We start from the raw sequence: 72,089 nt of genomic DNA, 5'->3' as shown, positions 1-72,089 counted from the left end.
ATTTTCTTATGTCAACCTGTCACGACTCATCTTGTTATCAGTCTTCTCTTCTATTCTTCTCTCAGGAGGGGTATAAAATTCAATAGGCTCAGGATTTGTTGAATTAGACTTGACGCAAAATCGTTTTGGCATGATAAAAAATGGCTTATTTCTCTCAGCATATGGTATCGACACCATATAGTTTGATTGTAGAATCTCCAATTGTTCCGACGATAATAATGTCAAAGGGGGTAGTCCAGGTTGTCTTAAATGTTATGGAACAAAATAGAATTTCTTTTTCTTGTCTGCCTTCCTGAATAATTCTATTTTTGCAACTTTATACTCTATTGCCCTTGCTTGATTGTCTTCTATTGCCACGTTTTCATCATTTCCTTTCTTGTCTCCTGTGGCGAATCAATCATAATAGCACGCATCTGTGAAAAAAAGATTCTGCCTTCGTATACAGTTTCATATCGGCTATCACCTTATGCTGAATTCCATTCTTGCAATATTTGAAGCATTGATGCAGAGTAGACTGTATAACGCCATACTAATGCATCCACAGCCTTCCTAGGAGGAGATTATATGTCGTCGCTACATCAATAACATGACATACAATATTTGTAGTTAATTCTCCTATTTCCAATGTCAACGTGATTTTCTCCAATGCTCACTATCCGTCCTAGTTAAAACCCTGAATCATCATCCCGCTAGGACGCAAATAAGAACGGCGGTATCCAAGCTCGTTCAACATCTTCAACGGCAGTAGATTCACTGTGGAGCCATTATCTAACTTTATTCGCTTGACTTGCTTATTGTGAATATGTCCGATAATCATTAATGGCATGTTATGTTATTTTTTGCAGATTAGGTCATCATTAGAGAAGGTAACAATGGACATGCAATCATTTTCCTACGTAGTTTTTGGGGCATTTAGGCTTGCTAATTTTGTACTTTACATTTCAACGAGTAATGCCTCCCTGATATTATTATCAGATAAATCTTGGATTAGAGTCTGTCTAAAGTCTTTTGATAGTCGTAAAGCGTCATATACGCTTGAGCGAGCATGGATACCTTTCAAATGACTCACAACGTCTTTATTGTTTCCGTCCTTGTTATTGGATAGTTTCAGAAGCTTCTCCTTATATTATTTCGTGCCCTTGCTTCCGAAGTGGACTTGTTATCCTTTTTCTCGAACGCAACGTGATTATCGCTACTTTGTACGCATCTGTCAGTGGTGTTTTGGTTGATTCGTTAGAGGATTGAATGGTGATTGTATTGTAACTCTCTCTCTTCTCTCTCATAACATTCATATGGCAAGCGCTATTCACAATTGCTTTCTTTGTATTCTGTTTCTCCATATGCAGTGTCTTGGACAGATATCGCATTCACAATTGCTTTCATGTTTCTTTCTTTTTCTTTTCCTATTATGATTTCTCCTATGTTTATTATTCTTTATAGTATATTTTTCAACATGAAGCAATTTTCTGTCTAATGTCCCAGCAAATGGTGATAATGACAATAATTCTTTTCTTTCGTCTTCTCAACTTCTTTGGGGGTGCTTTGATAGAGGTAACTCGATCGTTCCGACAGTTAGTAGTTGGTTTATTATGGGGATAATGTCTTCTCTTTCAAATGCGTATCCTTCATGAGAATCGTATGGTCGAGACCTTTTATCGTTCACTTGACCTTTATAATGATCTGTATCTTCTCTCCTTTCTATACTTCATCTATCGTGAGGAGCATCCATTTTCTTCTCTCGGTCGACGATATTTGCCATCGATATGCTCAGTGCTCTTCATCCTGTTTCATTTTGAAATGCGGGTATTTTCTTATTCATCATCTCAAGTGCATGGGCTTTCATGGCGAGGTCGTGAAAGGTTCGTATATTAACACTCGTTAAGCCGAATGCGATTCCTATTTCCATTGAATTTAAACACATTTTTACTTATTCCTTCTCTTCGGGTAATTGCCTGCATGATGCCCCCAAGGTCTTCCATTCATCGATGAACTTCTCTACTGGTTCATTTTCTCTTTGCCGTATAGAAGCTAACTCGGTGATGCTAACGTCTCGATCAGATGAGAAGAAATTTTCCATGAAAGCGTCCTGTATCTGTTCCCAAGTACGTATAGATTTCGGGACTAAAATGGAGTAACATCAGAATGCTTTTCCTATTAAAGAATATCCAAACGATCACAGGTAATGTCACGCCCCAAACTCGGAAACCGAGCTCACAGAATTCCCGATTGCCGAATCCGGTGTTGACAGCCTCCATAGTACCCCATTCTCAGCTTCCAGTGCCCATACGCTAGATTTTGATCCTGGGATCCTGTAAGGAGGATTTTCAGTGTGAATTTTTTTATTTTAATAAAGGAGAATAACCACAAGTGTACCCAAATCACAAAGGCAACATCATCATCACATATCCACTAATATAAACATTTGAGTACAATGCTGAAAGGAAAATACATAAATAATAAAATCTCCAAAGTGATCTGCCACAAGCTCATGCCTCAATGCTGCTGCGATCTAACGATGCCAACCCATGACGATCATGCATAAGCTTATAGAAAGCTTAAAGGGTGATGTGTGTGCACAAGATAAGTACCAAGCACACAAATATTAGAGTAAGCAAAAATACTAGCAAATCCATAAATCATACAATATTAGAGTATGCAATGCAGATCAGCTATGCAAATACGGAGTCATAGAGAGCCAAATATCAGATGCCAAGGATGCAATGCAATATACAATTTCTGACGAACCACGATTACCATCAGCCTCATCTAAGCCATATAAATGCAAAAACATAGCAACCCAAATGTCATATGCCACGGATGTAATGCAATATGCGGATCCTGGCGAGTCCATAATACCATCAACCTTATTCAGATATATAATACAGAAGCATAGTAAACCAAATGCTATGTGCTGAGGATGCAATGCAATATGCGATGCGAATGAAATGACCAAGTTGGAGTGTGAAGTCGGGATGATAATACGTAGTATCACAAGCTATGGGGTTCATCACAATGGACTTCTATCCAAACTGGCCCATACCTGATTTGGATAGTTGGACACAATGTGATAAATTCCTGATCTCAGGTTAGTCACGTACCCAACCGAAATCATGGTCATCGCGAGGGTACACATAAAGATCTAGTTGCACACCACCAAACTGAGTGGATAGTGAATGAATGAATGAATGAGATGTTGAGTACGCAACTCCTACTCAGTAAGTCTACATATCAGTACCTTATATCTCTGTGATCATCACCGGGGTCTAGTACACTCCACATTGGTTGCTGCCTCCCTAGCCGCGCAACTAAGTGAGTGAAAGAGACCTCACTACCTGCCTACCAATATCAGCCCGGCTCATTGGTAGCGGACCTATTCATGAGCTGGTCAAACTAAGCCTAGCTTACAACCCCCTCACTCAGGCGAATAAGGCCACACCACCTTCCAACCGACCACGACACAGTGGGAGACGTGACCTACTGGTATACAGCTCTAATGCGCTCATGTATCCACTTGGTCTAGACGTTGGAGCATCTCCTAGCCACGGAGGTTTAGGGACTTTAACCCAAGGACAATTAACGTGGTAAGATGCTCGAACTAAATATTTTCGGTGTCCCATCTGACCATCCACGACATGCCTGTGAAAGCCACAACCCTGATGTTGCTAGGGTGAATAGTGATCATGTCACACAAATACAAGATGCATGAGTCATACTATCCAGTCATGCATCAAACCTACGTGCACCGCGCATTCATGTGGGGCCACTCCGTCTCACAAGGAGTCCCATAATAAACCAGCCCAACGACACATGCTATGATCAGTCACTCCTCATAACATGCATACATATGATGCGTATAGGCATGTACCATGATGTAATAAAGTACATATGCATGATTATCTGATAAGGCAGACAACAATAATCAATAATCGACCTTCACCGGCATATCACATACTAAGAGTATAAGCTAAATAACATGCTCCTTCTACAACTATAAGAGTCCATGCAGCATGTCCCACGTTATACTAACATTAGCCTTCCAAGGTACTAATATATCATATATTCTAAGACGGGGTACACTGGAAGGACGACGGATCTTGCCCATACATCAAGATAGGCGCTATATGGTGGATATACCAAACCTGATACTACATATTCTGCCATCTACAGCAAGGGGGGTGATGATGTACTAATGTTTAGAATAGGCCTCACACTTGTCCCAAAGAAGTAAATGGACGGTGTGGATGTTATATACGCAATACCGAGGTCCTAGCAACTGGATACAAGGATAAGATATGTCTCATGGGGCGAGTCAAGTGGGTGAACTACAAGGTGAGTTAAGAGGGTGAATCTATATACAACAAGTGGGCTTCAAGGTTTGGATAATCCTACAAGGTATGGTGGAAAGCACCATCATCAAATGGGGCCTAACGGATTGGGATAACCTAATCAAGGGAAAGATGGGTATCACTAGCATCAATGGGGGGCCAAAGATTTGGGTTTGCCCGGTAGGGTGAAATGGGTATCATCAATGGGGGCTCAATGGTTTGGAGTAAGCCCAATAAGAGGAGATGAGAATGGGCCTAACAATGGGCCTTAGGGAGATTACAATGTGGACATTTACCCATTATTGCTCCAAAGGTAATGGGTTTAACAACGGGCCCTAGGGAGGATTTCAACGGTGGACATTTAACCACTATTGTCTCCTAGTGTGTGGTCCACTTGGGATTTGAATCTAACTCTCTATGAGGCCCACGACCCTTATACAAATTCGGGAAATGGATGGACATCGTGCATGTAACACATATATCATGATGGGTCTCATAAGGCAGCCCCATGGTGGGCATATAGCCCATAAATCAGGGTGGGCCTCTCAAGGCAATGGGGCCCATGGCCTTGAAGAAATGGATGAACAGTGTGCATATAACGCATACATCATGGTGGGCTTTACACATCACAATTGGGCCTCACATATACAATAGTCCTCATACATATAATGGGCCTTATACCATCATGATGGGCCTCACATAAGGGCCCAATATACTTCTCAATGGGCCTTATATACATCACATTACGCCTCATCATATGGGCCTCATATACAACATAATGGGCCTCATATACATCATAATGGACCTCACCAGATGGACCGAGTATACATCACATCGGACCTCAAACACGGGCCTCACACACAATGGTGGGCCTCACACATACATAATGAGCCTCATATACAATAGTGGGCCTCACAACGGTCTGGATTTAACACATATTTCAGGTGGGCTGGCTAGTGGGCGGCCAGCCCACCAACACCCTGGCCCAGATGGGTGTCCAACCCATGGACGCCAGGACAAAACACATAAATCACGGTGGGTCCTACGTCCAGAGGATGGTGAGGATACAAAACTTATATCATATGGCCCCACCGTCCATTGCTGGATGGTGGTGGATACAATACATATATCATGTGGGTCCACGTGGGTGTGGCCCACCCACTATATACTTATTAAATATATATATTAATTAATTATTGTTTTTTTATTATTAAATGTCCAGCCCGTGGACGTCCATTTGACGGACGGACGGGATATGAACTCCACGTGGGACCCACCGTCCTTGCTGCTGGATGGTGGAGTCACACGTGGAGATCAAGGTGGGTCCACACGATCTGGACTGCTTAGATTAACACATACCTCATGATCAGACCCACAGAACTTGCTGATGTCAATACATCAGATGCATATTTAGTGGGACCCACAGATAGATGGTTTGGATAACCCATCATCAAGGTGGGCCCGTGATCTGGCAAGATAGACGGACGTTGTGATTGCAACACCTACACTATGTAGGGTCCACACAGATGGATGGTGCTGTAATATAACACATATATCATAGTAGGCCCTACCGTCTAAGACATCTGGACGGCAGGGATAAAACACATATATCAAAGTAGGCTCCACCGTTCATGGCTAGACGGTGGATGGTGTGGATAAAACGCATACATTTGGTGGGTCCACACATGTGGCCCACCAGCTTGTATCAAGCTGATATTTGTTTTTCACTTGTCTAGGGGCACTGGACGTCCAGCAGACGGAAGGCCCTAGATGGGGTACGCCATCAGGGTGGCCCCACATCCAGCAATGGACGGACGGTGTGGGTGAGATGCACACGTGCAGATGGGTCACACACATGTGGTAGGTGGGTCCCACGACCAAGCTGACATTAGTGATTTCCCTTTCGTCTAGGCCGTTCTAAAGTGGACAGCAAGGTGGGTCCCGGTTGGACAGCGGGGGCATCCCAATTGGGTGGACCGCATGGGTGAAATACATACATTCTTAATAGGCCACAAGATGGGGAAGAGAGAAATAGAGAGAGAGAGAGAGAGAGAGAGAGAGAGAGAGAGAGAGAGAGAGAGAGACGTGTGGAGGGGAGGGGCTCCGCCACTATGAGCCCTCCCTATACATGATACAAAACATAAATCAAATGGGTCCCACCGAATGTGGGCCCTCAAATCATAAAAATCAATGTGGAAATCCCTTTCCCACCAATCAAATGCAAGGTCTAGATGGTCTTCAAGCAATAGGAAAATAAACATCATGATGGGGTCCATGGAGAATGGCCCCATCATGGGATGAACATGTGGATTATGGTGGGCCATCGGCCAGACCTAGGGTCCAAAGTGAGATCCATATCATCAATCAGTAGGCCCCACTTGGCCCATCATCAAAATACAATCTAATCCTACAAAAACACCCACCAATTGTCTTCTTCTTTAGCTCTTTGGAATCCTTGGCTCCTAAGCTCTCTCTTTGATGGAGGATGATGAAGAGTAAAGAGTTGGATGGTGAGATATGGGGGTAGGAAAGTGGGCCTAACACTTAGCTTCTGCTCTCTCCTTAGAATTTTTCTCTCATGGTTGCTTGGGAAATGGAGGGAGATAAGATGGAATGGGTGAAAGATGGGAGAGAGGAATGGGTGTTGTAAGGAGAAATGACATGAAGGGTGTAGGCTTTGTTGACTTTTGGGTGAGAGAAGGATGGGCTAGGTATTGGTTGTGATGGGATGTACTTGACTTATGATTGGTTGATTGATGTGATGTTTGGGTAAAGATTCTCTCGGGATTCGTAATGTGTGGCGTTTTCCTTAAAATAAGCGTGGGCCCACAACTCCTGGCATAGGTATCGTATTGGTGCGCAAGACGCGGCGTTGGAACTGCGGCAACGATGCTGTCGCAATGGTACAAGTCTCGGGTTGAGTCAACTTAGATCCACGGGATACGACTTAAGTTTGCACGCAAACGCCGATTATAGGTCGCGGGTTGCCGGAATTTGATAAAGAGGATCGCGGGGGTTTAAGGAACGGTACGGACTAGGATGCGGGCCTTAAAGGCAATATTGTGGAACTGTGGAAAAATTACCCGTGGTTGTGATAAAGTGTATGAGGTGTTCTTCTGGAGATCCATCTCCATTGAACTTCTGAAAGTACGGATACTTGAAATTTGCAGGAAATGGTACGTCTTCCACCTCTTTAAGGTACTGTATTCTGAATTAGAATCTTCCTGAATGTTCCCGCTCCCTCTTGGTTTTGACGACTCCTGTTATTACCTGTCGTATCTCATATTGTGTTATTACCCTTGCTACGGGAGCCAATCCATGCGACCCTATTCTTGGTGGCTGCGAACCTTCTGGCCATTGTTCGTGGCCATTTACAATGGCCATCACAGGAGGATCCATGACCCGGGCTACATTATGAGCAAGAGTAGCCAATGCTTCTCAGAGGCTTCTGCATTCCTCCATTAAAGTTGTTTGTGCATGAGCCATTTCGGCTATGCGTTCATCTGTGGTTGGTAATGGATTTTGACCTGTCTCTACCATGCACACAATGACTTTTACGCTTCCTCATTGTGTTGTTGCTGGAGTAGAGCAGGGATATGTCGTCATAAGAGTTTATGGGGAAGAATTCATGTTAGATTCTTTGACACTCTCATAGGATCTTGATGATTCCAGTACATCTTGTGGAGACGTCGTTTACGACGGTGTGATGAATTTTGGAGAAAATGATTCATTTTCTACAGGCAACTTGCCTTTCTCTTTTCTAGTCTATCAAGTTGTTACAACAGGGAGAGCTGGAAAGTCTTGTGGAGTAAAGGAGCAAGAAGATTTCCTTGAATATAATAGAGGCAGAGCAAGTGCGGGATTCTGCTTCACAGCATTACACGTAATCGGTCCTTTGATCATCTGCAGCAGAGATGGTTTGGTGGTTACACGGGATCGGGTCCTTGATTTCTTTGGGGGTACCACAGTCCATTCTTCATCATTATCTTGAACTATCGCTGATACAAAAATAACTCCTGTTATAGCTTGCGGTGCGTTACTTGCGGTTGAAACTGATCAGTTCTTTTGATTCAGGGATTTATCACGAGCATACTCAATGACAAACCCAGTCGATGAGAAGTAGAAAGCAATTTTATCAAGAGAAGCTGCCATCGCTATTGAACGAAACTATAATTCCTTACGAAAGACAATAATATATTAATAATGGGGATTTGAATGAACTTATGCTTTATTTTAGAGATGAAGGGGAGGAAGTTCTTGTTGAGAGTCGCCATTTTAGCGTTTGTACAATGCCAAACAGTGATAAAAGTCCTCCAAATAATTTCTAAGTTAGTATTGAATAAAGTTTCCATGTGGAGTCGCCATTTTGTTTTGACAAGAAACGAAGTTATTTTATTTAGGGAAAATCTTATTCAATAGTAACAAAGAAATAATAAGAGAAAAATCATCATGAAATATTTTATTGATTCTGGAAATTATTTACATTCTCATATTTCCCTTAATTCCAAAATAAGGAAAACAACTATAAAACACAATAATTGAATCTATTTGAATATTGATTTTTGAAGCGGTTCGATTCGTGATATGATCTTCCGACTGTAGAAGCTGTTGTGCAGAAATGATATCTTTTTGTTTGATCCTTCAGAAACTCCCTTCTTTTCAGATCGATCAAATTCTTGCAGGAAAATGGAATCATAAGGGTGAAACTTATGAATAAAGAGTCATTGCGCGCACAACAGGCCCATTGTGCGCCGCATGATGGATATTAGGTCCACCATTGCGCGGCCACCCTGTTGCGCACCGCGCAATAGGTATCCCTTAATACCTTACTGAGTTCTGGAAAGATCTTTAGACTCCTGCTTGTTTTCGGAGTTTTCGAATGTTGTAAATGAAGAGAGAAGTGGGGTATTTATAGGCAACCACACGTGCGAACCTTAATTTCCACACAACAACTCTTTATTACATGAGGAATGGATCCCATTTCACCCTGCACGATGGACTGTCATCTCATCATGTTGTGCATTCATGCTTTTTTCATTGCGTTCTACGCAATGGATTATTATCATTATCCTATTGCATGCCATGCAATCAAAGTATATTGATTCTCGATTCTTCTTCTTTAATTTTATGCTCTAACACCACTGCTCAAGGAGTTATAGTGGTTTGGTGTTTAACCCCACACCTACTCCACTCCTAAAATTACTAGCCTTGTAATTTTGGCTTTCACTATTTCAAGGTTTTCACAAGGTCACCTTAATAACCTGATACAGTTCTTGTGATTTTCATGGGTTATCACAATAAAACCCACTTTGTGATTTTCACGAGATCACCACAAAACAACCCACTGAGATTTTCAAGCTATCTCAGAAAAATCTAAAAGATAATAAAAGAAAATACAATACTTATCTTCAGATGCCGAGTCGAAGACTTAATTGTAACTTAATTACATCGATCTTCTTTCTTGGGATATTGATGAAGATGTATGTGTTCAACCCAAGAAGAATATAGGGATTTAATATATTTTCAAAGTAATAACAAAAACCCTAATGTTGTAAATTCAATTCTCTAATTCTTAAGTAGAGTATGGATTACTCTATTAAAAATGATTAAAACTAACTTAAGAAAGAGAATAGAATAAGCTAAATTAAATATTAGATTTACCATACAAATATCTTAAGAAGGCCCTTACTTTCTCTCCTTGCTTGAGTATGTTTTTCACTATTTTTCATGTTAAAATGAATGAGAGAAGGGCCTTTATTTTTAGCCAAGGGATTTGGAAATTTGGTTGGCTAGATTTTCACTTCGACTGGCCAAATTCCAACGATCGCGTTCCAACGACACTCAAATTTTGCGAGATAAGATCTTTCAAAAATTTGGCTGGCCTAAGCCAAAATTCGGTTGGCCGAACCTCCCTGAGATTTGAAAATCTAATGTTGCTGGAAACTTGACCGAACACATTCGTGCTGGCTGATTGGGCAAGTTCAGCTAGCCGAACCCAAAATTGGGATGGCCGAACTAGACATGGAAAAATCATATCTTGCTGTATACTTGCCCGAAATGTGTTCGGTTAGCCAAAGGTAGTTAGGCTGGCTGATCCAAAAGTCGGGCTGGCCTAACTTCAATGTATTTTACGTAAAATTATATATAGAGTGCTTCCAACTTCGAACCAAGCAAAACCTAACCTAGGGTCATTTTAAGGTTATACCACCTGATGGTTGACACATACAGAGTGCTTTAAACTTCGAACTAAGCAAAACCTTTAAAGCTTGAGATGTTGAGTTTTCCTTGAGATGTTGATCCATTCTTTACGTATTCTTCATGAGTCGTCGAAGAACATCTTCATGAGTGCTTGTGATCCATTCTAGATTATGAAATTTGACAATCCTAATTATGCTTTAAGTATAAGCACTTATAGTAACCCTTCGCTACCAGCCTTACTTCGTATCTATCGTGTTTCCTTTTGAATAACCACTTGCATCTGATCGTTTTTCGGCCCATTGTAAGCTCTACCATCTCCCGTGTGTTGTTCTTATGGAAGGAGTGCATCTTATCATTCATTGCCGCCTTCAAATTTTTTGCATTTGGCTTATCAAGAGCCTCCTGAATAGTAGATAGGTCCCCCTCATCTGTAATGAGGGCATATGCGATATTTGAGTGATCCATGTATCTTGTCGGTAACCTACGATCTCGCGATGAGTTTCTCCAAAGTGGTTGATCCACTTGTTCATGTACCTTTATTTGCGCATCTGTCCCTACCTGAGTATCATCTGTATCAATCTGAACGTTTACGACCAACCTTTCAGGTTCCTTATGCTTCTCCTGATCATTCTTACGGAATAGGGAGCCTTCATCGAATCTGATGTCACGGCTAGTGATGACCTTGTGTGTGACCTTGTCGTATAACCTGCAGCCTTTCACACCAACACTATAACCAACAAAGATGTACTTTTCGGCTCTTTGGTCAAGCTTATCTCTCTCAACTGACAGTAAATGAAAATAAGCCTCACAACCAAATATGCGCAAATCTGAGTAGTCAACCTTATGACCACTCCATACTTCCCATGGCATCTTACAATGAATTGCTGTAAAAGAGGACCAGTTCACCAAATAGTAAGCCTTGTTAACGGCCTCAATCCATACGTTGTTACCTAACCTAGCATTACTTAACATACTTCGGGCCTTCTCCAAGAGTGTCCGATTCATCCGCTTAACTACACCGTTTTGTTCGGGCATGTGGCGCACTGTGTTGTGCCTAATGATCCCTTCATTTTTACAATATTCATTAAACTCAGTGAAAGTAAATTCACCATCATTATCTGTCCTTAAAACTTTTATTTTTCATCTTGACTGTTTTTCCACTATGGCCTTCTATTGTTTGAATTTGGTGAAAACTTCAAACTTATATTTCATGAAATAAATCCAAACTTTTTGGGAGTAGTTGTCAATGAATTTGACGAACCATGACGACCCTCCAACAGAAACCACAGGCGATGGCCCCCATGTGTCACAGTACACATAATCAAGCACTGCCTAACATGCATGTTTACCAATTTTAAAGGATAGCCTAGATTGTTTACCATATATACAATACTCTTATATATTTAAATCAGAATTTTTAAAAACTGGAATTAAACAACGATCATAAAGTACTTTCATACCCCGCTCACTCATGTAGCCCAGACGAGCATGCCACATACGTGGAGATGTCAAATTTGCAATAGCCACTGCCGCTCTACCTATTGAAGTGCTCCCGATCAACTTGTAAAGGTTATCGTGCCTTTCGGCTCTCATAAGCACGAGTGCCCATTTTGATACTTTAAGGACATCATTAACATCGATAAACTTACACCCTATTGTCACAAGTGCACCGAGAGAAAGTAAGCTCTTCTTCATGTCACGAACATGCCTGACCTTAGTCAAGGTACAGTCCATCCTATCAAACATCTTGATGTGCACTGTACCAATAACCACAACATTACATGCATGATTATTTTCCATAAACACCTGTACACCATTGCACTTCATGTAACTGTTGAACCAACTCCGATGAGGAGTCATGTGATACGAGGCCCCTGTGTCAAGGATCCACTCATCTCTATGATCATCGTATAAGTATTCAATCATATACAATAAAAACACATCACCTCTGCTTGTCTCTTCATCAGACGTGGCAGTGTTGGCCTCCCCGGAAGAAACCTCTGAATTCTCTTTCTTCGCTTTAGGATTTGTATAATCTTTTTTCATGTGCCCAGCCATACCACAGTTCCACCACATTAACTTGCCATTGCTATTGCCCTTGGATTTGGATCTCGATCGGCTCAGTATTCCAACCCCTTGTAAGCAGTGCATTAGTAAAGGTTCCCATGCTACCGTTTTCTTATCTCATGGCCTTTCTCTTAAAGGCTGAGATAACAGTATCTACACTTAAGGACATATTACTAGTGCACAAACTACTAGAAAAAGGGATAAAGGCTATGAATAAAAACCATAGCTAAAGACCTATGGCTACGGTTATGGTCCGTAGCACAATTGTAGCTATTGTATTGCGGCTATAGGTCTAAAAGATATGGCTATGGATTTAGTCCGTAGCCATAGGTTCCATTAGCGACAAATATAGTTTGTAGCCATATTTTCTGTAGGAAATGTACATACAGCTACGGGTAATATTTGTAATGAAAAGTTGAATGAAATCCATGGCAATATGCTAAAGTTGGCGATTGCTGCGGTTTTCAGAGATGGGCTATGGCCAATATCCGTAGCTAGTTTCTATTTTTTTTTTTTTTCAAAAAAAAAATTATAAAAAAGGTCTCTTACCATTGCTAGTACATGCCCTGATTGATCAACTCATTTAGGCTAATACGGAAAAAGATTTCATGGCTTACAAACTCGTATGCCCATCTAAACTAATACAAATAAAGAATAATAGAATATGAACATACGAAATGATTCACACCCATCTTCCACATCACTTCACCTTGTAAAACTGTTAAAATAAAATTAATGTGTCCACCACCATCCAAACATCGCCCTCCAACGGTACATAGTCAACACAAAAAAGCTCATCAATTGAAGTGGGGATTGTTCGTTGGCCCCTAGCAAGCAACCTTACTTTCCAAGCCAAGAGTGTTTACATGAGATTTGGACATCTATTAAGGAGTTAAAATGGAAAATTAAAAAAAAAAAAGGATAAAAGAAAATCAATGGTTCCAATTTAACAAACAAATACCCATTAATAAGAAATCATGATGTCAAACTAATCTGATTGTGATGTACCATATCTGAAGTCGGGTCCACAGATTGGGCGGTTCAGATTAAGCCTTTCATCTGCAAACAAATAAAAAAAAAAGAAATAACTATAAGCTCAAAATTGTTAGACTAAGAACATACAAGTACAACTCCAAAATTTACCTTTCTCCATGGGCCTGATAAATTTATTCCAATAAATCTTTCTTCATCTCTATAATTTTTTTTTTTTTTTAATGATCCAATGGTACAACTAGTTGTATAAGATTAATGAAATTACAAATTACACAAACATTAGTTATTACTCGGCTACTACAAATGGTAGAACCCATCCAAAGTACACATAGCATGCATGCATTTCAACCAAGACCATTCAAACCTGTTGGCCCATTCTTGGATGGAGAACAACCAAGACTCGGTCAAAGAGTTTTTGAGAAACTTGCATGAGTCTTTGAATCAACTTGGTTTTGAGTCAGGTCGAGTTTTCATTTTTTTCAAACAATCTCCACACCCGGCAAGTCCTATTCTGTGATTGGGATCATTTCATCATGTTGGACCCTCATGGATGAACCACCCTTTTAATTTAGACAGTTGGACTAGAAAACCAGTGGTTAGGATGGTCCAGTAAGCATAATTATTGTATTGTGGCCTATCCAATTAAGGTACGTGGGGGGACTGTTCAAATCACGAAGGGTGGAACTAGGGAGCGGAGATTGAATGGCAGATCATCTGAACAACAAATCCCACCTGATACACAGGCTAGGATTCAGAAGCAATATTCCAGCTGTGTGTGTGTGTGTTCCAGGGAACCAATATATGATCCTCCTAACCAATTTGCCTAAACAAGTTTGATAAGAGAAACTATGAAATATGAACGACGTGTTAAAGACTTTAGAATAGCTGCCCGTCTAGTGAAATCATAAAAAGCTCATCTTCATCTGCAATAAGCTCAAAGGTTAACCAACCATCAACAGAATAGATGCAGCTAAAAGAGAGAAAGGTAGAGAGTTCATGGAGACAAATGATTTTGAAGTTCAAATACATGAAATTTCAATTTCATCTTTACTTGAATCAATAAGAACCTTCATACTCAAGGCACCGCCAACTCAGAAATCTGATTGGTCAAGCAACGACAGTGGATCTGTTGGTGAAAGAAACTTTATAAAATCACTAACTGCAGAAAACAATGTGACTAAGGTAAACACTGAATGTATATGTTTGTGAACCTTTGATTCCTCCAATTTTTAACATGAAAACAGCATGTGGCCTATCAAATGGATCGGGCAAGAGAACCTCATCCAATTGTAAGAAAACAACAATCAGCCATATTTATAGAGAACGGTCAAAATCATTATGCAAAAATCAGCATGAATTATAAACCTTTCTTGAAGACTCGGCTGGAAGAGAAGCAGGTGGGGCAAAACCAAAACCATTGGTATTGTAGCCATTGTTTCTCAAACCTCTAGCCTAATAATAGAACAATTGTAGCTCCTTAATAGAGTTAACTATTGCTGGAATATTTGCACTTCTTTCGATACATGGCAGAATCATTTCCTAGAAATTAAAATCTTAAACACAATCAACAAAGACTAACAGTTGGAGTCACATGGAGCAAAAAACAACAAGAAAAAACCAAGTTTCTGTTAGTTATCATATCAAACATTTTGTTATCATAACTTTTTACAGGAAAAAAAATGCATGTGGCCCATGAAGCAGCCACATGCAAAGTTCTGTACTACTGTGTAGCTGCTGCTATCAAAGTTCCGTACTACTGTGCATGTTAATACAAAACTTTAAAAGCATATTACACGGTAGGAAAGGCCCACGTGTGTTAGCAAAAAACTATTCGGATTGTAACACTATGTTACTAGACCATGATAAACATGTTGGTACACATATTTTCCCCTAGGATGGGACTTGCATGATTAATAGACAAGGAGACAAAAGGCTGGCTTCTCTAAGCAATAGGTGGTTCTCTATGGCACCTTTCTACTAACTAGGCCAACCAGCCTTTAGAAAAAACTCATCATTGATAGACATAGCATTTCACCTAATACATGCAATGCAGATAGGCACGACTTCTTCTTTTTTTAAAGCAACCAAATTAAAGAAAAGCATAGGGAACAGAAGTCCAAAGGGCTGATTGGCTGATGCCTGTGGACGCTGGGGCCACCACCAAATCATTAGAACCTTTTCTTACATAATAAAACAAAAATGTTCAATAAAGATATAAGTTCCTGATTTTCTTGAAAATGTAGCACAACGACCATGGTTTGGTGCCATGGTCTACCTAATGAAAGATGTTTGCCATGTGGCTTCAACGACTGTCGTCGAAGCAAGAATGTCAAGGCCCTCTCTCAAAGGACTCGCATCACCTGCGAGGAAGGTCTCTCTCTTATAGAGAGAACATTTCTTAGGTAAAAAAACACATTGCAGGAAGTCTCACAGCTAAAACACTAAGGTTCCTTAATTTCATAATAAGGGCAGAAAAGAAAAGAAAGAAAAGAAAAGAAAAAAAAGTGGAAACAAAGATTTAACTGATAAAGAAATGAAAAGAAACAGACTCAACCATATTGAAATCAGGCCAAAAAAGTAAAAACTAGTAAGGAAAAGACAAAATGAAAAGAAACATACTCAACCATATTGAAATAAAGACAAAAAAGTAAGAACTAGTAAGGAAAAGCCATCGACTTCTTTTAATCAATGTCTGGTATGTCACTCTTTTCAGCCCTTTCCACAATCACCTAAATTGCACAAAGACTTAGATAAGAATCTCATAGAAAAGGGGAATGGTAATTCAAAGAAGTAAACTGCATAATAAAAAACCAAGAAAGTTCTTACTGGAATCCTATCGGGATATTTCTCTAATCCAAGCTGCTTCAGCCTGCCTCTTTTCTGGTATGCAAAAAAACACAAATTTCATAAAGATGACGAGTTTTTATAATGGCAATAAATGATAAATAGTGAACAGAACTCTCAAACTATCTCATACAAACCAACCATGAGAAGAAGCAAGAGCATGTCCACAAGCTATAAATCACCATTGCCTTGTATGCGAACACACGATTTTTTTTTTTTTTTCAATGGTGTAAGTAAACACATGATTAGAACATCTAAAGCTATAAAGTTTGAGCAAGCGTAAATTAGAAGCGCAAATCCCTGGATCTATCCCATGCACAATTCCAAACTTAGTGAATGCTTCTTTTTTTCCCTTCAATTGAGACTATGAGAGAGCAGTTATAATAAATAAATAAATAAATAAAACCCAATTATTTTCCTTTATAAGAAGAGCATAAAACCCAATTTCCAGAGAGAGAGAGAGAGAGAGAGAGAGAGAGAGAGAGAGAGAGAGAGAGAGAGAGAGAGAGAGAGAGAGAGAGTACCACAGCAGCTTTCATTGCCTGCGAATGAATTTGTCCAAAGTGCTCCTAATTCAAGGTCAGGTCTTGATACAAAGCATGATAGTAGAAACCTTATAACAAGCATTGAATCATTTCAACAAGGGGACGATAGACTTGTATGCTACTTGCTATGTAGAAATGCTTGATTCACACTTGTTGTTTCCATGTTTCACCGAGAGAATGAGTCGGAACAATCTACGAAAAATAAATGGATGAAAGGAAGATTTTGATAAAAACATGCTTACCTGAATGGTCAAGCCAATGTCCAAGACGCAGAGCTTCAATCTGTCTTGAAATGCTTCGAACCCTTTTCTTGAGATGTAGCTGAATCTATGCATATCCAAATCAATCTGGAAGTAGTTCTCTCCCTGGATAGAAATGTAGTGAACCATGAGAAGCATACATCATAAGAGGGAATTATCTACGAATGAAATTTTCATGAGCCTTGCTAATAGGGTCTCATACATATGGATTCATCCCACACATACAATGTGGGACACGTCTAAGATTCGGGACGTTTATCTGGCAGGCCCCACCATATATGTGCCATGATCCAAAATCAGGCCATCCCACTCGACAAACACTATCAAGATAACAGACCTATTCTCCATACCATCAATAGGATCAATTACAACAAGTCAAACTCATATTCCAGAAATATCGTAACAACGGAATTCCACAGTCAAAACTATCAAAATGGCCTAGAAATTTGAGTCAAGTGAAAAAGGTTGTAAAATAAAATTAGCCAGCACTCCACAGTCCACATGCAGCATACAAGTGTTGCCAACTTGATGAGTGGACCAGACTTTTGGGTAAACACACATGGGCCTGAATGCATGAGTCCAGTTCACATGTCTAACATTCGTGCCAAGTCTCCTAGGCTGATGCCCTTTTGACTTGATTGAACTGAGAATGCATACAATGCATAAAGCATTAAAAAGAGTGGCACAGTACAGTCTTCAAAACTATGGTTGGTTGAAAATGAACTTACCAAGTGAAATTCATGCTGAGGGAGAGAAAGAACGAGCTTTTCATTGTAAGCATGCATATAGATTCCATATGTATGAAGGTGGCTACAAATGTATTTATCTATTTAATAGAATAAAAGCAGATTACGTATGCATCTACGTAAGTATGTACCTGGATATGCAACTGGAAAAACATACCGTAACATGACATTTTTAACCAAATAAGAATCCAAGAACCAACCTTAAATCCAGAAAAAAACATACCATAACATAACATCTTTTACTAAACTAAGCACATGGTATGAACAACAAATATGTGTCAAATTTCAGCATGCCGTCATACACCATTCACATATCTGTACTCAATGTCCTTACCTCCAAAATCTCAACAATGTCAGTAGTAGTGAAACCCACATGTTAAGTATCACAGGGGAGATAATTGGCTCTATAGATGTATTGAGAGAATGAGAGCAGGGGAGATAATTGGCTCTATAGATGTATTGAGAGAGAGAGAGAGAGAGAGAGAGAGAGAGAGAGGTGAAAACAAGGATAGATTTCTGTCACATACAATGGTGGTTGGTGGGTTGGTGCGTCTCTCCCTCTTCCTCTCTTAAAAATCTGACTGTTGAGCCTGTAAGTGACTTACAGGGAAGTGACTTCCCACCCCCATCCCCCTGCAGTTTTTTGGTAGATTTGCCTGTAAGATTACAGGTTGTAAGTTACTTACAGGTGATTTTTCTCCCCCAGACACCACTTGAAAGTGACTTCCCTATTAGTCACTTCCCACTTACGCAACTTACAGGCATCCAAACAGGCCCTAAAAGACACAATCTACAATGGACTAACATGGAAATCTGAACTCAATACCACTCAATACAGACCTGCCTTAATTGCTGCTTGCAAGTACCATGCCTGCACAGAACAAGAACCATGCCTGCACAGAACAAGCACCATGCCTGTTGAAGTTTTAATTCAGACAACTAGTCTGATAAATCTTAGAAAGGAGATGCATTACCTGCTTAAAAGATCTAATGTGATGAAAGTAAATCGAAAATCCTACAGCTGGAAAGAGTTAGATATAAGACCCCAGATTTTTCTATCCCTCAATATTTCTAGATCATGGTCTATTCAGGGTAGAATGAAACAAAACAATGGTCCAGATACCCGATTGGTGGGCCCCACTTGTCGAAACTGGAAACCCGCGTATAGGGCTCAAAGCCTCAGGTCACGTACCCTATAAGCGAAGAAGCATCAGCTTTTATGAGACTTGAGATAACGTCAAACCTGGCTTAATCCCAAAAGCAGACGGGAAGATGAGAGCATTTTCGTTACCATCCCATGGCATTTTCCGTACTATATTTCCATTTCGAGGACATTTATGTAAACATCACAAATAAACATAGAAGATTGTAGAGTTCTTTACCGATTTCTAGAGCTTGATCTGAGCGTTCTGGTCTGAAATCCACTGAAGGCACCGCAATTAGAAGAAAGCGGTTGAGGCTTTTTTTTGAAAGTACCGAATCTTTCAGGCCCTTGAAATTTCTACGCTCGTTAGGGGTAAATGAATTTTGGATAAGGAGATTCTTGCTAAAAGTACAGAGGAATTAATGGGACGAAGATTGGGAGAGAGGGGGGGAAAGAGGAGAATCAGGAGCAAAGATCCGGGGAGAGAGTGAGAGAGAGAGAGAGAGAGAGGGAGATAAGGGCCGTTTGGATGCATGTAACTTTTTCTAAAATGTAACAAAGTTAGGGGTGACTGTTACGGTTGGTGTTTCGGGGAGAAAAGTCAAAGGTAACTTTCTCTTAACACGTGACTTTCTTTCAAGGAGAAAAAGGCAGAAATCTTAAAGGCGCTTAAGTCGTTTTTCAAGTTACCTACCTCTTTAATACAGGTAACGGTTAAAAATTTTAAAATGAAAATTGTTGGGAAGAATCGCACATGCATTGAAGAAGCGTCCCTCTCTCAAGTCTCCTTCCCCCTCTCTCAGTCTACTTCTCCTTCTCCTTCTCCCATCGAGCTTCCGCAAGGTAGGAACCCCCTTTTCTCTTTTTTCTTTTCTATCCTTTTTTTTTTTTGCTTCTGTGTTGATGGACACAGCTTGGGGAGGTGGTGTGGATAATGGCTAATGATTTGTGGGGCCCACCATATTATATTTGTTTTATCCATGCTGTCCATCCATTCTTTTTGATCGTTTTAGGGCATGATTCCAAAAACGAGGGATATCTAAACCTCAGGTGGATCACACCACCGAAAACAATAATGATTGAAAGTCCACCATTAAAAAGCTACTAGGGCCCACTGTAATATTTGTTTCACATCCAAGCTGTTGATTAGGTCATAAAGACTTGGATGAAGGGAACAAAACAAATATCAGTTTGATCGAAAACATTGGTGGCCCACCAAAAGTTTTTAATGGTGGGTTTTCAATCAACATTGTTTCCAGTGATGTGGTCCACCCGAAATTTTGATGTACCTTATTCTTGGGCTGATGACTTAAAATGATATGGAATAATTGATAGATGGTGTGGATGAAACAAATACATCATAGTGGGCCCACATAACACGTCACATAGCCTTCATGGCTTACCTATAGTGATAGCATCATTTAAAAAATTTGCAAATCAAGTCACTGCTGGTTTATGGTTATACTTGTTGTATTTGGCTAGTCTCCTTTGTTAATGAAATCGTTATCCTGAGCTTTGCTAATCCCACACATGCAGCCATACATGCCAACCTGTCATGTATGGGAGAACCAGGTTGTGCATCAAGCGGGCGCCCTTGTGTAGATGTATTGGCCCAAACATAGGCCATTTTGCTCGGCAGATAGATTGTTTCAGTGGTCCACGTCCAGTGTACAGGTTGGCCTTTTGATAACTGGACCATTCTAAATTTATGGGCTAGTCATTGGACACAGTGGACCCATCTAATGGTCAGTTAGGATGTCAAACACACATGTAGCTCAAGTTTTTCGCCCACATTACTAGCATTTTGAAAACATGGGCCCACTTTTATGGCCCACCTGTTGATTAGTTTAGCCTAAGAATCGACCAAACTATTCATTTACATGGGCTTAATAAAATGGAATAATTTTATCCCATTTTTTATGTGTTAATCTAATTTTTCAACGATTCCCTATTTCAACTCTATCTAGTGTGAATGTCCAACTATCAGGGGCTCTGTGGTTCTCACCATGATGTATGTGGTTTATCCATTCCGTCCATTCATTTTGATACATAATTTTAAGACATAATCTTATAAATGTGTTAGATTGAAGGCACAAGTGGACTACACCATAGAAAACAAATTTGATTTAATCTCCACTATTTCCTACTATGTGGTCTACTTGAGCCTTTGATCTACCTCACTTTTTGGGAAGATGCCCTGAAATGGTATGTCGAAATAGATGGACGAATGAGATAAAACACATATTGTGGTGGGCTCATAAAGTCCCTTATAGGACCGTTAATTTCTATTAGTGTAGTAGGATAAAACCTGTAGTAATATAGCTACGGTTTATATCCGTAATAAAAAAATTAACATAGTCTGTATCATTGGCTTATTTTTTTGGTAGCCCTAAAAGACTCATATGATGTCGTAAGTGAATTCAGAAAAATATATGCTTGATCTTCATCTTTGACTACTTCCCCCATGTCTAGCAACTTGCAAATAAACTTGTTAAAATTACTGATGTGAGCCTCCACATCCCTATCCTTTGCCATTTTGAAGTTGAACAACTGCAACTTCAAGTGCAGGCGATTTTTCAATGATATCTTCGTATAAACGTTTTCTAATTTCGTCCACAACTCAGTTGCGGTTTTCTCCCTAATGACATTGTAGAGATCCTCATCCATTAGGCACAATCAAATTGAGGATTTACCTTTTTTTATTTAGAGTCCTCTATTCATCATGACTCATAGATGCACGTCGCTATTTGAGAGCCTCAACCAGCCCTTACTGAGTTAATAGACTAATCATCTTAATCTTGCATAACTCAAAATTATTTTTACTCGAGTACTTCTCAATGTTATACTTATGATTTTCAGCCATTGATACTTCTCCTTACAGATTCAAGCCTGCACCCCAACATTAGCTTTGATATCACTTGTTGAGGATTGCAGAAGTACACAAAGATAAATCTAGGAGAGTAATCCAATCGCACAAACCAAGCAACAAGAGAACACAATGGATTTAATGTGGAAAAACCCTTTCAGGAAAAAAAAAAAACCATGGCCCAAAGCGACAGATGATCATTATGAAAGCAGAAATTACAAAGGAAAAGATCTTACCCGATTCGAGCAACCTCGAATCTCACCCTTGCTATACCATTGAAACCCCTTGGACGAATTAGAAACCCTAGCTATCCCTCCCAATCTTGATTACACCCCAATATATAGCCTCTAGGAGAATCCCAGTCAAAATCGGAAACAAATCTTACAAATATGCAACTTTGCGTAAATCTACACGGAAACGTTCGATAGCATCGAACAGTCTTTAGTGTCATCAAAACTAATCCTTCAATAGCATCGAAGCCACATCGATGTTATCGAAACGACACCTCAATTGTCCAAAGACAAAATATGATTTTTTGAAAATTGTCAATTGCATCAGGCTATGTTGGATGGCATCGAACCTATCCTTCGATGATATTGAAAAACATCCTGATAGTCCAATGACCAACTAGAGAAAATTCAAAAAATCTCGATGGGATCAGACACTATTCGATACTATCGAAGGTGACATCGAACAGTCTGTCGATGACATCGACATGTCCTGTATCTGACTTAATTTAAGACATCAAATACAACACAGTCCACCTTTGATTACCACTTTTAAGATGAAGGGCAGTGAGATAGAGGTGTTGACTCGATATAAAACTACTTCTGATCAAATATAATTAGGTTCTCTCAATTCAATAAAATAATGCATTATGTAAGTATAATATGTCAAAATTATAACCACGAGTGTTCCAATCCAAACGCCTTTTATTAGCTAATGCATTATGTTATAATATATTAACTTTATAATCTATAACTAGGTGTATGATGAGCTATTCAAACAGGGCCTGTATGTTGGACCGAGAAGACATGCCCTTGATCCCGAGCCACAACATAAGTGAGATAAACTCTTACCTAATTTGAAAATCTGAATTCAGTAGATCAACCGTCTCTCTTATCTCCTATGGATTTACAGACTTTCTTCTTAAATTTATTGTGTAATGGGAGATGAAATTGGCAGTAACCAGGATCACATTATCCTGAAATAGATCATGGTCTGTGGTGCTTCCCAATCGTACTTGATGGAATTGATGTTTGGATGGCACGGAATGTGGAACCTGTATAGAACCACCTTATGATTTCCCACTTTTCTACCTCCAAACAAGATGCGTAAAAGCACAAGGTGGTACAATTCTTAATCTCAACCATGCAATGAATCATGTCCACCTCAGAAACCAGAACAATCGGGTAAACCCTTAAGTTTGTTAGATTTCATGGAACATGGACCACTAGACGATCAGCGTTTCATCATTTTCCATTCATTCATTTTCGATAAAGATTCACCATCGAAATTAGTAACTTTGAAAGCAATGTACTTAATAACTCATCTTATTTCATTCCAGTAACTTACATAGTCATAATAAACGGATACCATACACTATCTTATATTGATTCTTAACGGTCATGAAGACTAGTTCTCAAGCCATGGAACCAGTCCCAAATGACTTATTGAAAGATCAAATATTCATCACACAGTTTTACTAAGGACACACTTCTATACTAACCATAATCGGTTGTAGCATGCCATTGCTTTAATCGGTACAGCAACGGTAGAGAATGTATTTCTCCATGGGGCGTTTGCACTCAGCACAGACCACTTTCTCTGGAATTTTCCCAGTTGTCCCAGGGAGGATAAGGCGCACGCAATGCTCAGGAGTATGGTATGGAATAAGTGCATTTGTGAGCGCTGGAATGAATCCTTCCAGTTCAATGTTTGCCTTCCATGTATCGATCTGGGTCAAGCAGTCGAGGATAGTCTTCCCATGAGACTTCACAATTTCCGTCGATCCTTTGCTTATCACTGCCCAGCCGTGATCACTACCATCATACGTAAGCATCATCATGACCTCTTGCATTATATTGTCGTTCTCAATTGTCCGGCCATGTAGCATCTTGGAATGCCACATGCTCTCTAGGCGGCTCCAGAAGAACCATATCAACGTTAGGTCACGCCAAGTGCTACTCAACTTCTCATTGTCGATGGTTGCGATAATTTTCCGCACTCGTTCCTTAGGGTTACTCTTTCCCACATAAACCATCTCTATGGGGATTTGAGTTACATGGATCACGTTTTTCACTGCAGCTGTGAATCGCCTAATCCACTCGATGTCTTCTCCTCCATACAGGCAAATGTACCTTCCTTCCCTCACCTATCAGAGAAAATATTAACATATGATCAATACATCAAGCAATTACTGATTTTATGTATGTATGTGCATGAGGTGGTGTATCGAATGGATGCGGAAGACATGCAATAGGAGCAATGAGTCATACCCATTGAAGTATCACAGGATCGATCTCATCTGCTAGGAGCTCGAGCCTCCAAATCTCATCCTTCCAAAGGGTTTCCTCCCTCAAAGAAGTGAAAGGGAAGGCCAGGCTTCCCCATATCCACATCATGTGAAGTGCATTGGGGCACACCACCCTCCCTTGGGCATCCAAAACTACCAACATTGGCTTCTTCTCAAAATGCCACACGTCCTTGATGAACCTGATAACTGCAGGCTCTAGCACAGATGGGTGATGCACTGAGTACCATGGCATTGATGATGCCAAATGAATGAACAGGTCATTCTTCACATCAGTCCACTCAATCGACTTGTCAATGACTGGTAGCCAGACGATTTCATATTGCCTCTCCAACTTCCCGTGATGGGTGTCATTGTAGATTTGAGTCAGAATCATAAGCTCATCGTGGCTGACGTCGAGATCCGAAATGAATAGTATCACTATCTTCCTTCTCAGTACTTCCACGCTAACCTGAGTTTGAGAACCAAGAGAATAACTATCAAGGTAGCAGTAAAGACATGTCCGATTGGGTGAAATAGAATTTATCTGAATATGATTAGAAATTCATAATCTGATGTGTATGGGTCGAGGTGTTCTGAACTATGTAGTATAAATAGCATTGTCAGAGATTTTCATATTAATATCCTTTGTTTTAAATGTCCCTTTCACCAAAACAAACTGAAACTATACCTCAAAACTTTATTGTTTGATGAAATGAAACCCTTTCGCGTAAAGAAACGAGTTCATTTTGAAATGTTGATAGTGCCAATGCTTGGGAAAAAAAAAAAGAATTACAAAGAAACTAATGGCCGTCTTTACTGAAAGATGGAAATATACACTAAAACACAATGCGTCATACTTACAAAACGCCCCAGTTGTTCAACAGCTGCAGTTTAGAAAATAATGGAAATTGTCTCAAGAACAATGGCTGTGATTTAATGGATACTTTTTGTGACATCACACAACTGACTACCATGTTACATTTTTAAAACCTTGGAGAAGTATGGAATGTTTCATCATCGGAAAAAAGAAGAAGAAGAAGAGTTGCCAGCAGAGAAAAGCTTAATTACAAGCCATGTCGAGTAGAAATAGGAAGTGTAAACAATAAGTTCAAATGATTAGAGAGCAGCCCTTTTTTCTTTTTTTTCTTCTAAAACATCGATCTTCTTAATCATAGAAACAGAGGAGAAACAGAGCAGTAAGTAAGAAACTTAGCAATGGCATTTGGTGCGAACCCTTTTCTTGGTGGCACCGTCAACAAGAGGCATATCATCCTTGGAGTGAAGCAAGGCTCTGAGAATTTTCATGTTGTCAATGTGGATCATTTCGAAGAGGCGTATGAGATTCTGATAAGCTTCGATGTGCCTCTTCTCATCTGTAGACATTAGCATCAATCACATTTGTCAATGCATATGGCTAGGAAGTGCTTATGAGCAGCACTCAAAACAATGCCCTGATGACTAGGATTGCTTGTGCAGTCGAATTTTTAAACAAGCAAACCATCTATGGAGACGACCAACTAAATGGACAATCCGCAATCACTGCCTTACTTGTCATCCCTGTCTAAATTTCTAAGTCTCCTTTTGCTTATCGAACCTATCACCTGAATTACCCATCCCAAAATTTCCACCACGCATACAGCTTTCCGTAGTGATCTGAACCTTTCAAGAGGTGGATGTCCGAAAGGGGATGGGCCAAACCAAAGGTAAAATACCATTTGGAAGGTCCTAACAACATAATCAGTGGCCTACTAAAGGATGATTAAAAGAAAACTTTCCAATGATCAACATTCAGTAATCATAATAAAGTGGGGCCCACCACTTGAACATATCTGATAATGGTCCGGACCTATTAAAAAAAAAAAAAATCATTACTCCATACCTATGTGTTGATGGCACAGTTCCAATTGCTTCCTCAGGTGCCCATGTATGTTGCCGACCTTGTGAGCCAAGCTCGAAAGTTCCCAAGCCTCTGTCGTGGAGCTGATGTGCCTGAAATCAACCTTACAAACTCGTGACCTTTTCCACTTCATTAATTAAAGAACATGCTCTCTGGAAACGTCATTTATTACTGATTACCGATAGGTTTGGATAATTGATTTGATTTATCAATCAAAGCAAATCAGTAGTAAGATTCAATTGTCAGATTCAAATTACTAGTGTAGGGCTTACTGACTTTGTCTTGAATTGAGTTGGGTAGACAGAACTGGAATCAAATTAGGAGTTGTGGAAAGATGTGATAGAAAGAAATATCTCAGAAGAACTTGCAATGCCATGATAATGATCATATGAAAGACCTATCCTTGGAAGATTATGGGCAGCACATCAACTTACTCGTGACCCAAGCCTATGAGGCCAATGATCTGTGAGGCGCAAGCCACAATGCTTCGGATGGCCCAATAAACTGCAGTGGGGATATGGGCCATGGCTATGGTCATTGCAGGAGTGTCTGATGAAATATATTCTGTTGGGAGCTCCTTCAATTCGATTATACACTTGGTCACATCTAGCATTGCATTGATGAGGGCGTGGATTGCGTCAAAACGAGGCTTCAGAGCATCAGTGTTCTCTAGTATGTCAGGCAACTGCTTGAGGAGGGCCACAGATTTCGCGAGAGGATTGACGCTATACAGCTGTGCAGTGAGCCAGAACTCCCCATAGCTGACGGCGAAGGCAGCTAAGGTCAAAACCACCTTTGCATCCCATGAATAGCTTGAGAGTGAGTTAAGCAATGTCAATGTCGTCGCGTGTGCGTCTCCACCACCAGAGCACTTGCATGTTATCTGGCATAATACAGTAGAAATAGATGCATTCATTAGCTCTAGCGTTGATGGTAGAACCGGAAAGAGATACATGTATTATGGATTGTTACTTTACCTCACATGCAATCCTATGAATTGTGTACGCAAGTGCTTCAAGCATGCCAATGAGGGAAGAATGGTTGGTTTTCTCTTCCACGAGCTCAACATGTGCTGGTTGGGCCTGCATTGAGATTCAAGGTGTGTATGGTTAGCTCGAGCTTCCTCAATAAATTCATATGCAATGCAAGGCATGTGCATTAGTTATATCATTAAATCTAGCAGTGGTAAATGGAAGTGACAATATCAGTAACTGTAGCTGCTGCTAAGGGAACTTTCTCAGTATGCAATGCAATATATAGCTGCTGTCACTGTTAGTGGTAGCCATGCTGTGGATTCAGGCATCTCATGTCTATACCGGAATGAATGTTTGTACGTGTCTCAGAGTTTGGTATGCATATATTTCATTCGGGATACGACTAATACTTTCGGAGTCATAGTCTTCAAAACAGGTAGGTTAACCAGTGACTCAGCCAAGTTGATCTGGCCCGATTACTGACCAAGTCACTGGGTTGAGAAAACCCGGCCTGCCCTGGCTAGTGTGAGACTCAGGACTGGTTTAGTGAGTCTATTCGGTATCCGGTTAACTATGCCGAATCAAAACGAGTCAGCCAAGTCTGATTAAGGCGCCATTTCATAACTTTAAGAGAAGATAATAAAAAATAAAAAATAAAAAGAAAAAGAGTTCAAAAAAATCAAAAAATAATGAGGCCATTCCCATTTCCCCTTTCAGATCATTCTCTCCAGGGTTTTCAATTTTTATTTTTTATCTTTCCATTTCCAATCTTTCCCTAAAGAAGTTCATTCTCCCAAAGAATAAGGTCTCTTGTCTCACCATGCACCTCTACCCGACCATCAATAATTAGAAGACCAAGTAGAAGAACGGAGAATTTACTTTTTGTTCCCTGATTTTACATGAATTTTAAAAATTTATCTCAGCTTATTTAATATTCATTTTATTTTGCTTTTTTTACTTTTGACCCTGACAAGAAGAAAAGAAGCGGGGAGGAAAATGTAAACTAATATTTATGCGTGCCTTTGATTGCACCAACTTTCATGATATTTTGGTTAAATTAGACTGCTTAATCATGAAATTTCATGATATTTTGTGCAACCAAACGCAACCTATATGTGTATGTATTTTGTAATATAATATTATATTTTTGACCCGCTAGATCGAGTCAAGACTTGGCTGGTCGACCCAACTCGGACTAACCAAGTCCTGGTCAGGTCCTGTTTGCAAACTACCTTCTGGAAAATTATTTACGTGTACGTTGTTCCACAATTGTAAGCTTAAACTAGATAGTCAGCTGTACATTGCCCTTGAATGCCGTGGCTTGTCTGACCAATCGACCATCCTGGATTTCGTTTCAAAATGATCTGCATTGTGGGCCTACTTTTGGGACAGACGGGCCTCGTAGCCATAATATATGAGAATCAAATCTGGCCATTAAGGTGTTTGTGGTCATTCGTCAAACACAGACAAAAGGCACATATATTACATTACATATTAGGATTAGGCAGGCAGTATTAAAACCTGCATTTTCTATACAAAACCAATTGTCTTATATTTGTCAATATCATGCAAAGGAATCCAGATCCTCTGTGATCATCATAAACAGAAAATTCTTGTTTGTTACATCACATATTACATTTAACGCAGCAATGTTGTCAATGTTAGTGATGATGTGGACCAATCATGGTGTAGAAAAATATGAAATTCTTTGCGGCTAGCAGAGGATCTGGATTCCATGCAAAATAATATAATACGTTGTACCAAAATTAGAAAAAATGGAATATCTATCAAAGTGGAAGAAGTCGTCACATATATTATGGATTCATAATAGTGAAAATGATATTATAAAGAGTATATGAATATGACAAGAAATATGGAAACGGATAGTGTCATGTTTAATAAAAGTATAATCCGGTTGCTCCAGCCTTCTGCCGAAAAAAGCAAAGGAAAAAGAAAAAGAAAAAGAGAAGAACAGTATCAAGTAATTTTCTCTGTCCAAAGTGGGTTTTGCTACAAAAGTTGTTCTTGTTGTCTTATTAGTAGTAGTAATTGCATTATCATGAATCGGTCGGGATACCAGTGGTAGTAGTAATGGGCTGTAGTAGGAGCAGCCGCAATAGCACCACTAACACTAGTAGTAGTAGGAACAGTCATTGTTGTGGTTTTCAACATGGCTGTTTCAATCTAGTGGTAGTAATCACAGATTCAAGCTAGTGGGTGGAATTGGGAATCGCCCAAGTCAATCTGACTGGGTTATTGGCTTGGTTAATGAGCTGGGAAATCTAGGAATAGCCTGATCTGTGTGCAACATGGGCTTAATTTCTCAAGTTAACTCAGGACTCATTGAGGCATCTTGGTTTCAAAAAGTTGATAGAGTCGACTGAAGAAGGAAGAAGAGGAAGCGGGGGAAGAGAGAGGGAGTGAAAAGATGAAAGAGGGAAGGGAATAAAGAATAGGAACAAGATGGAAGGAAGAAGAGGAGGTGGAGGAAGATGAAAGAGGCAAGCGACTCAAGTTGCTGGTGTCAGCCTTCTCAAATGAACCGTCCCTCTCTTGGAACATGTGGTACTGGATGACTAGGATCAATACTCTCAGTCTTAGTATCGAACTACGTTTTGCAGACACCCCCAGAGAGGCTAACTCCCTTGTTGATGAACTGGCTCATTTGGGAAGTACAGGTCAAGTGGATCGGTATTTCCATGCGCCGGAAGACCTTCCCCAAAGATTCGGGGTCTTTTATTCTTAGACAGAACGTGACTGGCAGCCTGCGAATAGGCTAATTATTGCTGCCCTTTTGCGCTTTTGTCGAATTTCTTTTCTTTAGGGTCCTTGCGCTCCCTTGTCTCTCACTATAGGCGGGCCCAAATCACGGGGCTCGCCTGAATCATAGGCTGTAAAAAGATTTTGTTCAATATATTTAATATCCTTTGATTATATATATATATATATATATATATATATATGAATTACATAAGTAGCAAGAGGAAAAAGAATTAGAGAAGAAAGAAGAGAAATAAGTATGATGAAAGACAACAACAAAGAAAAGAATAAAATGAATCATAAAATTTTACATATTTTGTTATTTATCTTACAAAAAAAAAATTAAAGTTAATAAAAAAATATATTTTCTGACCCTCGTGGTCAACTCAACTCAGCGTATCAACTCAACCGAGTGAATTACAGGGTTGAACGCTGACTCATGGTTTGAAAACCACACGATGGCGATAGTAATAGTAGCAGCATCAAAAAGAGGAAGAGCTACTGAATGGACACTGATATTACACAAAACAACAATTCCCCACGATGTTGTGCCTAATTTTAACAAAGCAACGGAAACTGCAGTAACAGTGGTTGTTAAAAGTAATGTTGTAACTGTAGTGAACTCCAGTTGCAGTACAATAACACCAAAGATATTAGTGATTGTGGCGGCAACTTTAGTAGCTGTAACATTAAGAACAAAGATGCATGGTTATATGGCTCCCAAGTGAAAGAAAGATGATTATGATGACGAAAATACAGATGATACTAAAATAATAATAATAATAATAATAATAATAACAGTAAAGAAGCAAGAAACGTGAAAGTCATCTTACAACTACAATAGTAGGGGTGGCACGCTTCAAGATGTCCTCAACAACATGCATGATGGCTCTGACGTCTACGTCGCGGCCGTCAGGTGCATGCGTGGCTTGGATCTGCTTCGTGACCGCATTGTCGTCCGAAGACGAAAATAAGTGGCGCTCGCCCTTGATGAGCTGCAGCTTCTGTGACGCCATGGTCTGCAAGGAATTAGGAGAAGGAAACGAAACGGAAACCCAAGAAAGCAAGGGAAGGTTTGGGGTGGTAAAACCGTTGCATGCCGAGGTGCATATATAGGCAAAGTAAAAGCCTAAAAGGAATCGACTCAATTCCTTACTTCCATTGGGGGTTTATGCTTGTTGTTTTGAGGTAAGGTGGGGCTCAACTGCATTTTCTTTATCTTGTGAAAGTTGTCCTCGAGATTCCTGGACGCGGATTGTGTTGTGAGTAGCTCACCGTGGTGAGTAAACTCTGTGGGGCGTACCATGATGTACATGTCAATATCCATGCCATTCATCCGTTTCTTCAGTTCATGTTAGTGCATGAACCCAAAATTGAAGTATATCCAAATCTAAAGTCGACCACACAACAGAAAAAAGTAGTGATAATGACCTCCACCGTTGAAACCTTCCTATAGCCTATAGTTATGTTTATTTGTCATCTTACCTGTTCATAAGTTTACACACATATGGATGAAGGGAAAACATAAATATCAGCTTGATCCAGAACTTGTGTGACCCCCAATAAGTTTTCAACTATAAGCATCCAATTCTCATTGTTTCCAGTGGTGTAGTCCACTGGAGCTTTGGATATGCTTCAATTTTCGTCTCATGCACTAAAATGAACGGGAAAAACGGATGAACGGGGTGGATGTAAGACTCAAATCAATGTGGGCCCCACACAGTTTACTCCAGCGTGGTGAGCTACTAACTACACAACCAGCGTCCGGCATTCCTGGCTCGAGCATCGTACACACGTACATCCAGCGTCCGAAATTACTGGCTCGAGCATCGTACATACTTACAACCAGCGTCCGAGATTCCTGGCTCGAGCATCGTACACACGTACATGAGTACGTATAAAGATCTTTGTACAGAGATTTTGGCTGGAGTGCCTGATGACTCCTTATGCCTTTGGCTGTGGCGTGGATGCGGAAACATGGCAAAAGTAGGAAAAGAACGTGAGCATGTGCCTACATTACAGGTGTTGGTTTTACTGGGGATGAATAATGACCAACGTCAGACTTGAAGTGAATTAGACACTCGTTTATTTTATTTTTTTATATATATTTTTACATACTCCATACACCCACATGCGGACGCGGTCATGGGATCTCACCATCAAGGGGTACTCGAATCCTTTACCCGTGTTGAAACTTTTGTGAGGCTGCCACCTGAGCAGGAGTAAGTACCCACTCTTTTGTTTGACACCATAAAATTACACGGCCTGCCAAAAAAAAAAAAGAAGAAGAAGACAATTTTAGTTTGACCAATCCAACCATCAGGAGAAGGCAACTCCATTCAAAGATTCACAGTAACAATGGTTTAAAAAAAAATAAAAAATCACTCAACTCAACTGGATAACCATTTGGATCGGGTCAACGCAAAGGCTTTACCTGACTCACCAAGACTCGATAAAGCAAGTATTAAAACATAAAAAGCTAAGCAGGAGTAATGTTATTCTATCGTTATTTAGGAATGTCTTCCTAAGACGTCATGGTCCAATTCCTGATCTTTTATGTTTTATTTTATTTTATTTATTTATTTGTTTATTTTAAATATTATAAGAAATCTTCATGTAGTGACTCATATTGCGAGACTATTTTATATATATATATATATATATATATATATATATATATATATATATATATATATATTCTTTTTTTTTTTTTTTTTTTTTTTGACACTTGTCAACTGGACGTGAATTGCTGTAGGCAGGTTCATCTCGTTACAGTTCATTAGGTGGGCCATTCATGTAAGGTCCTCGCGACCTCGCGTGGATGGTTTATCTCTCAAAAATTTTATCTTCCTTTTTTTTCCCTGGGCATTAAGTGACGTTGGAATCGCACCACAAACTAACTCGGCTATGATTTGCGTTGAGTCTGCTACTTCTAGAGCTGTTGTGATGGTATCTGAGTAGACCTAATCAACACATCACCCTGTCAGGTGTCAGACAGAGGTAGATCCTCTGCTTTAACATGCTATGGCTTTATAAAATAAGCGTATTCTACACCACTCGCTAGTGGGGCCCACCATGATCTTTCCGTGGCATCCAACCCATCCAAAGTGGTCTCCCAACCATGAAAGTATTTTCAATTGTGTTGCCTGATGATTATATAAGAACGATTTTTTTTTTTATTTTTTATTTTTAAGTAATAATACCATCATTATTGTCGAGATCAGTTGATTAGCAGATTAGAGGGTATGAAAAACATGGTGGGGCACCCTAGGAAAAATCTACAACCATCCACAAGCCTTATAATTAAGTAGTGGCCACCGTGATCGTCAGATCCGCTTGATTTTTTAAGCATCCCCCGTGATAAGGTAAAGCCTCATGGACAGATTGGATGCCACGGAAGCATCATGCTGGACCTATAAAAGTGGTTGCGGACGATCCAGCCTGTAAAGGAACTCCCGAGTTATGCGACACAACCGGTTTCTCTACGAGGTATGAGAAAAAAACGGAGACGGATTGTCTACTCCCCCTGACACCGGCGGCCCAGTGGCTGGTGGTCGGTGCTCTGTGGGCCCGCCATGTTGTTTTTGTTTCATCCATTTTTACAGATCATTTTATGGATTAATATTAAAATGGCTGCCATATAAATCTCAGGTGGACTACACGGAAAACAATAATGATTGGATATCCACCGTTAAAATTCTCCTAAGGCCCACTGTACTGTTCATTTAACATCCAATCTGTTGATTAGGTCATAATGACCCAGATGAAGGGAAACAAATAAACATCAGCTTGATCCAAAACTTTTATGGCCCCCAAAAAGGTTTTTAATGGTCGGCGTTCATTCAACACTGTTTCCTGTAATGTGGTCCACTTGAGATTTTTATATACCTCAATTTTTCTCTCATAACATAAAATGATCTATAAAAATAGATGGACAGCATGGATGAAACACATACATCATGGTGGGGTCCACAGAGCACCGATCACCAGCTATTGGCTGGTGGCAGAGGGAGTAGCCAATCCGTTTCCCCAAAAAACACTTATTGCAAGCTGTGTGGGCTCACTTTGTATGTTTGCAAGACATTCACTTTTCGAACGGGGATTGCATATTGGCACAGACAGTCTGGACGGTGCTCTCTGGGCTTGATCACGATGCATGTGTTTAATCCACACCATCTATCCACTTTTCAAGCTCATTTTAGGTCATGATCCCAAAATAAGGCGGATCCAAATATCAGGTGGACCATATTACAGGAAACAATGGTGATTGAATGCTTACCATTAAAATCTTCTTAGTTTTTTGATCAAGTTGATATTTGTGTTTTCTGTCTCTGCAAACTAATCATGAAGTTGGATGACGAAAAATTATTACAGTGGGCTCTAGAAAGTTTTAATGATGGGTGTTCAATCACAGCTGTCCATTCATTTTGCCATATTATTTGAGGGTACAAGCCTAAAAATGAGACAGATCCAATGATCAAGTGGACCACACTACTGGAAGCAGCAGTGATAATGACACCCACCGTTCAAATCATTCTAGAGTTCACGGTGATGGTTATTCGCCACCAACCTGTCCCCTGCCACCAAATCCGTCCAGGCGGGATCAGGACGCAATTAGCGACCTTTGGATCAGCTGAGTTTTAGACTGTAGGGTGAAATTTAAATGGATGCTGTAAACCGCATTTTTCTTAAATTATAGACTGTTGTCAAGCAAAAGTGTCAGAGGAAAATCCCTATTCACTCGATAGTGAATAGAAATAAGAAAATAGCGATTTTGGTTATTTCACTGGAAGATAAGACGGAACAAAATAAACTTTAGCATTGTTTGGTAAAATCAAGATTCATGAGAAATTCTGCAACAAAAAACGCAACATGCTGATTAGGCCAAGCATTAAAGGGGCATAAAGTAACTGTTTTGTGCAACAGATTACCATATGAAGCCAGCTAGTGCATTCCTTAGAGGACGCGGATTGCCTGTGACATCCAGTTCACGGGAAGTTCCTGCGGGAGCTAGGTGGGCCCATGGTCATGTTTGTAAGAAATCCACCCGGTCCACTACGTGAAAAATGAAAAAAAAGGACGGATTTAGAGACGGTTCTGGACCGTCTCTAAAATTGCTTGGTTTAAAGACACTTTAGAGACAGCTGTAAACCGTCTTTAAAATTTTAGACGGCCCCTGACCGTCCTAATTTTGTCCTAAAAATTTGAACGTCCACGAATCATTTGATTTGAGACGGTCGTTGACCGTCTTATATGGGTCATCTGAGACGGTCATTGGCCGTCCGCATTAGAGACGGTCCTTGACCGTCTTACATGCAGTCATACGAGACGGTCATTAGCCGTCTTTTACTTCCAATCTGGGACTGTCAAAGACCGTCTCTATTAGAGACGGTCCTTAGCCATCTTATAGCCCTGGCAAAGGCCATCTCTATTAGAGACGGTCAAGGACCGTCTCTATTAGAGACGGCCATAGACCATCTCTATTAGAGACTGTCAAGGACCGTCTCTAATACTCAATTATGCTACTCAATATAACCATGAATTTCGAAAAAAAAATAGTTAAGAAGCTTAGAAAAATAATTAACAATGTTTAAGAAAATTTTAAATTTTGAAAAAAAAAAACCGTAATTTTATAAAAATCTAGATTTCGATAAAAAAATGATATTTTAAAAAAGAAAATTTAAAAAATTAAACAAAATTGTGAAAATTTTAACAAATTGATAAAAAAATATATTTTTTAAAAAAGAAAAATAAATTTTGTATTTTGACAAGAAAAATTGAAAAGTTATATGATAAAAGTGAGATTAAAAAAATGATATTTTAAAAAAGAAAATTTAAGAAATTAAACAAAATTGTGAAAAAATTGACAAATTGTAAAAAAAATATATTTTTAAAAAAGAAAACTAGATTTTGTATTTTGACAAGAAAAATTGAAAAGTTAGATAACAAAAGTGAGATTTCGATAAAAAAATGATATTTTGAAAAAGAAAATTTTAAAAAATAAACAAAATTGTGAAAAAATTGTCAAATTGTAAAAAAATATATTTAAAAAAAAAGAAAACTAGATTTTGTATTTTGACAAGAAAAATTGAAAAGTTATAAAACAAAAGTGAGATTTTGATGATGTGTTGTATATCCTTGCCGCCCATACGTTTCTCCAACCCATTTTTTGGCCGGGTATAAAAAATTGTGTAGATTTAAATCTTAAGTGGACCACACCACTGGAAAGAATGATAATATAATACCTCGCCATTAAAAATTATAAAGAGCCCATTGTAAGGTTTTAGTAATGTTTATTTGCAATCCAACTTATTGATAATGTAAAGAAGATCTAAATGAAGGTAAACCACAAAGATTAAATTGATCCAAAATTTTTGTGGCCTTTAAAAGGTTTTTAATGGTTATTCATCATATTATTTTGAGTAGTATGGTCCACCTAAGATTATTTAGTTCTTATGATTTAAACTCACATCCTAAAATATGATGGAAAAATATATGGACGGTGTCGATATACAGAAAATATATCAAGGTGGGCCCTACACAGTTAGAGTAACACCCATGAAGGGGTTACCTAAAATAGTGAATTGGTACTATAAGGTCGCCTCATGGGGACTTCCCATGAGGTTAATCTGTGTGTGCCCCACCATGATGTGTGTAGAATATCAACACCATGCATTTGATATGTCCCCTTTAAGTCCAAAAATCAGTCATATACGAAACTCAGGTGGGCCATAGCATCTAAAACTATGTGAAGACATCCCTAAAATATATATAAAGCATTTGGTGGGGCCCACATGAGTTTTGGATGTGTATGAAACTTGGTCTGACTCCTCATCAAGTGGGACACACATAATGAATGGGTTGGATCTGTGAACCACATCTAGGTGGGCCCAATAAATGATTATGAATGTTTTAAAGGGAGGGTAACCCTCTCAACTATAGTATGTGGTGTGGCCCACCCAAGTCATGGATTGACTTTATTTTTAAGCTCGTGGCCTACCATGGAATGGTGCATCTGATTGACGGGATAGATCCAAAGTTCAAGTGGACTCACCATAGAAAAGAGTGGGATAGTGACACCCACTATTGAAACCTTCTTAGGGCACGCCGCGATGTTTATTTGAGATCCAATCTGTTTATAAGTTAATACAAACATAGACGCGGTTGAAACTTGGTCTGATATCCCTCATCCAAGTGGGACACACATAATGAGTGGGTTGGATATGTGAATCACATTCAAGCAGGCCCAATATATGATTATAAATGTTTTAAGGAAACCCTTCTCTACTACATTTAGGTGAGTTACTTATTACTTTTACTAGAGTAAACTTTGTGGGGTCCACTGTTATTTATTTATTTTATCCACTCCATTCATCCATGTTAATAGATAATTTGAGGTCTAAAGAACAAAAAGGAAGCATATCCAAAACTCAAGTGGACCACACCACAGGAAATAGCTAGTGTGATTGAACCTCTACCATTTAAAATTTCTTGGAGGCCATAGAAGTTTTGGATCAAGCTGATGTTTGTGTTTTCTATTCATTCATATATTTATGATATTATGAACAAACTTTAACCATTTTTGGACAATCTGATCAGTCCAGATTGAAAAGTAAATAACTTCAGATGTTTAAATCAAAATTCACTCAAATTGTTGATCAATCTTGTTTGCCTAATATCTCTCTCATATGTAGCATGATCGGGGCAAGTAACTATTCAATTTGATGGTTATCAGTAAAATAGAGTGAATGGACCAGACATGTAAAATGGGTCAAATATTCTGGTCAAAATTGTGACCCAACTTATTGACCTCGTGAGAACCTGTTATTTATTTATTTTATCCACTCTGTTAATCTATGTTAACGGATAATTTTAGGGCGTGATCCGAAAAATGAAGAAAATTAAAATCTCAAGTGGACCACAACACAGGAAACAGTTTGATTGAACATCTACCATTGAAAATTTTTTGGAGGCCAAAGAAGTTTTGGATCAAGCTGATGTTTCTGCTTTCTCTTCATCCATGTCTTTGTGATCATATTAACTGGTTGGATGACAATTAAAAATTACTTTAGACCCTAGGAAGGTTTCAACAATGGAAATCACTATTCCATATTGTTTCCTATGTAATGGTCCAATTGAGCTTTGGATCTACTTCAATTTTGGGATCAACCCTAAAATAAGCATTAAAAAGGTAATATTTTATATATAATTAAAAGGTAATATTTAAATGATTTAAAATATTATATGAAAAAGAATATTGAAAAATTTAGAAATTTTTGTTTGAGAAAAATTTTTAGAACAAAATGATGCTTTTGAAGAAAAAAATCGAAAATTTGAAATTTTTAAGAAAAATTAAAATATGAGAATTTTTTTGAGATTTTGAAAATAAAAATTCAAAATTTGTATTTTAATTTTTTTAAAATATTTTATAATAAAAATGATATTTGGTCAAAAGAGTAAAAAAGTATACATTTTGAACTTTTTTTTATTTTTAAATGGAAATTAAAATTTATCCGTGAAAAAATAAAATTACTAAATTATTAGGGACATCTACTAATTGAACTTTTAATCAACTCTTTTTGGACAATTTAATTAGTTCAGATTGAAGAGTAAATAACTTTAGATCCAATCCATTCATTATGTGTGTCCCACTTGTATGAGGGGTTAGACTAAGTTTCAGCCGCATCCAAAACTCATCTGGGCCCCACCAAGTGTTTTTATATTTTTTAGAATATCTTCACATAGTTTTAGATGGTATGGCCCACATGATTTTCGTTTACGGATGATGGGGTCCACTCGAACTTTGAATCTACCTTATACTTTGGCTCAATCACAAGAAGTTTTTAATGTTGGATATTCAATCACTATTGTTCTCATGCAGTGTGGACCACCTGAGATTTATATCCCTTTAATTTTTGAAATGCTCCAAGCCCTAGTGTTTTCTCATCATGTGATCCATCCAAGATTTATTTCAGGATTGTTTTTTGGGATTGATGACAAAATGATGTATAGAAATGGATGGACGGTGTGGATGTATCAAATCGATCATGGTGGGGCCCATAGAGCTATACAAAGTCCAAAGTTGTATTTAACGTTTTTGGTTTTTGTTTTCACTATGAGTTCTGTATTTAATGTAAAATAGTGGTGACTTGTTTAAAATAATATTGGCTAAGATATAGAGTTATCCAGACCATCTAAATAATCAGTCTAGTTGTAAATGGTAAATATTTATACATTTTATTATATAATACAATTTAACCATCTAGAAACCGGTCCCATGCATGTACGACCGTTAATAGATTTTGTGATATTATTTAGTGGAAAACTCACACCATACGGATTTGAAAATATTATCTTATTTGAAAGAGGATTCCCAAATCCATCGGGCGCCTCTTTTCCCTCTGTTCCTCTTTTCCCTGGTTCATCTTCCATCGGCGAATCCTCCATTGAGCGTCATTCAAACGGCCCCTTAGATTTCCTCTCTCGAAATCAATCGGGCGCCTCTTTTCCCTCTATTTCTCTTTTCCCTACTTCATCTTCCATCAACAAATCCTCCATCGAGCATCATTCAAATGGCCGCTTAGATTTCCTCTCTCTCTCTCTCTCCCTCTCTCTCCAGCATCACTGGGTCAATCATCCCTGGCTGCCCTCAGTCCTTCCAATCCTTCCACCAATCAGAGCAACGTGAAGGAGGGCCTGATCTTCGGGCTCTAGTACACGAATGGTCGGGCGCACCTGATGAATGGTCTGGCTTTACTCTTCCTACACAAAGAAGTGGTCTTTACTCTAATTATCTTTATTAATTTTTCCATTTTTCCTGTTATTCGTTAATTTCTTTTGATTTTTTAATTTTCTGATGATGATTTAGAACTACTGTTTGAACATTGATGATTTAGAGCTACTGTCTGAGCTTCCATCTTCGTTTAGAGCGAAGTTGTGTTAATTTGTTGTTTTTAATGGAAATGGGTAATGCAAGCCACCAAGGTTAGATGTATGCAGGTATATGTATGCGGGTATTTGCCTCTTATCTTGCTGATAGCTGTATTCTCATCCTCAATCATCTATCTGCTGGCCACCAGTTGAAGGCTCAAGTTATCCTTATGTGGAGGATTTTTGGTTCATGGGCCACCATCCATATAGTGTTGTCGTTTGTATCATTGAACCAAGGGCCCAACTCAACAACCCAAAAAACTAAGAAAATTGTATTTCTCTTGGGATAAGGTGTGACTTGACCAAAATTGCCATGTGTCAGATTGGTTTTATGTTTGCATTGTGCTGCTCATTCATGTTGAGGTCCAGTTTAGTACACGTGTGCAAGATCTTGACCATTTGTGGGGATATCCCCTCCGATCGTGTTTCATGGCCTGAAAATCAAGATGGTCCAATCTTTAGGTGAGCTGAAAAGGTGTGATTAATGCTCTTTTGACAATTATCAATTAGTCTTGCCAACATCTCCAAAGTAGCATACACAGAGATTCCTTGCCTAAACGCACCTTTACAGGCATATATTTGATTTTGCTTTGCTGGAATATTTGATCAGTGCATAACATGGAGAGAGGAAGCAGTTATGTTTGATTAATTGTTCAATTTTCCCTTTCCCAGGCTCTTGTAAAGTTAGGCTATTGCCTTGTTTTTGCATGCCATGTTATATACTTTATATTTTAACCATGATCTATACATCACGTTACTATTTTCTCAAGATTTTCCAAATCCCTTCTCCACCACATTACTCTGCTTGAAGATGTCTTCCTTGAAAAGCACAAGATTCCAAGTTCACAACAAGTTCTCAATAGATCAAAACATCTGATTTTTTTTTTCTATAAATGCAAATGAACTTTCTTGTACCAAATTATGCTTTCAGCTATGTTGGTTGGCTGGGTCCTTACTCATGCCTCAGTGGTAGACTCACAAGAGTCTCAACATGAGGTCGTGGGTTCGAGTACCCACTGTGGTGAAATCCCACTGTGGTGTAAGCACGTGGGTAGGTGTGGGGTGTGTGCATGTGTAAAAAAAAGGAAAAAAAAAGAAGAAGCTATTTTGGTTGGCTTTACCAAGCATCATTCAAACTATAAATTATCTGTTACCTACTCGATGCCATGCTTCAGTCTTTTGCTTACTGCATATGGATATTCTAGGCACGGATTCGGGTTTTGGCCCTTATTGCAAAGCTCTTCTCAATTTCTAGCTCTGTGGCATCAACAATTTATCACTCTAATCTCCTTGGGTTGTTGGAAGCAGAATTTAATGACACAATGATATGCTTATGACTTTGAGTGCTTTGGAGCTCTTGTATGAGGTAATGAGTTAAAGATTCGGTTTGTTTACTTCTTTTTTTCCAGCACATACTATTGACATGATTGTCTACTAAACTCATTTTGTTACCATTACTGGTTATTATGGACAACAAATTGACAATACTATTATTGTCATTTATTATTAATATAGATATTGCAACTCCTGCTATCTTTATTATTGAGCTAAGACGATGATTTACATGTCCTTTTTTTGTCTAGTTGTCAATGCTATGCAGCTTGATTGGTGATGATTTCAAAATCAATAGAGATGTATCTTATGCTTTATATTTGACCAACTTCCCCTTAGGTTCAAATTCATGTGCATGATTGTAGTTATGGTCTTAGGTGTTGACCATTGACTTCGAAATTGTTTTATTTGCAGTCTTGAAAAAGTTCTGTTTCTGGAGTAGGTTTCTTTCTCAACATTTTAACTCATCTCCTCCAATTTGGGAGGACGTTCTGTTTCTGGTGTTGCTCTCCAGTTCACATGTATATTTCTTTGTGGAAAGGATGGAAGCGTCCTTATCCTGAAGAATTCTTGCTGTTTTGGTTGTTGTTGTCTTTTGTCATATTTCTAATATCTATAACTTAATAATCTTTGATTGTATAGTAGGACATCTTGTTGGTGGAGTGTTTTTATAATTGTGCTTGTTATTGATAGAGTTGAAAATGGTTCCTTTTATTGTCTGATTCTGTCGTTTTCATGATAATCATTTGTCTAGATATATGATCATTTATGTAGATATAAATTGATCGTTTGTGTTTGAAGTTCTTGACAAATGGTACCTGGTGACAGCCTTTGTTGATGGATGGCTGAAAATGTTCTTGTCCCTTGAGCTTGATCTTGACAGATTTGCATTCATTAAAAGGATTCGAGTTACGTCACTTGAATTTATTTCTAAGGATTCTCTTGGCTGCAGACGTTCCATTAAGTTGAAATAAGCAGATCTACTGTCTTACGCTTTTCTTTTTAACGATCATGGTGTGACCCTCTGGTTTGCTTGTCTTTATTATTCATTTGAATGTAGATATGGTGTCATTCTAAAAAAACAGACAGGCATTCCTACTATATGTATGTTTCCTGTCTCCATTTTCTAAAATTAGTCTCAAAAGGAATCGTACCAGACATGATTCCTACAACCTGTTATGGGATTCCTATTGTATGTATGATTCCTATAAGATGGAATGTTGCTTGTGTGAAATTTTTAAAAGAATCATAGTATATGTATGATTCATATGTTCTCTTTGCTAATGTAAACAAAGAATTACAGTCCATGGCTGTTGTGAAGACCTTAATTTTGATTGATATATATATATATATATAGGTCTGAAAAGGGGAATTACATGGAATGTCTTGCTTATTTTAAAAGAATCTAATTATATGTATGATTCTACATTTCGTAAAACTAGTCGTAAGATCGTTCTCTTTGCTATGTAAACAGAGGATTATAGAGATTGTTGGCATTGTTCTTTCATTTGACCTGAAGCCTATCCAGGTAAATTTATTTTTGGATGCCACCTATCTTCTTCCTTTTTTTTTTTCATTGTTTTACAACATCTTGTGGTTCTCTTTGTATTTTGATTCCAATACTTTCTTATGGGTGTTCCTTCCACTTCATTCAATCCAAGACATGTTCTAAATACCAATGTCTGGAAAACGCATATTCATTTTTCATTTTGCTTATTGTGATTTGTGCAGGGAGTTGCTAACCGTGGTGCTTCCATTCGAGTTGGTCGAGACACAGAAAAAGCTGGCAAAGGTGAGGGTTCTTTTAAGCTTTAATCATCATCTCCTTTACTGTTTTCCAAATTCCGCAATTTGGGTATGTTTTCCAAATTCCGCCATTTTGGATGGTTGATTAGTTTCTCTTGAACTGTTTTTCCTATTTCTTAATTGGATAATCTTTACCATCCCATATCAGCTGTTGGATGGCTGATCAGTTTCTCTTGAACACTAAAAGTATGTGAGATATCAAAGCCTTTCTATAACTCAATACGATACACATTATCATCGACTTTTTTCAACACCCAACAAAGGCCAACTTTCTTTGGGTTCAACTTATTACAAGTGCCGGTTGAAAATCATTTTTCACGCAAGTCCACCATAACCAAATTGCTTTTAGCAAACACCGTGGAACACCTATGTATGTTGGCATCCTCTTTATATTTTTTATATCATTTTAGTACTCAGCTTGTTATAGACATTGTTAATTTCTTCTTCCATTGCACCCGATTGGACATCAGATGAATGCTTCTAACCATGCATATTTGAGCATTTTACTACCATTGCAATAGCTCACATTGTAGAACTCGACATTTCAAATAGAAATAAGTCAGTACTTTATAACTTGTCATTACTCATCAAAGTTACCAGTTATACATTTTGTATCATAGACAAGTGCATCACATTACATCTTCATCTTATTTTCTGTAGTATAGACTGAAAGATTTGTGTAAAGTTTTTCTAGCCAAGTAGCTGACTTATTTTATTCGAACCTGCAATATCTTCTCAAGGAGCCAAGTGTATGGACTGATGTGCTCCAAGAAGCTGAAAAGAATGTGCTCGAATTGACAAAAGCTATGGTATGGCTAGACGCTTGCTTTTATGGCAAATGAAGATAAATGGTGTAATTTATTTTATATTTTCAGTTTCTTTACTAATTCCATTCAATCATGACCCGGATGTGCGTCGGAGCTATCCGGATGTTGAGCGGGGGTCCCTGGAAGGTGGGAACCGCTGTTATGACCATGATGAAGCTTTCCATTTCCTATGGACAGCATTGGAGGGGCTTTTCGATCAAATACATGCCGTGTTTATGTATTTGATCGAAATTAATGGAGCAGACCCGGATGTGCGTCGGAGCTATTTGGAAGAGCGGGGTTCCCTGGAAAGAGGGAACCGCTATTATGACCATGATGAAGCTGTCCATTTTTTATGGACAGCATTGGAAGGGCCCGGATGGCCGTGTTTATATTTGTATTTGCAGGGACCATACCCTTAACCTAAACCAAAACCTATGACCTAAAACCTTAACCTATAACCTAAACCTCAACCTTAACCTAAACCTAAACCTAAAACCTAAAACCTAAACCTAAACCTAAAACCTAAATGTATTCTCAAATCCTTAAACCTAAACCTACACTTAATCCTAATCTTAATTCCCTAACCTAAACCTATACCTAAACTTGAAAACCCAAACATAAACCCAATCCCGAACCCGAACCTAAACCTTAACCTTAACTTATTCTCAATTCCCTAAACCTATATCTTATAACCTAAACCTAAACCTAAACCTAAACCTTAACTTATACCTATAACCTTAACCTAAACCTAAACCTTAACCTTAACCTAAACCTATAAGTTTAACCTAAAACCTAAACCTATAACCTAAACCTAAATCAAAACATATAACTAAAACCAAAACCTATATCTTAAACCCGAATGCATTCTCAAATCCTATAACCCATAATTTAAACCTAAACCTAAACCTAAACCTATAACCTATAACCTAAACCAAAACCTATAACCTAAACTAAAGCCAAAACCTATAGCCTAAACCCGAACCCATTCTCAAATCCAAAAACCTATAACCTAAACCGTTAACTTATAACCTAAATCAAAAGCTATAACCTAAACCTAACCTTTCCCTAAACCTATAACTTAAACTCAATTCCCTAAACCTAAACCTAGACCTAAACCTATACCTATAGCCTAAACTCATATCCCTAAACCTTAACCTATAACCTAACCTAAACCTATACTTATAACCTAAAACTATTCCCAAATCCCAACACCTATAACCTAAACCTAAGCTTTCCCTAAACCTATAAGCTAAACTCAATTCCCTAAAGCTAAACCTACACCTAATCCTAATCTCAACTCCCTAACCTAAACCTAAATATAAACTTGAAAACTCAAACTTAAACCCAATCCCGAACCTGAACCCGATTTCCTAAACCTAAACCATAACCCATTCTCAAATCCAAAAACCTATAACCTAAACCTAAACCAAAACCTGAACTTATAACCTAAACCTGAACCCATTCTCAAATCCCAAAACCTATAACCTAAACCCGAACCCATTCTCAAACCCCAAAACCTATAAACTAAACATAAACCTTAACCTAAACCTATAACCTATAACATAAATCAAAACCTAAACCTAAACCTAAAACTTAAACCTATAACCTATAACCTAAATCAAAACCTATTACCTTTCCCTAAACCTTAACCTAAACCTATAACCTATAACCTAAACCTAAAACCTAATGTATTCTCAAATCCCTAAACCTAAACCTACACCTAATCCTAATCTAAACTCCCTAACCTAAACCTAAACCTAAACTTGATAACCCAAACCTAAACCCGATTCTGAACCTGAACCTGTAACCTATAGCCTTAACCTAAACCTAAAACCTAAATGTATTCTCAAATCCCTAAACCTAAACCTACACCTAATCCTAATCTCAACTCCCTAACCTAAACCTAAACCTAAACTTGAAAACCAAAACCTAAACCCGATCCCGAACCCGAACCCGATTTCCTAAACCTAAACCTTAACCTATTCTCAATTCCCTAAACCTATAGCTTCTAACCTAAACTTAAACCTTAACCTAAACCTATAGCCTATAGCATAAACCTAAACCTAAACCTAAACCTAAAACCTAAATGTATTCTCAAGTCCTTAAACCTAAACCTAAACCTTAACCTAAACCTATAACCTATAGCCTTAACCTAAACCTGTAACCTATAACTTAAATATAAACCTAAAACCTAAATGTATTCTCAAATCCCTAAACCTAAACTTACACCTAATCCTAATTTCAACTCCTTAACCTAAACCTAAACCTAAACTTGAAAATCCAAACCTAAACCCGATCCCGAACCCGAACCCGATTTCCTAAACCTAAACCTTAACCTATTCTCAATTCCCTAAACATATTGCTTATAACCTAAACTGAAACCTAAACCTATACCTAAACCTACACCTATAACCTATAACCTAAACATAAACCTAAAACCTAAATGTATTCTCAAATCCCTAAACCTAAACCTACACCTAATCCTAATCTAAACTTTCTAACCTAAACCTAAACCTAAACTTGATAACCCAAACCTAAACCCGATCCCGAACCCGAACCCGATTTTCTAAACCTAAACCTTAACCTATTATCAATTCCCTAAACCTATTGCTTATAACCTAAACCGAAACCTAAACCTATACCTTAACTTAAACCTAAACCTATAACCTATAACCTAAACATAAACCTAAAACCTAAATGTATTCTCAAATCCCTAAACCTAAACCTAAACATACACCTAATCCTAATCTCAACTCCCTAACCTAAACTTGAAAACTAAAACCTAAACCCGATCCCGAACTCGAACCCGAACCCGAACCTGATTTCCTAAACCTAAACCTTAACCTATTCTCAATTCCTTAAACCTATTGCTTATAACCTAAACCTATACCTTAACCTAAACCTATAACCTATAACCTAAACATAAACCTAAAACCTAAATGTATTCTCAAATCCCTAAACCTAAACCTACACCTAATCCTAATCTCAACTCCCTAACCTAAACCTAAACCTAAAATTGAAAACTCGAACCTAAACTCGATCCCGAACTCGAAACCGATTTCCTCAACCTAAACCTTAACCTATTCTCAATTCCCTAAACCTATTGCTTATAACCTAAACCGAAACCTAAACCTATACCTTAACCTAAACCTATAACCTATAACCTAAACATAAACCTATAACCTAAATGTTTTTTCAAATCCCGAAACCTAAACCTACACCTAATCCTAATCTCAACTCTCTAACCTAAACCTAAACCTAAACTTGAAAACTCAAACCTAAACCCAAACCCGAACCCGAACCCGATTTCCTAAACCTAAACCTTAACCTATTCTCAATTCCCTAAACCTATAGCTTATAACCTAAACCTTAACCTAAACCTATAACCTATAACATAAACCTAAACCTAAACCTAAACCCGTAACCTATAACCTAAACCTAAACCCAAAACCTAAATATATTCTCAAATCCTTAAACCTAAATCTAAACCTTAACCTAAACCTTAACCTAAACCTATAACCTATAGCCTTAACCTAAACCTGTAACCTATAACTTAAATATAAACCTAAAACCTAAATGTATTCTCAAATCCCTAAACCTAAACTTACACCTAATCCTAATTTCAACTCCTTAACCTAAACCTAAACCTAAACTTGAAAACCAAAACCTAAACCCGATCTCGAATCCGAACCCGATTTCTTAAACCTAAACCTTAACCTATTCTCAATTCCCTAAACCTATAGCTTATAACCTAAACTTTTCCCTAAACCTAAACCTTAACCTAAACCTTAACCTAAACCTATAGCCTATAGTATAAACCTAAATCTAAACCTAAACCTAAACCTAAACCTAAACCTAAAACCTAAATATATTCTCAAATCCTTAAACCTAAACCTAAACCTTAACCTAAACCTATAACCTATAGCCTTAACTTAAACATGTAACCTATAACCTAAACCTAAGCCTAAAACCTAAATGTATTCTCAAATTCCTAAACATAAACCTATACCTAATCCTAATATCAACTCCCTAACCTAAACCTAAACCTAAACTTGAAAATCCAAACCTAAATCCGATCCCGAACCCGAACCCGCTTTCTTAAACCTAAACCTTAACCTATTCTCAATTCCCTAAACCTATACCTATACCTAAACTTAAACCTAAACCTAAACCTATAACCTATAACCTAAACATAAACCTAAAACCTAAATGTATTCTCAAATCCCTAAACCTAAACCTACACCTAATCCTAATCTCAACTTTCTAACCTAAACCTAAACCTAAACTTGATAACCCAAACCTAAACCTGATCCCGAACCCGAACCCGATTTCCTAAACCTAAACCTTAACCTATTCTCAATTCCCTAAACATATTGCTTATAACCTAAACCGAAACCTAAACCTATACCTAAACCTACACCTATAACCTATAACCTAAACATAAACCTAAAACCTAAATGTATTCTCAAATCCCTAAACCTAAACCTACACCTAATCCTAATCTAAACTTTCTAACCTAAACCTAAACCTAAACGTGATAACCCAAACCTAAACCCGATCCCGAACCCGAACCCGATTTTCTAAACCTAAACCTTAACCTATTATCAATTCCCTAAACCTATTGCTTATAACCTAAACCGAAACCTAAACCTATACCTTAACCTAAACCTAAACCTATAACCTATAACCTAAACATAAACCTAAAACCTAAATGTATTCTCAAATCCCTAAACCTAAACCTAAACCTACACCTAATCCTAATCTCAACTCCCTAACCTAAACTTGAAAACCAAAACCTAAACCCGATCCCGAACCCAAACCCGAACCCGATTTCCTAAACCTAAACCTTAACCTATTCTCAATTCCTTAAACCTATTGCTTATAACCTAAACCTATACCTTAACCTAAACCTATAACCTATAACCTAAACATAAACCTAAAACCTAAATGTATTCTCAAATCCCTAAACCTAAACCTACACCTAATCCTAATCTCAACTCCCTAACCTAAACCTAAACCTAAAATTGAAAACTCGAACCTAAACTCGATCCCGAACTCGAACCCGATTTCCTCAACCTAAACCTTAACCTATTCTCAATTCCCTAAACCTATAGCTTATACGAGCATAACTCAGCTCCCGAGTTCCAAAACATCACTTATGCAACATAATTAATGAATGATGTATGTTGACTGTATTAGCAAATAAACATGGGATAGATTAAGCCAAAACGTGAATAAAGCAAGCGGAAGACTTATAGTAAAATATGTGTACAAGTGTAAGTCCCTGAATTACATATACAACCATATCGTGTAAAAGTGTTATTTATCAAAATTTATAAGTACAAGATACATCATTTCAGTTCCCAAAATCGTAATCCCATAGAAAGACAGTCTGGTGGGTGTGAAACACCGCCCTAGAGAACGTGGAGTGAGTGATCAACTCTGGAACAATAAGGCGGTTAACATGCTATATTCAATCAAACAAGAATGATAAAGCAGACAATTAAATAAATCCTAAGTACTCTTGTTAATGCAGTATGAATGCAATATGATGCGTGCCCTCACGCGTACACCCTCGCCTTCATCTTACGTTACGCATGACATCGCCTCAAAGTGCGCCACATCTACAAAGCACATGCAAATGCGGTGCATGGATATGATTACCAAGTTGTTATTAGTCCAATTCATACATCAGGATTGGGAAGCTAAGATACCTTCCTCATATCATCATCCAAACAGATCCATACTAGGGTCGTCAATCCTAGATATCTCATACGATCATATAGTTGAGGTCGTAGCAAAGGGCTCGCCACCAATCAATGCACGCCTTTCATGCCCTTACTACCACAGATCGGCTCGTCACCTCCTTGAGTCACTACAAAGGGCTCGTCACCAATCAATGTAGGCCGATAAGACGAATATAGTGTCCCATACCACCATAATCGGCTCACGAGTTTAGTTGCTCAACGGTCATTACGTGAGTCTTAGCGGATCAGGAACCATGGTTATTAGGATTTCCCTGGTAAGTTCATTGTTCAGTTACTTGACGAGCTCGACTACGAGCGCACGTTGAATTGAACGACATAGAGTGCGCAAACACTCGCGTGGACTACCGCCAACTCTAATACGGCTCGTTTTCGTCTAACGTGGCGAAAGCAATCTCAACCACGAATATAGGGTCAATTAACGTCCGGACTAAGGCATAGTCCCAAATATCCTACACTACTATATTCATATGGAATGTAAAACAAGAATGGAACAATAACTCAAATCATGTTACATACACATCTGAATAATATCAACTTAACATAAATGTAAGCATAGGAGATGCTTGAATTTAAATAACTTGGAATGTAAATGCATAAGGGAAATCATGCGCATCCATAGAAGTATTGAGAATCACTTCTCAACGCCCGCATTTAGTGTAATACACTTAGGTCATTCATGCATTTCTACAAACACTTAGCAAACATGGAACAACATACATGACGCATGTTGAAATACATGCACTTAGACAATTCCTTTTATCAAGGAGTTGTCATACATGCATCTAGCATACATACATGACCAATAATCATGGCAAACATAAGTGCGTATTTTATACGTATACGGTACTTTATAAATACACTTAGAATACACAATCTCAATATAGCACATGCATATCAAGAAAGCAATGTAAACATAACATTTGACATGTGAAATCTCATCCATAACAAGAATAAATCACTAATTGGGATTGAAAGCCTTGAAAACCATAACCTATACACTTAAAGTCCGCACCTTAAGCGAGGAAAGAAACACCGAACTGAGTTGTCTTCGTCAACGGCGCAAGAATACCCTAAAATAAGGATAGAAATGAGATACAACAACACCAAGTCTAATCTAAGTTCTAACACAGGTTAGGGTTAGGTTAACTTACCCCAAAAGAACTCAGAATCGTCAGAGGAACGATTCAAAGCAAAGGTTCAAAGGTGAAGAAGAACAAGGAAGAATCAAGATGATTCACCAACCAATCTCTCTCACTAACTCTCTCTTTTCCACTCTCTCTCCAAGCTAGGGTTAGAGAAAATTCGTATGGAAATGAGAGCTAGGTTTAAGGACTATATATAGGCCTTAAAATGATGGAAATAACCCCATGGTCAAGGTATACTTAGGTAATAACCAAAGTACGCCTTTCTCGATCCAACGAAGCACTTCGTGGGTGGGCCTATAACCCTCGGACTTAAACCCCGGACCACACTCAATTCCTCGATCAGTCCACAAGCACTAGGATATGCCGGGGCCATCCTGATTCGAGGGTGAAATTGGGTCGAAATCCAACGGATAGCACAACTCAAATTTCATAAAAGCTTATTAAATTCCAACCGCTCACACTCTTCACTCAACTCAATCAAATCGACCGAACATCTCGACTTGATTTTGAGGTGAAGACCAAGCCCTTAAGATCATCGCCATCGGACTTTCGATGCACGGTCCAGATCCGATTCAAAAATTCCCCAGAACAACCGGATTTAGCGATGGATAGTAATGTAGCGCTCACTAATCTACACGTTTAGAGCCATGCAGATACAATTTAAAGTGATTGATGCGAATTTCACAAGCAATCAAGTGGAGCGCTAATTACCCCAAAAACAACTACTTAAGGAAAGATTAGCACAAAATTTCCAAGGTCGTTACACCTAATCTCGACTCCCTAACTTAAACCTAAACCTAAACTTGAAAATTCAAACCTAAACCCGATCCCGAACCCAAACCCGATTTCCTAAAGCTAAACCTTAACCTAAATGTATTCTCGAATCCCTAATCCTAAACCTACACATAATCCTAATCTGAACTCCCTAACCTAAACCTAAACTTAAACTTGAAAACTCAAACCTAAACCCGATCCCGAACCCGAACCCAATTTCCTTAACCCAAACATTAACCTAATCTTAATTCCCTAAACCTATAGCTTATAAGCTAAACCTAAACCTAAACCTAAACCTTAACCTAAACCTAAACCTATAACCTAAACCTGTAACCTATAACCTAAACCTAAACCCAAAACCTAAATGTATTCTCAAATCCTTAAACTTAAATCTAAACCTTAACCTAAACCTAAACCTAAACCTAAACCTATACCTTAACCTAAACCTATAACCTATAACCTAAACATAAACCTAAAACCTAAATGTATTCTCAAATCCCTAAACCTAAACCTACACCTAATCCTAATCTCAACTCCCTAACCTAAACCTAAACCTAAAATTGAAAACTCGAACCTAAACTCGATCCCGAACTCGAACCCGATTTCCTCAACCTAAACCTTAACCTATTCTCAATTCCCTAAACCTATAGCTTATAACCTAAACTTTTCCCTAAACCTAAACCTTAACCTAAACCTATAGCCTATAGTATAAACCTAAATCTAAACCTAAACCTAAACCTAAACCTTAACCTAAACCTATAACCTATAGCCTTAACTTAAACATGTAACCTATAACCTAAACCTAAGCCTAAAACCTAAATGTATTCTCAAATTCCTAAACATAAACCTATACCTAATCCTAATATCAACTCCCTAACCTAAACCTAAACCTAAATTTGAAAATCCAAACCTAAATCCGATCTCGAACCCGAACCCGCTTTCTTAAACCTAAACCTTAACCTATTCTCAATTCCCTAAACCTATACCTATACCTAAACTTAAACCTAAACCTATAACCTATAACCTAAACGTAAACCTAAAACCTAAATGTATTCTCAAATCCCTAAACCTAAACCTACACCTAATCCTAATCTAAACTTTCTAACCTAAACCTAAATCTAAACTTGATAACCCAAACCTAAACCCGATCCCGAACCCGAACCCGATTTCCTAAACCTAAACCTTAACCTTAACCTATTCTCAATTCCCTAAAGCTATAACCTATATACTATAACCTATAACTAAAACCTAAACCTTAACCTAAACCTAACCTAAACCTATAACCTAAGCCTAAACCTTAACCTAAACCAAAACCAAAACCTATAACCTAAACCTTAACCTATAACCTATACCTATAACCTAAACTTATAACCTATAACCTAAAACCTAATCCTAAACCTAAACCTAAAACCTAACACCTAAAATCTAAAACCTAAACCTAAACCTATTTTAATGATCGGTTTTATTTTTAAAAAGTGCTCACTTTTTTGAAAGAAGTTTATGCAATTCTTCATGATTCTGAATTATAATGTTTTGTTGGTTTAATTTTTTTTTTTTCAGGTGAAAGACAAAAAGAAAATTGTTGCTGATTTTTTTTCTTTTATTTATTTATGATGTTAAACTTATATGTATTTATGTGTGGATGAATGTAATGTGGATAAGATTGCTTGTGTTTGGATGGATGTAGTTTATGTTTGGATGAATGTAGTTTATGTTGGATTTACGTAGTTTGGGTTTAGATGGATGTAGTTTATGTTTAGATGAATGTAGTTTATGTTGGATTTACGTAGTTCAGGTTTAGATGGATGTGAATGTGAATATGATGAAATATATTATATAACAGGTGTATATCAGGAAGAATATGATGATGTAACAGGTGTATAATGACCCTCTTATAAGGGACGGCTCATGACAGTCCTTTTTAAGGACGGTTCATGACCATCCTTTTAAAGGACGGTCTGTGGCCGTCCTTTGAAGGCCCATAAGAGACGGACCATGACAGTCCTTTAAAGGCTCATCAGAGACGGTTTACGACAGTCTTTTTTAAGAACGGTCCATGACCGTCCTTTTAAAGGACGGTCGATGGTCGTCCTTTAAAGGCTCATAAGAGACTGTCCGAGACCGTCCTTTTTAAGGACGGTTCACGACCATCCTTTTTTCATTAATAAGAATGACGATTTTCGACCATCCTTTAAGTAATACGACACGTCAAAATTTGACGGCCCTTGCGACGGTCCATGACCGTCCTTTTTGGTCGTTTGAGACGGTTTTGGACCGTCCTTTTTTCGCAGTTTTGGCGTAGTGGTCCATCCCTTTTGTCAGCTCATTTTAGGACTTGGTACAAAAATGAGGAGTATCCAAATATCAAGTGTGCCACGGGAGGAATCAGTGGGGATGGAAGGATCATTGTTAAAACATTCATAGGGTCACCATAGTTTTGTTTCAGGCTACGTTTTCTGTGTTTTAAGTTCATGTCAGTGAGAATCACCTTATGACTTTGAATCGTATATAAAAATCAATGTGGCCCGAGAAGATTATAATAGTTGCATTTCGTGGCCCACTTGAGTTCTCATTATTATCACTTCTTAAAATAAGATGAAAATAAATGATGGACAGTGAATTTCTTAGAACATCAGTGGCCCCTCCTGGAAACTTCCTGAACAATCTACATCCATATATAGTGACAGGAAGCTAGTGGGACCCTGTGATGTGTGTGAGAAATCTATCCCATTCATCTGCTTTTTGCATATCATGTTAGGACATGAGCTAAAAATAAGGCAAGATCTAAAATTGAAGCAAGAAATAATAAGGATTCAATGTCCATTATTGAAATATTCATGTGGCTACAGAAGTTTTGGATTAGGATAATATTTTTGTGTTCTCGGTTCGTCCAAGTAGGAATGACCTTATGAACAGTTTGGATGGCATCTAAATATCACGGTGGACCTAGGGTGGTTTCAACGATAGGCATTTCCTTAACAACTTTTTTTTTTTTATTTAAATTTTATGCCATGCAACTCACTTGAGTTTTGCATTTGCCTCAATTTTAGGCTCATAATTTGTAATGACCCTACATTTTTCATACACTTAAGAACTATAGTTAATAATAAAGAAATTTAATTTTTAAATCGAAAATAAAAACAAATTGCTTAGCTAGTTAGCAAAATACTCTTAGCTGAGGGAGAGGTTTTTTTTTTTTTAATTACTTTGGTACACTGACATAACTAATTATCTTGTGACAAGTAAATTGCCAATCCACTGAATATCACAACATAAGAAGAGGTTTTTGGCCTAGGTATGCGGCTTTTTTAGGGATGACCCTTATTTAAATATTTTCAAGACCAAATCATTAGGAGATGTGTTCCGAACAATGACCAATCTAGTGTTATCTCATTTGTCACTCACAAGCTTCTCGAGGTCTTTTTTTCCTTTTTTTTTTTTTTTTTGGTAAAAAAAACCACCACTAAGATTCTTTAATGTAGTTTTTATTGGCGAACCATGGTCAATGATACTCATGAGTTTCACAAAGTGTGTGAGTGATATTAGAAAATGAAAAGAATGTCTCGAAGAAACATGATGCCTGAAAATCTGATTCTAATTATAGAGTTTCTTTTATTATTATTATTATTATTATTATTATTATTATTATTATTAGGGTATTCGCTGTGTTTAGGAGGATCTATTACCATTCGTTGTGTTTGGGAGTAAGAATTTCTCCCATTTCTACTTACTCCGTTATTACTAGAGTTGGATTTAAAGAGTTCTTTAAGCAAGTCTACTATTTTATTAGCTAGAGGAGGATTATTATTTCCCCTTTGATATTTGTGGTATTTGGCATTAGTTCTTACATTAGAAGTTTTTTAAAAGGATTTTATATTTTTGTTTGATTCCTTTAAAGTTTCTCCTTTAGACTTTAAAGATTCTCCTTTTACAAATGTAGGAGTAGATTTTTAGATTATTTTGAGTGATTATTAATATAACCCAAGCCAGATTTTTCACCAATTCGGCGAGATGCGGTTAATAATTTTTTAAGTTTCTGGTTTCCTTAGGTATATATCCAAGTATCCTTTGAAGTCTTAAGGGAGGAAACTTCTATTTTTAGATTCTCATTTTTATTTCAGAAATTTTTAAATTTAAATCCAGTTTTGTTTTCTCAAAAAAAAAAAAAAAAATTGAGATTTTTCCAAAACACTTTTTTCAAGTTCTAATTGAAGTTTGGCACATTTTTCTTTTTGAATTTTCAGTTTAGCCGCAATCTTATAACTTTCTTTGTATAAGGCATCATAAACTACTTGAAGATCATCTTCACTTTCAGAATTATTTCCAAGAGTTTCATAATAAGAAGTTTCGCATTCATCTGAAGAAGTGATTCTGTCTATAGTCGTAAAAGTCTTTAGATCTTTCACAATTTCTTGTTATGATTCGTCAGTTTTTGAATTGGATTTAGATTCCGATGATTCTTTCCAAGTGGCAATACACATTACTTATCTTCAAATGCTTAATCAAAGATGTAACCGAAGCTTGATTGTAGCGATCTTCTTTATTGGGCAATTGATATAGCGGTATATTTTCAAGCCAAAAGAATAAATGGATCTAATGTATTTTCAATGTAATAAAAGAAAATAGATCATCTTCACTTTCAAAATCACTTCCAAGAGTTTCATAATCAGAAGTTTCACATTCATCTGAAGAAGTGGCAATACACGGTACTTATCTTCAAATGCTTAATCAAAGATGTAACTAAAGCTTAATTGCAGCGATCTTCTTTATTAGACACTTGATGTAGCAGTATATGTTCAAGCCGAAAGAATAAATGGATCTAATGTATTTTCAATGTAATAAAAGAAAACCATAATACTGTGAATTCAATTATCTAAAATTTAAATAGAGAATGGATTACTCTATTAAAAATGATTAAAACTAACTTGAAAAAGCTCTCGGCGGGTATTTGAATTCTAGGGTTTGTGTTGCTCTCTTCAGCTTTACAATGGTGGCCACCAAGAAGACTAAAAATACTCATGAGAGCATCAACAATCACCTCGCTCTCGTGATGAAGAATGGGAAATACACTTTAGGATATAAGACCATCCTTAGATCCCTCAGGAGCTCCAAAGGGAAGTTGATAATCATTGCAAACAACTGTCCCCCACTTAGAAAGTCCGAGATCGAGTACTATGCAATGTTGACAAAGGTTGGAGTCCACCATTTTTATGGAAACAATGTTGATCTAGGCACTGCTTGTGGCAAATATTATCGGGTCTGTTGCCCCAATATTATTGATCTAGGTGATTCAGATATCATTAAGAGCATTCTCGGTGATCAATGAGTAAGATAAAAAGCGAGTGAGTCAAGCCTGTATTTGTCTTTTTATTGATAGAGATTCAAATGTCGGCTTTTTTATTAGGGGTTGTTCTGTTGGGTAGAGAGGTTTTGATGAGTGTGCAATTGTTACTGCTAACTCTTTTACAAGAACGGTCATTAGACCATGAAAATCAGTTAAAATGATGACACACCCCAACTATTGATTTTGTGTTTTTTTTTTAATTATTTTTTTATTTTTAAAAACTAACTTGAAAAAGAGAATAGAATAAGCTAAAATAAATATTAGAATTACTGCACAAATAGCTTAAGGCGGGTTTGGCTTCCTCTCTATGCTTGAGAAGATTACTCACAAATTTTCATACTTCTAATGAATGAGAGAAGGCTACTATTTATAATCAAAGGATTTGGAAATTCGGTCAGCCCAATTTTTGCTTTGGCTAACCGGATTTCAAAGATTGTGATCCAATGACTCTCGGATTCCGCGGAATAAGAAAATTAAATTTTCAGCTCGCACGAGTCAAAACTCGGCTAGCCAAACACAGGGTTCGGCTAACCTATTTTGCCTGGAATCCGAAAAATTGCATTGCTAAAAACTTGACCAAATAAAACTCGGGCTGGCAGAACCCAGAGTCGGGCTGGCCAAACTTTTCGTGAAAAATTCAATTATTGCTATCAAGTTGCCCGAATTATGTTGGGTTAGCCAAATATAATTAAGCAGGCCGAACTTGAAATCGGGCTGGCTTAACTTCAGTGTATTTATATTTTATACATTATTATTATGATCGTAATTTAAGAACACCTAATATAGGGTCATTCTAAGGTTTACACCACCTGATGGTTGACATATATAGAGTGCTTTAGTCTTCAACCATGCAATGTCTTTAAGGCTTTAGATGTTAAGCTGATCTTGAGATGTTGAATCTTTATTTAAGTGATCTTCATAAGTTGCCAAAGAATACTGGAGTATGCTTGTGATCCATCTGGAATTACGAAATTTGACAATACTAAGTGTGCTTTTAAGTATAAGAACTTACACCATCTAAATTAATTTCCACCTAGAGAAAAATATGAAATATGGTTACACAAAATATGATAGGAAGCGGAGCAAATTCAGGTATAGAGGTGGGCAAGCATCTATCTCAAATTTATAGTAAGTATAAACAACTAAGAAGCAGGACCACCAGCTGGTTGGAAGAAGGTTTCCTATAACTACAATCTAAAACTTTTGAAATAGATTGCCCACACTGCTTTCTATGGGAAAAAATTTTGCAACACTCCACACTGATATTTAAAAGCTTATCAGCACAATTGGGACCACCAATTCAAACATGAAATGAAATTTGTAAGATCTAACCCATTCATTAGTTCATGGGGGCGAAATTATTTAAAGCTACTTTTATATTATTATAGATGTATGATATTTATGAACATGAAAAATATTATTTATCTTAAATTGGACTATTTATCTTTTAAAGAACCACAACAAAATATCTTAGAGGAATGCATATATATGATCAAGTCTCTAATGTAACACTTAACAAACTTTATTTATAGAAAAATAGAGATAAATGAAGGAAAGAGGGAATTGTTATTTTTTAGCTTTTTGAACTCATAAGGCAAACATGGATCCAATGGTAGTTTCATCCCTTGTACTGGCATAGTACATTAGTCTTGTAGAAAACAATCATCATGAGAAAATTGAATCATATAAGAATCATCAATGGATTGACCAATGAAAATTAAGTTTGTAATCAATTTCAGAACTATGATTACATTAGGTAGATGGAAAGACTAAATAAGGATAATCAGACAAACTTAGGAAACAAACTATAACAATAATCAAACAAATTAGATGTAAAGTCAAATCATAGTTCGCTTGGCAGTTTCAGTAGATACGACACTCTTGTTGTGAATTTCTCAATCTTTTCAAAGATTTTTTAGTGTACTTTTGTTTTTTTTTTCCCTCTCTTTTTGAGATGCTTTTTATGCCTCTAATTTCATACTAAAAACATTCTACACTTCAATAAAACTCAAACCCATGAAGAAATTGCTTTAAGAAAATAACAACAATAATAATCAAATACAAACAACATTTCAAAGTAGAAATTAAAAAAAAAAATTGCGAAATGTCATGTGAAAGACATGAATACATCGTAATTAAGCTCATGTAAAAGATAGGTGTGTTCTGTTGGAATGTACCTGGAGCAAGATAGAATGAAGAGAAAGACCTTGAAATGGTGCTGTAGAATGAAAATGCATGTGCATTCTTTTGCATAAGAGTTTATTGAGGGCATCACATATAAGCAACGATTGATCAATATATGTTGGCTTGGTGGCATGCTCCATGTTATTTGATTGTGATGTTATGTTGCTGGAGTAATGGACTTTGTAAGGGAACCTGCCTCTGACGTGTCTGTTCTTAACAAAGACATAAGTAAACTAACCAACAGAAATATAAACGACTTGTAAAGGACTAGAAAATACTGTTATATAACAAGCATGGCATGAGAAAACCTTCTACTATACAAAGAACATACAGGGGAAACAACAATAACAGAAACTTTCTCAATGAAAATAGAACCACTGTTATAACATATAGAGTACCAATGATAACTGGTTCTAGTAGAAATAAAGAACTTCACCAAGGGCCTGCACTGATCACAAGGTAATACCAAAATGGAAGGAATCCACCGAATTTGTAAAATGAAAAATGTCCACTTAATGACTTCTACTACCATGTTAAATTATTGAACCCGTGTAATCGCAATGCTTTCTTATTTTATTTCATAATGGAAGATGAATAATAAGAAAGGAATAAATACAACGTTATGTTTGGATATCTCAAGATACTTCAAATACAAAATGTGTATTCATCACTCAAAATTTCTCTTAATAATTCTATTTCACTAACAATAAGATATAAGGAACAAGGATATTACTCGCCTCCATTGAAAGCGGCATGGGCACTGGACCATCGACCTCTAAAGCCATGGAAAGACCTGAACAGGGAGAGAAGTGCTAGCTTTGCCGACTTCAACTACTCTTAGGAGTAGTTAATTAACTCTAAAAGATTGAAAATCCATTGTGTCCTTACACAAATGTGTCACTCTTGAAACATAACAAATATAAAACTAGTCGTAGCATTTTTTTAGGTAAGTTAGAATTTTGCTTTGAAATAATGAGTACTCTAGGAAATAACCTACTTCCAAAATACCCAGTGTTGATGACTAAATCTAGGCGGCTCTCCACTTCGAGCCATGAACTCTGAACCGCTTCGACATCTCGAACCTTCACACTTGCAACAAGCAAAGGAGACCCTGGTCTAAGCAAGAGACCCTTCGATGCCTAAGTCAGGTCAAGGGGATCTGGGTCTAAGTTTGGGTGTAGTAAGAGAGTGCAAGATGTTGTGTACTTGTAGCAATGGAGTCCCTTTATATTTATACTTGCCTATCGGACGGTCTTGGTTTGTTAATCTAGGCACGATTCACTCAATTAGTGGGGTTCTATGATCGCGGATATATTATCTGTAATCTGGGGATCGTGTAGCGTATCGTGCGTATCTGTGAGTGAGACAATCGGTCGTGTCCGCTGAAGGTAGTTTCTTAGTTTAGCACATGGAACGTCCACATCCTGCCTCGGCCTTGGCTCGGGATCTCAGGCCAAAGAGGCCCTGACTCCGAGCCTCGGACCTAGACCAGCATACACATGGGCTTTTGCCATTGAATTATTAAGCGAGGAAGCGTCTCGAGTCTGAGCCGAGCTCCGGTCTGGACTCATGATGGACTTGGCCCTACTTGTCTGTCAGGTATTCTGGAGGTCTCCCCTTCGAGCTCCGAGGTGGGCGGCGGACTTAAAACCGTCGAGTTGAGTTTACTGCAACGGGTGACACAGATGCAAATGGTTAAACGATTCATCTTTGGTCAGGCAGTAGTGAAGCAGTTCGAGATCTCGCAAGTAGGTTCTAGTATGATCTTCGCATTGACTGCCTTGGTCTTAGATTACTCCAAACCAACAATCTCGGTGCAGGAGCTCAACTGAGGTCGAGCCGAGCGTCTTCCTTCAGATCAATCCTATAATTTTACTCTTATGTATCTGATCCGATTAGTGTGGCGTCGGACCTCGAAATTGAAGGGACTCAGATCTTCCCATAACAGAAGCCCCTACTCTCCAAGTTCGGGCTCTGACTCGGAGAGTAAACACTTGTGGAAGATCAACAGTTTTCTGTCATGTCTTCCATGCACGTAGCTGCAATCATGATTTCCTCGTTGGAAGTATCACGTCTGTTGAGGGTCAAATATTGCATATCAGACCCAATTATTACCTGAATTTATGGACATGATACTATTTAATGGACCAGTTTAATCGTGTTTGTGATGCAAGGTGTATTTACGAGCATGAACTGAAAAAGGATGCTAAAAGCAGGGATTTAACGTTCAGAATGCACTAAGGCAAGGGACGGACTCCAGGGGACAAAGATCGAAGAAATTACATGCCAGGGGTCCGAGAAAATTGAGAAACTGAAGCTCAAGTGGCCTGAAAGTCAGCCAGAATGCAAGATCACTGGGTTTCCATCATTTGTTTGGCTCGAAACTTTATACATGGCTCGAGGAACAAGAACTAACCGTACACGTCAAATTTCAGCCATTGGATCATCGTGAAAGTGGCTGAACTAATAGATCAGTTCATAAAATCCTGATTTAGGGCCCACCCGCTGTCCAGATACGCTTTAACTTCGGCCCCCACGGCTCAAATGAAATGAGGAACAAGATGGATGGTGTGGATTTCTCATGATCATCATACAGTGTACATAGTACACTTTTTGCACTAAATGTGCATGGCAACACAGGAATCAAACTCCGGTTTTTCTGCCGCTGCGAACGCGAACAGAGAGTTGCGGCTGACATCTAGTGGACCACTACCTTCGATCACACGGTCAATCCGGACCGTCCAGTCACTCCAGAAGATCGAATCGACCGTACAAAAGGAGTTTTTCCAAACCCATGCACGTATATATGCGTAGGTCTCGGTTTAAATGCAGGACGGACGGCTGAATGAAAGCATCCATGGACCACACCGATTTGGATCCAAAAATAGTGATTCCCGCCTGGTTTTTTGAGCAGAACACAGTGGACGAAGTGGATTTTCCAAAACAACATCTATGTGGGTCCCACCAACTTCGACAGCGAGCCAGCGTGCGCAGGCTCTGTTTTCACGTCCGGTTGAGTCCGGGATTTGCGGGGGATAGTGGGCCACGGTCATTGATAATTTGAGTGATCCATACCGTCCAATGTGTCCACAGGGAGGCCAATACCCTAGCCAAGCTTTCAGAATTGATAGGAAGATCGATATCAGGCCGAAAATACGCTCCAAACACAAGTAGTTTTGCGTTTTTTCTACGCATACGAACTCAGCTGCGTAAACGGAGGAGAAACCAACTCCGACTCCCGGACGGATGGCAGCACACCTCTCCAGGGCCTGCCTACCTATAAGAAAAGGAAAGAAAGAAAGAAGGAGGGGGCCGAGACGTGAGAAAAGAGGGAAGAAACAAGAAGACAGGGAGCCTTGGCTGCTGCTGAGCCGTGAGAAGCAGCAGGTGGGTCTCGGTTTTGGTTTTGTGCTTGGTGGGAGGATTGGAAGCAGCAGCTGGTTCTTTTTTTTTGCTAGACGTGGCTGGAGAGAGAGCAGTGGCTGGAGAGAGAGAGCAGTGGCTGGAGAGAGAGAGCCGTCTTGGGTTTGGCAGGGACGAGAAGTTGTTTTTTTCTCTTCTTCCTTCTTGTTCTTTTCTTTTCCTTTTTATTTTTGTTTCGTTGTTTATTCAGCCCATTCATGTGTGGCTAAACCTCTTAGCTAGGGCTAAGAGGTGAAGCCTGTAGCGAGATGGGAGATTATATTTTGTTCCTGTAATTTCAAATTCATAAACTGAATGTGATTCTAGTTGATTATTCAAGGAATATTTTTCTTAGTCTTTAATGGTCTGTTGTGACTGAAATTACAATGGGTTTGCAATGGCTTTGAATATTTCTTTCCCCTTTTTATATTTATGAAGTCAGGAAGTCCTGTTGTTCATCATTGTCCCATGGGCATAGTAGGATGACAGTACCTTCCTGATCTTCATACATTGTTGATTGGTTGGTAATTAGTTTAATTCTATTGTTTACTTTCTCCTGGGCATGGTTTGGTGATGGAATCCATTCTAATTCATATACCTTTCATCTCTTGAAAACCAGATCAAGTAAGTTCAGTTTGAATTCCATAATCCTTGATGCAGGCATAAGATCTCCCTGATCCCTACAAGTGGATCCTCTGAATCCCTAGTTTCGTTCCTTTGAACTCCTTAAGTTATTAGATAATTATTCCACAAATTATTTCTTAAATTCTATTTGGTTTAGATCACATCTTAGTCTAGCTCTATTTCTACTTAGTTTCAGATAACGTACAGATATCAGTCCCTGTGGATTCGACCTCGGTCTTACCGAGTTTATTACTATATCACAACCCTGCACTTGGGGTGTGAACAACGTCCTCGGAGCTTTTTCGTCCACAAGTTAACCTCTAGCAGACGCGTGGCGATGGTTAAGTTCTTGAATCGTTGTTGAGCTTATGGCCGACTGCCACATATGCCCTGGGAGACGTTTGACTGACGTTTCCTCTACTCGAGCGTCACTTCTGCTACTCAAAGTTCGTCGCCCAATGTCAGACACTGTCAAAATTATGGTTTTGCGACGGTTTTTAGCGATGAACTTGGTCCGTCGCAAAAATCGCTTGGTTTAACAATGGATTTAATCCGTTGCTAACGGAAAAGGTCTGTCATCAATCCCATCTTTCTCAAAAATCCATAGTTTAAACGTCGCAGAATTTTACGATGGACCAAAGTCTGTAGCAAAAATCTGATTTACGACGGATTTTGGTCCGTTGTAAAGTAGCGACGAACTAAATCCGTCGCAAATTTTGATTTTGCGACGCATTATGATAGTTGCAAATTCCTACCCAAAATACCAATTGGCAACGGATCATGGTCCGTTGTAAAAGGACTTTTGCCCTAAACATTAAGTTTTTTCATTTTTTTTAGAATATGGCGGAAAATGTCTTTTTGTATTCTAATAATTGTTTTTAATAGAATTTCAGTGGTTTAATTGTACATATTCGTATATAAGATTATTTTTTTTTAACAATTGATTGAATGCAAAAAAAAAATAAAAAAAAAATATTTTTATAGCAAATGAGTGGAAATTATTATTAGTTTTAAATTTAGAACTAATATTTAAATGATTTGTAATATCGCATGAAAAAAAATTATTGAGAATAAAAAATTTAACAATGTTAGAGAAAAAAAATGAGATTTTGAAAAAATAAAAATCGTGATTTAATAAAAATCTATTTTGTGTGAAAAAAAAAAAGAATATTGAATAAAGTTGATCAATTTGAAAAAAAAAAAGCATTTGATTTTGAGAAAAAAAATAATATCCTAAAAAAGAAAATTAAAAATATTTTAAAAACTGTGAAAATTTTCACAATGTTGAAAAATGAAAATATTTTGAAAAAGAAAATGAGAGTTTGTATTTTGAAAAATAAAATAAAATTAACAAGTTCGATAAAAATTGACAAATTCGAATAAAATGCTTTTAAAAAATAATGGAGAAGTTAAAAGGAATTGAAAATTTTAAAATAAAACAATATTAAAAAATTGATACTTTATCAAAAAACAAACATTTTGAAACGAAAAATAAAGAAGTTGAAATTTTTTTATTTTTAAGAATAATTGAAAATGTTCAAAATTTGAAATTAAAAAAAAAAGTTATTTATTAAAACACCGAGATTTTGAAAAAAAAAATTTATCATTTTAAAAAAGAAAATTGAAAAGTTGAAAACAAAATGATGCTTTTGAATAAAAAAAATCTACATTTTGGAATATTTTGGAAAAAAAAAAATAAAATTTGTGAAAATTTTAGAGATTTTGAAAATAGAAATTCAGAATTTGTATTTTTTTAAAAAAATATTTTATAATAAAAATGATATTTAGTTAAAAGTTTTCAAAGAAAAATTAAGAGTAAAAAAATATACATTTTGAAAAAAAAAATATATGTTATTTTTAAATGGAAATTAAAATTTATTTGTGAAAAAAATATATTTTTTAATAAATTATTAGGCACATTCACTAATTGAACATTTAACCATTTTTTGACATTCGAATTAGTCTAGATTCAAGAGTAAATAACTTCAGATGTTTAAATCAAATTTCACTTAAATTGTTGATCAATCTTGTATGCCCAATATCTTTCTCACATGTAGCTAGCCTGATTAGGGCGAGTTACTAGTCAAATTGAGGGTATTGATCAGTAAAATAGAGTGAATGGACTAGACATATAAAATGGGCCAAATATTATTGTCAAAATTATGACCTAACTTATTGACCATGCGAGAACCTAAGAATTGACGTAAGTTTTGTGGGCCCCATCATGATGTGTGTCGAACATCGACACCGTGCATTTGATGTGTCCCCTTTAGGTTATGAGATATCCCAAAAGTCATCCGTATACAAAACTCAGGTGGGCCATACCATCTAAAACCATATGAAGACATCCTAAAAAATATAAAAAGCCCTTGGTGGGGCTCACATGAGTTTTGGATGCGGCTAAAACTTGGTCTGACCCCTCATCCAAGTGGGACACACATAATGAGTGGGTTAGATATGTGAATCACATTTAGGCATGCCCAATATATGATTATGAATGTTTTAAGGAAACCCCTCTCTACTACATTTAGGTGAGTTACTCATTACCCTTACCAAAGTCAACTCTATGGGGTCCACTATTATTATTATTTTTTATCCACTGCGTTCATCCATGTTAACAGATAATTTGAGGTCTAAATAACAAAAAGGAAGCGTATCCAAAGCTCAAGTGGACCACACCACAGGAAATAGTGTGATTGAACCTCTACCATAATTCTTGGAGGCCATAAAAGTTTTGGATTAACCTGATGTTTGTGTTTTCTCTTCATTCATATCTTTTTGATATTATGAACAGGTTGGATGGCAAATAAACATTACTGTGGGCCCAAGGAAGGTATCAATGGTGGTAATCATTATTCTGCATTGTTTTATGTGGCATGGTCCACTTGAGTTTTGGATTTATCGAAAATTTGGGATTAACCCACACCGTTCATCCATTTTTCCAGATCATTTTAGAGAATTATCTAAAAAATGAATCATATCCAAAGATTAAATGGACCACACCACAAATACTAGCATGGATGGGAACAGATTGGCTACTCCCCTACCACCAGCCCGTTGGCTAGTATTTAGTGTTATGTGGGCCCGATGATGATGTATGTATTTCATCCATTTTTACATATCATTTTAGGGCTTGATCCAAAAAATGATAGAGATATAAACCTAAGGTGAACCACATCATAGGAAAATAATATTGACTGGATATCCACCATTAAAATCCTCTTAAGGCCCATTATACTGTTTATTTGACATCCAATCTGTTGATTAGACCATACATGCCCAGATGAAGGGAAAAAACAAAGATCAGCTTGATCTAAAACTTTTATGGCCCCCAAAAGAGTTTCAATGGTAGATGTTTAATCCCCTGCTGCTTTTTTCAGTGTGGTCCACTTGATAGTTAGATCTGTCTGATTTTTTATCTCAAGCCTTACGACGAGCTCGCGATATGGATGGATGGTTTGGATATAACACATACCTCATGAAAGGACCCACAGAACTTGCTGACGTCACCTAGCTCCCTCTCTCACGAGTGCAGATGGGCTACTGGGAAGTTGAGTAGCGAGACTGCTACTAAAGTGACGTCACTAAGTTCTGTGGGCCCCACCATGATATATGTTTTGTATCCACACCATCCATCCATCTGGAGAGATCATTTTAGGGTAAGATCCAAAGAATGAGTCACATCCAAAGCTCCACTGGACCCCACCAGAGAAGACAGTGGGGATAGTGACACCACCATTAAAACCTTCTAAAGTCCACAAAGGTTTTATATCAAGCTGATATTTGTGTTTTCCCTTCTTTAATATCTTTGTTAACTTTTGAACAAGTTGGATTTCGAAAAAACATCATGGTGGGCCTTAGGAAGGTTTCAACGGTGGGCATCAATCTTCCCGCTGTTTTCTTTGGTGGGGTCCAGAAAAGCTATGGATCTACCTCGTTCTCTGGGTCATGCCTTAAAATAATATATCCAAATGAATGGACGTTGTGGATACAACACAAACATCATAGTGGGGTCTACAGAACTTGGTGACGCCACTTCAATAGTGAGTCGCGCTACTCAACTTGTCAGTATCTCATCCGTGTCCCTCTCATTTTAGCTTTGACTGGTTAGGGCCAGCCAGTCTCTGTTTCAACCCCTCTCATACGCTCTCCTCTCTCCCTTCCTCCAAATCTCTCCTTCCTCTCTCTCTTCCCGTCGATCTCTCTCCCTCATCTCTATCTTCCTGCGATCTCTCTCCCTCCTCTCTCTCTTCATGGTGAAAATCTGGTGACTCGCCTGATGGAAAAGGTGGATTCGAAGCTCGGGTTAAATCAGATTCACATAGGTGAAAGTATTTCTTTCTATCTCTCTCTCAATCTCTCTCAATATTAATGCCGATTTAGGAATTTGGGAGTTAGTAGTTTGTAGATTCCCGATTTGATTATGGACCCTTATTTCAGGATCTGGAGATTTTAAGGTTTGCAGATTTGAATGAGGACCCCAAATTAGGGGTTTAGAGATTTTAGGATTTTGGGGATTTGTGGACTTTTAAAATTGGGAATTTTCTGATTTTGCAAATTGGGGATTTTCTAATTATACAAATTGGGATTTTCTGATTTTACACACACACACACACACACACACACACATATAACATTCTGTTGCTGTTCTCTTTCTAATTTTCACGATGGATCCTAAAAATCAAGGCCACACCATAAGGAATAGTGTCAAATCATGCTAAATTTACTATATATGGCCAAGATGAGTCTTGGAATATCTTGATTTTCGAGGAATCCATTCATCCTAGTGTGGCAAATCATATAAGTAGATTAGATGGCATATAAATATCAGGGTGGGACCTGTATGTACTTTGGACAATTTTAGTGGTGGGAATTACTATTTCAACTGTTCCTCGATAGGTGTTGTCTTTGGTATTGGAAGATTTTGGGTACCACCCACTCCGCATGGTCCATATAGGCAATTTGGATCATTGCAACATGCCCTGGATCTAGTTACAGTAAGTGGTGAAACTTGGATAGGTGGATTTGGATTGAAGATGGATCTAGTGGTGCAACATGTCCTCCTTATACACAGTAGAGATGTGAAAGATGGAGGAAACGTATGTATACTTAGAGAAAACAGTTAATTGTGTCTACTATATAATATAATCAGATTTTTTTTTTCCCAATAGTTTAAATATTACATTTTCTCCTTTGGCATCTCTACTCTAATGGAATAAGAACTTTTAAAATAAGAGCTACTCTAATAACCTCTTTTTGTTCTAGCAGTTGTTTTAAATAAGCTCATTTGGTAAAATTACCTTTTCAAATATGAAAAAAACTCTTATTTAAAATAAGTATGTTTGGTAACATGTTGAAATAAGGGCATTTTTTAAGGGTAATAGATATCATTTAAAAAAAATAAAAAATTGCAACATGGCTATGTGTTGATTCATTTAAGAACCGCCTTTTTATTTATTTTTTTGCAGGGTTCGAAGATAGAAAAAAAAAGGTTTGAATCATTAACCTTGATCATCAATCATTTAGGCCCCACATTTAATTGATAATAACACTTGGGAACTACTTTGATTGGATGAATCCAGCCATTTGATCAGTGGTCATTGATCAATTGGCTTGCATTTTTGTTGTCAATTATGTGGGTGGAGAAAAACATGAGAATCACACCCACTTTTCAATGATCTAACAGTTACACTTTAGAAGTGGACAATGTTCTCTTCTCTATGTAACTAATATGATACTCTCAGCTTATCCTTTTGTAACTGATATGCTTGAGAACACACAAAGCTGAACTACACTTTGCGGGGAACAAAGTATAAGGGAATGTTCAAAAGAGCTGCCTTGATAAGCTTTGTGAGCCAGATTGTGCATTCTTATTTGCCAAACATCTTTTAGGAAGTTTTACATCTGTGATTTATCACAATCCTATGGTTGGATGCAAAGTATGAGCTTCGGAAGTTTCAGTCCAATAACCAAGATGTAAGGCCCGTATCTTAGACTGTACCGTTCCGTTGGCTTCCGCGGTCCTTCCGGTTGAATTCCGGTAATCCTCAACCCGTATCCGACGTCTGCGCACGATCCTAAGCCGGGTCCTGCATACCAAGGTCGGCTCGAACCAGAACTTGTATCATAGCGACCGTGCTGTCGCCACGGTTCCAACGCCGCGACTCGTGCACCGAACCGATGCTCAGGCCAGGAGATGTGGGCCAGCGTTCGTTCCAAAGAAACGCCGCGCATTGCGAATTTTGAGGGAATCTCTACGTCATGTCCCATCAATTAATCAATCAATCAATGTCAAGTACAACCATACCTCAAGTACAACAACCCATCCCTTTTTTTTCCATAAGTTAACCCTCTCTCTCCCTACCCATTCCTCTTTTTCCAAAATTCAAACACAACCATACCTCTTTTACAAAAATTTCAAACAAACCCATCACTCCATCACCTCTTATCATTCCCATCACCTCACTCTCTCTCTCATTTGTCAAATCTCCCAAGCAACCCAAACTCCATACGTCCAAGCTCCTCACTCCCAACTCCAAGTGTGGCCCACTCTTCCCACCTTCTCATCTTCCATCTCAATCTTCCAATCATCATCTACCACCATCAAAACCCCATCAACCTCCATCAGAAGGCAAGCTAAAGAGCATAGGAGCCTAAGGGAGCAAGGAAGAGGCCTAGAGGTGGGTGATCCACCGTTGATTTTAACTTTTGGGCCCACTTGTTGGTGGGACCCATTATGATATATGTATTTGTTCATGAGGGGCCCATAGTGGCGGGGCCCCCCTCCATCACGTCTCTCTCATCTTTCTCTCTCTCTCTTTCCTTATTTTCTTTGTGATAATATGATGGTGCAGCCCACCCAGATAGACCCCACCATGAAGTATGTAACTCACCCATGCCATCCATCATTGTGGGACCCACCTGAAGGATGTGTTGATTTACACCATCCAGCTCGTTAGCGGGCTTGGATGGAAGGAAAAACACAAATATTAGTGATCCAAACAGGTGGGCCATCGCCATGTGGGACCCACCATAATGCTTGTGTTATATCCAGGACCATCCAGCGTCTTTGGACGCTGGACGTGATGAGAGTGTGGTGGCTAACGTGGAGTGCGTGCACTAACATGGGTATGTACTAATGAGCTAAAAAGAAAAAGTGCTTTTGGGGTGGGCCGCTCATGCAGGACCCACCTTGATGTATGTAGATAATCCATGTCGTCCATTTCATTTCTCAGCCCACTTTAGGCGTTGAGCCAAAAGGTGAACCCAATCCAGCTATCTTGTAGGCCATAGCATAAGAAATAGGGAGTTTCTACCGTTAAAACCCACCTGATGATTCTACACACCGAAACATACCCAATATTGGGCTTGTTTTGTCGGTCTTGAGCCATGGAATGTAATGACTGGGTCAGATTTACCGGATGTGGATCCCACCTAGGAAATTCCTCAAAAAAATGAATTTTTCTTTAAAAAAATAATAAAAGCAGCAGCAGCAGCAGCGTCCGCTGCTACCAGCCGCTGCTGCATGGACGGAAGAGGCAGGGACCCACGGTCCCATCCGTGGGCCCCACCATGATGTGTGTGAACATCGACACCATCCATTTAATGGGCTCCTAGGTGAGTGGGCCCCCTCCCAAAAATTAGCCGTACATGGGACATGGGTGGCCCACGCCACATGAACATTGTTGATTGAGCGTCTACCGTTGAAACCCTTCTGGTTGTCTCCAGTTTTGAATCAAATATGAAATTTGTTTTTCCTATTCATCCAGGACTGTGTGACCTTGTCAACGGTTGGATGATAAATAAATGTTATGGTGGGCCCCACGTGGGACCCACTGATGTAAGTATTTTATCCACTCTATCCCCACGTACGGGAAGTAGGGTGGTTGGTGGACGTCACTGAGCTATATGGCTGTTGTAGTGATATTACCAAGGCCTGTGGGGCCTACCTTGGCTAATGTGGTGTTTATCCACACCGTCCATAGGCAGTGGACCCCTCATGATGAATGTTTTATCCACGCCGTTCGCCATAACACGTGGAACCGACTGTGATGTATGTGTTTAACCCACTGCCCATCTTTGTTTGCCAAATCATTGGCTACCTTATGAGGCCCACCTTGATACATATAAGGCCCATTGTTGAGGCCCACTTTGATTTGTATAAGGCCCATTGTTGAGGCCCACCTTAAATTGTATAAGGCTCATTGTGATGTGTGCAAGGCCTATGGGTTATGGCCCATTGCAATGTACATATGGCCCATATATGAGGCCCATATGATTAGGCCCATCTTGATGTAGTTATGGCCCATCCACTAATATATATGAGGCCCATGTTATGAAGCCCATTTGATGTACTGGAGGCCTATGGGTCGAGGCCCAATAGGATGTACATAAGGTCCATTATAGTGTGATTCCACCATGGTATATGTATTGACCCTTATAGCGGGCTATGCTTTGGGAGCAATGACGGTTTGATGTCCACATTGCAAGGATGATGTTGGTTAAATGTCTGCATTGTCACTCTCCCTAGGGCCCATTGATAGGCCCATACTTGTAGTGTGTAGGCCGTTTAGGCCCATCTTCATTATTTACAGAGCCCATCACTATATAACATGATTCATGATCATACGCATCATATGTATGCTTGATATGAGGAGTGACTGATCATAGCATATGCCTTCGGGCAGATTGTTTATAGACTCCCTGACAGGGAGAGTTGCCTTACTTGAGCGCATGGTACGCGCAGGACTATTGCATGACTGGTAGTGTGATTCATGCACTTACATTTGTGTGATTATGATTATTATATGCCCTAGCGACATTAGGGCCATAGCTTC

General features: G+C 38.2%; 2 protein-coding genes and 2 long non-coding RNA genes across 7 annotated transcripts; 1 reads left to right on the top strand and 3 right to left on the bottom strand.

Moving 5' to 3' along the window:
• Window positions 1–13,140: 13,140 nt before the first annotated feature.
• On the bottom strand, window positions 13,141–15,338 carry LOC131239820 (uncharacterized). The gene is made up of 3 exons (XR_009168411.1): window positions 14,635–15,338; window positions 13,599–13,649; window positions 13,141–13,471 (listed from the first exon to the last, which is right to left on the bottom strand). It is a non-coding gene; the product is annotated as an uncharacterized LOC131239820 (long non-coding RNA).
• Window positions 15,339–15,666: 328 nt separating this feature from the next.
• LOC131239821 (uncharacterized) lies at window positions 15,667–19,617 on the bottom strand. 4 transcript variants are annotated; one of them, XR_009168412.1, is made up of 6 exons: window positions 19,361–19,617; window positions 19,102–19,171; window positions 18,819–18,849; window positions 17,215–17,319; window positions 16,952–17,040; window positions 15,667–16,463 (listed from the first exon to the last, which is right to left on the bottom strand). It is a non-coding gene; the product is annotated as an uncharacterized LOC131239821 (long non-coding RNA). The 4 variants fall into 4 exon arrangements; XR_009168413.1 differs by lacking the exon at window positions 16,952–17,040; XR_009168414.1 differs by lacking the exons at window positions 18,819–18,849; window positions 19,102–19,171.
• A 3,908-nt stretch (window positions 19,618–23,525) lies between these two features.
• Window positions 23,526–39,581, bottom strand: LOC131238858 (protein SIEVE ELEMENT OCCLUSION B-like). Its single transcript, XM_058236453.1, has 8 exons — window positions 39,467–39,581; window positions 30,968–31,263; window positions 27,378–27,482; window positions 26,835–27,283; window positions 26,383–26,492; window positions 25,737–25,876; window positions 24,487–24,972; window positions 23,526–24,362 (listed from the first exon to the last, which is right to left on the bottom strand). The coding sequence occupies exons 1-8, from the start codon at window positions 39,579–39,581 to the stop codon at window positions 23,745–23,747; spliced, it is 2,319 nt and encodes a 772-aa protein (XP_058092436.1). The 3' UTR covers window positions 23,526–23,744.
• Window positions 39,582–56,638: 17,057 nt separating this feature from the next.
• Window positions 56,639–57,083, top strand: LOC131241520 (large ribosomal subunit protein eL30-like). Its single transcript, XM_058240290.1, has one exon. The coding sequence runs from the start codon at window positions 56,686–56,688 to the stop codon at window positions 57,022–57,024; it is 339 nt and encodes a 112-aa protein (XP_058096273.1). The 5' UTR covers window positions 56,639–56,685; the 3' UTR covers window positions 57,025–57,083.
• Window positions 57,084–72,089: the final 15,006 nt, after the last annotated feature.

This window comes from Magnolia sinica, chromosome 3 (genome assembly GCF_029962835.1).
Source record: "Magnolia sinica isolate HGM2019 chromosome 3, MsV1, whole genome shotgun sequence".
Lineage (NCBI taxonomy): Eukaryota > Viridiplantae > Streptophyta > Magnoliopsida > Magnoliales > Magnoliaceae > Magnolia > Magnolia sinica.
This window is presented reverse-complemented; position numbering and strand designations above follow the sequence as displayed.

Bases quoted from the DNA above. Each gene is read 5' to 3' on its own strand.
- LOC131238858 (XM_058236453.1), bottom strand. From the start codon at position 39,581: ATGGAGGATTCGCCGATGGAAGATGAACCAGGGAAAAGAGGAACAGAG. The intron at 27,483-30,967 runs GTAAGATGACTT...ATCTCAATGCAG, and splicing joins CCACCCCTACTATTGTAGTT to GCCCAACCAGCACATGTTGA. The intron at 25,877-26,382 runs GTATGGAGTAAT...TAATGTCTACAG, and splicing joins ACTGTGCCATCAACACATAG to ATGAGAAGAGGCACATCGAA.
- LOC131241520 (XM_058240290.1), top strand. From the start codon at position 56,686: ATGGTGGCCACCAAGAAGACTAAAAATACTCATGAGAGCATCAACAAT.